Source organism: Henckelia pumila, chromosome 2 (assembly GCF_033568475.1).
Source record: "Henckelia pumila isolate YLH828 chromosome 2, ASM3356847v2, whole genome shotgun sequence".
NCBI lineage: Eukaryota > Viridiplantae > Streptophyta > Magnoliopsida > Lamiales > Gesneriaceae > Henckelia > Henckelia pumila.
The window spans coordinates 107,061,883-107,133,522 of NC_133121.1; the positions used below are offsets into that span (position 1 = coordinate 107,061,883).

Genomic DNA, 71,640 nt, shown 5'->3' on the forward strand with positions numbered 1-71,640 from the left:
TATAGATCTGTATCCCTAGAATATAGGATGCCTCACCCAAATCCTTCATCGAGAATCTACCTGATAACCATATCTTTGTTGACTGCAACATCCCTACGTCATTACCAATGAGTAGGATGTCATCAACATAAAGTACTAAAAATGTCATAGCATCCTTAACTACTTTCTTGTACACGCACGGTTCCTCCGGGTTCTTGATGAAACCAAAATCCTTTATTGTTTCATCAAATTTCTGGTTCCAACTTCTTGATGCTTGTTTGAGACCATAGATTGATCTCTGAAGCTTGCATACCTTATGCTCGCTTCCCATGGATGTGTATCCCTCAGGCTGCGTCATATAGATCTCTTCCTTAATGTTTCCATTAAGAAATGCAGTCTTCACATCCATTTGTCATATCTCATAGTCATACCAAGCAGCTATGGCAATAAGGATTCTTATGGACTTGAACATTGCAACTGGTGAAAAAGTTTCATCATAGTCAACTCCTTGTCTTTGAGTATAACCTTTCGCCACCAATCGTGCCTTGTAGGTCAATACCTTACCATCAGGCCCAAGCTTTCTCTTGTAGATCCATTTACACCCTATTGGAACAATTCCATCGGGAGGATCTACTAAAGACCAAACTTGGTTTGTATGCATCGAATCTATTTCCGACTGCATAGCTTTAAGCCATAAATTTGAATCCGCATCAGAAATTGCTTCTTTGAAGTTTCTTGGATCACATCCAACATCGGGTTCATCTTGATCCCCTTCAAGAAGAAGACCATATCGAATAGGAGGTCTAGAAGTCCTCTCGGATCTTCTAGGTATAGGCGTGTCCATCATTGGTTCCTGAGGTGTAGGATCATTATTTTGTATTTCGGGTTCTTCTCGAATTTCTTCGAGTTCCATCATCTCGCCTTTCTTATCCAATAAGAACTCCTTCTCCAAGAAGGTGGCATTCCTTGAAACAAATACCTTTGTTTTAGCAGGACGATAGAAATAATATCCGATTGAATTCTTCGGATACCCTACAAAATAACATAAGGTGGATCGACTATCCAACTTATCTCCCACTGTCTGCTTCACGTAAGCAGGACATCCCCAAATCCTCAAGTACGAATACTTAGGAGCTTTGCCATTCCATAACTCGTATGGTGTTTTGTCCACTGCTTTGGTGTGGACGTTGTTCAACAACAACACCGTCGTTTCAAGCGCATAGCCCCAAAACGAAGGTGGAAGCTCAGTGAAGCTCATCATGGATCGAACCATGTCCAACAAAGTTCGATTACGACGCTCCGATACACCATTTAGCTGAGGTGTCATAGGAGGAGTCCACTGAGAGAGAATCTCATTCTCTTTCAGATAGTCCAAAAACTCGGTACTTAAGTATTCTCCACCTCGATCCGATCGAAGTGCTTTAATACTTTTACCTAGCTTGTTTTCTACTTCAGCCTTGAATTCTTTGAACTTTTCAAATGCTTCAGACTTATATTTCATTAAATATAAATACTCATACCTTGAATAATCATCAGTAAAGGTAATGAAGTAGGTGTGGCCAAATTGAGTACCAATTCTAAATGAACCACAAACATCTGTATGGATCAAATCCAACAGATTTTGACTACGCTCAGATTTCCCCTTGAATGGAGATTTAGTCATTTTTCCTTTCAAGCAGGATTCACAAGTAGGTAGAGAGTTAATATCAGACATATCAAACATGCCCTCTCCCACTAGCTTGTTCATCCTCCTTGAGGAAATATGACCTAGCCTAGCATGCCAAAGGTTTGCCGGGTTTTGACTATCGATTTTCCTTTTGTTTGTTGTTACCGGTTTATCAACATAATTTATTGGAACGTCTTTTAATTTTAAGTTATATAGATCATTTTCAAGTTGTCCATTTCCAATTAAACATTCATTCTTGTAAATATTGCAAATCTCATTCACAAAATTGCAAGAATAACCATCTCTATCAAGCATAGAAACAGAAATAATGTTTTTAATCAAATCTGAAACAAATAAAACATCTCTCAAAAGTAACTTAAAATCGTTCTGCAAAATTAAATAAACATCTCCCACAGCTTTAGCTTCAACTCTAGAACCATTTCCGAGTCTCAGCTGGGTCTCACCCATTCTAAGCTTGCGACTTCTTGTCATCACCTGCAAATCATTGCAAATGTGAGATCCACATCCGGTATCCAATACCCAAGAAGTAGTATTAAGTGAAACATTTATTTCAATATAGAACATACCCTTCGCAGTTCGCAACTGCTCTAGATATTCCTTGCAGTTACGTTTCCAATGACCGGGTTTCTTGCAGTAATGGCAAACATCCTTGGACTTTTCCATGTTTGAAGCCTTTGTCTTGTTCTTCTTCTCGGGTCCAGTTTTCTTGGGTGGGACAGAACGTTTCTTACCCTTTGTACTTGGCCCCTTCTTAGCAGAGGAAGAGGAGCCCACCAAGAGAACCGGTTTATCCTTCTTTAAAGTGGCTTCATATGTTACAAGCATATTGACCATCTCTTCAAGGGAGGCCTCTATCTTGTTCATATTGAAATTCACCACAAATCCGTCAAACTAAGAAGGAAGAGAGATAAGTAATAAGTCCACGTTGAGTTCATGCTCCAACACCAAATCAAGCGTTACCAACTTCTGTATGAGCCAAATCACTCGTACCCCATGATCACGGACTGAAGTCCCTTCACGCATGCGACACGTTATTAGCTCTTTTACAGTAGCGAACCTTTCAGCTCTCGATTGAGCCCCAAAAAGTTCCTTGAGTTGTACGTGAATATCAGCAGCATTCACGATGTCCTCAAATCGCCTCTGGAGTTCATCAGACATCGAGGCTTGCATATAGCATTTGGCCTTGATATCATGGTCCCACCATGTATCAAGTTTGGCCAACTCTTCCGGACTTATGTCAGCTGGTGCTTCCTTCGGAGGAGATTTTTCTAACACGTAGAGCATCTTCTCCGAGGTTAAGACAATCTTCAACTTACGGAACCATTCCGTATAGTTTGCGCCAGTCAATTTATTTTGTTCGAGAATAGAGAATAGTGGATTGCGCGAATTCATCTTTATGAAATACTGAAAAGAAACAGACAATTATCAGTGATTGTTTAATTAATTTACTAAGACATAAAATAGGCGAAATTTATTTTATGAATCTCACTCCCACTATTTTAACGATTTCACTACCCTCTAGTGAAAACGGGAAACTGTTTTCCTTAGTGGGAACATGGAGTCCAATTGACAAACTATGGTCCCGAATAATATCAGCCAACCATAATTTTCAAAATGTAGAGCCCAATTGCTTCCAAAGCAACCTCCACGTTTTTATCTCATGTCCAATAAGGGCCCAATAATATGACGCCGTTTATTGTGACATGTCAAGATGACCCATCAATATTAAGTTGTGATGGACGGTCGCCATGTGGATCCCCCAATAATATGAGCCGATCCCATGGGAGTTCCACCCAACTTACAACATTTGTCGATCCAATGTACAGCTTTCCGACGAACGGGCCCCCCCAATAATATGAGCCGGACCGTATCCGCGGGAAGCATCTCATACATTGATCGTTGATGGAAGGTAGGAACATTTAAACAATATTTAAATTTCTTTTATTTATCTTGATATCAATTTTAAATCATATTTAAAATGAGGGATTTTAATTTTGAAAATTTGTCTCATCATTTTAAAATTTGTATGCTTGCGGGATTCATACAATTTAGTCTAAAACATGCATACAACGATAATATCATATATTATATAGGATGATCGATTCCATTTCTAATCGACCCGTGGTTGCCAATCACGAGTCTTAGTCCAATCCTAGGTAATATGCAGGTATGCAATGCAATCCTATTACATTGAGCTTCCAATTTACATTTCTTCAGTCTTTATTGCCTGCTGGGCCCACCTCCGTCTTCAAATCTTCATCTCCCACTAAGTCTAATGTATTTACAATAAATAACTATGACAAGTAGGGGATACATTTTAAGGGGTGGGAACGGGCCATAAACCAGGCCCACTTTTATTACATATGACAATTCATATTGGGCCATAAACCAGGCTCATTAATAAATCCAACAACAATAAAAACAAATGTAAATTCCTAACATACACCTACAAAATTGGTCATGGCAATCGATCATCCTTATCCAATAATATTTAATTCAAAATTAATTTATTGGATAACATACAATGGCAATTTAAATTAAAAGGATAAAATCATATTCCATATATAAAATCTTATTTTACATACAAAATCATATTTTATCTTTTTATCAAATAAAATCATATTTTACATATAAAATCCAATTTTATACATAAAATCATATTTTACTCAATATTTCCATAAGATCATATCTTATCATCAATTGTACCAAAAATAATTAATTTCATAAAATCTGATTTAACGGATAAAATCTATAAATTTTCCAAAAATTCAAATTTATCCAAAAATCAATTTTAAAATTTTCGAACTCGAACAATTCGATCCGACGCCTCGTGGACCAATCAAAACAATTTTCGATCGGACCAAAAATAGAATTTTAACATATTAAAATTTTAATTTTAAAAATAAAAATTAATTTTCACGGGCCGCCCGGGACGCTCCCGGGCTGCCCGCGCCCCAAAGGGGCTCGGGCAGGGCAGCCCATCGCTGCCCCTAGGGCAGCGACGATCGCTGCCCAGCGCAGCGCCTGGGCAGCGGCGTGCGCTGCCCGTGTTTTGCCCGAAAAAAAATTTTATTTAAAAAAATTTATTTTGTTTCAAAAACCGAGGCTTAAAAATATTTGTACAATCGATTAATTTAATCGCTTGATCTGAGCAACCTGGCTCATATACCACTGTTGGAAAACGGTGATCAGATCAATCAGAATTGATATCCGGTGCAGCGAAAGTTTAAAAATTTTATATGGAACGATTCCATAATGGGTATCAAAACTTTACGATTAAATTGTGTGTGTAAAAATTAAATCACAATTAAATTTTTACCTCCAATCTCGAAACGAGATTATGGACACCAACAGATTACTCTGCTCTTGTTGTATATCCCAGGAACTGATGGACGAACAATTCTTCAATCAGGTCCACGAACGAAAATTTAATCCCTCTGATAGATTGCACTAGAAAATCTATCAGAAGTTTCTACGAAGAGAATTAACGAATTTGATCCGTTAAACCAGACTGCAAATTCAAAATTCACAGGCTGGAATTTTCGAGCAGAGAGGGAGAGGGGGGCGGCCACTTAGAGAGAAAAACAGCTAGGGTTTTCGAAAATTGTGACCTCTGTTGTGTAATTTCTGTACTGCAATAACTTATTTATAATGTGGGCTGCTAACAGCTTAGGGCCCATTAGTCATAAGTTCAAGCCTGACAAGCAAAGCCCGCATGTTCAGAAATTAATATAAAATTCATCGTGACTCAGATTGATAAACCAATTTCACCAATGTTCACAGAAACCATTTCTGCATCTTTTAGAGTCAAGATAAATTTTCTGAATCCAAATTCAGTGATTTCCAAAAATGCCCATCCCTATGTCATTTTAGAAAATCTTACTCCTCTACTCTTAAATAAGAAGTCCCATTTCTTTGTTCATTAAATTTAACTCTTTAAATTTAACTATCTCAACGGGGATTAAAAATCCATTACTCTGTGTGACCCTCAATGGTTCAGGGGTACAGCTAGCCGTGGGCTCACAACTCCTTGTGACTCGGAACAACAATTTCCGACTTGCCCATCGAATCATGGTAAGAGAGCCTAGCAACATCGCTCCATGATTCCCTAGGTATCACTGATAGTGTCTGCAAGAACCAATAGATTTTGGTTAGCGTACAGTACGGTCCCTTCATCCATATATCCCGATCGAATCAACAACCATTGGTAAATCGAGAGTCGTTCGAGATTCGATAACTATGCAATACATCTTGAAGATCAAATAGTGACATCGCATGTGCTACTAAGAAACCATTTCTTAAAACACATCATGTACTCTGGCCAGAGATTCGTCACACTAATATCTCCTCAGATTGCATAGGATATCCACACTCACAAGTATGTGGTGAATCCTTGACAACAAAGCATCGACTCCTATATGTGTTGTAACTGTACCCAATCTCGACACCTGATGACCCCAATAGAGTCGGTAAACGAGTCAAAGTACAGTACTAGCATATAGAGTCTCAATGATGTTTCAAGTAGTAAGGACTAATGGTGTACAACCAAAACCGCGGACTTTATCCACTCGATAAGTGATAACCACTTGGAAAGTCCGGATAGGGTAGTTCGATCATTCATCGTATGAATATCCATTTGCATGCTTTGAACATCTCTATGTTCCATACCAATGAAACGTGGTACTCGACATCGCAAATGCTAGTCTCAATCTCGAGCGATCCTTATCCTTATTAACGGACGGCTCAATCGACTAGGAACCATTTAGAATATACAGTGACTATAAGATGTGTTTCATGATAGACATCCCCATGTACTACCACATCTTACATACACTATAGTATATTCAAGGTCTTTATCAAAACAACAATAGTATATCACAATATAACAATATGAAGAAAGATAAAGTCATTGCCATTAATAAAAGTGTAAATTATATTAAACAAAAGATTGTTTATACAAAGAGTCATCAAAGCCCTTAGCCACAAGTTGGCTCACCGGGCACCCACTCTTTCAACACATAGATGTGAGATTGCATTTTGTGAGAGACATCATATCTAGAGGTTTGATAAAGATTAAGAAGATTGACACTTTAATTAACCCGGCTGATATGTTAACAAAGGTTATACCAGTTAACAAGTTTAACCAAGCCTTGGGCTTGCTTAAGCTGGTGAAGTAATCTAGATTCGACTGTCATATGAGAACTCAGATGGATTCACTTGATTCAACCAATTTTGTCAAAGGTGGAGATTTGTGAAGACTTTTGTTGACTAAACATTAGTTGTAATCAACGGTTTGGATCAGCTCAAGGGTTTAAAGGCTTGATCTAATGGCCAAGATTAAAGCTACTGTTAGTTGTGGCAGTTAAAAAGCTAAACTTATACTTAAGGGAATTGGATCTCGATTGATAGGGATAAGGGGCATAATTCTTTCTGCAGATTTAAGAAGACAAAGTCATCTTCTTCTCTCCTGTAAATCGGATATATCCTCATAGATATCACAAGCAGCTATCTTCTAGATTGAAGATTGAGATCGAAGCAAAGCTTGAGGAGTTTGTACTTCGATGAACTCGGTATATTAATTTTGGTCTTGTGTATTAGCCAAATTAGATTTATAGCTTGTGGTCATCTTGTTTCTGGAGGGTTATATTGAACATATTCGAAATTGGTTAGTAGTGAATTCATATGGGTTTTATGTAGGATTTATTAAATCCGAACCAAGTAATTCCCTTATATTCTTATTTGCGTCTACTCTTAATTTCCTATTTTTCTTGATCGTTATTGTTTCAATTCTTGAGTGCTTGTTCGTTGTGTTATCTGTGAATTGGTATTGAGATTTTTGGGCTCTGACATTCAACACATATAATATCGCACAAATAAAACATATTTGATATTTCATTAAGGGAATACGTGTGTGTATTTTAATCACGACTTCAGAAAAGTCAAAGCTTTTACAATCTCACGCATATATCATGCATGTTTTTTTCTCTTTTTTTTTTTTCTTTCAATTTCGTGCTAAAAGTCAAGTCCTAAATTCATTTACGTGTATTTGGTTGTTTTAATATTTAATTCTGACCAAATCAGACCAATACATCTTTCAATTTATTTTATTATTCAATAATATTACTATATGATTAACCATTATTAATTTCAAACCCGTGTTATAGGCATGACTTATAAACACGGAAAAATAAAAAACCCGTTACTATTAAGATATAAAATATTATATATATATATATATATATATATATATATAATTTTAAATATCATTAAGTTGGGCAGGAAAACATCATCTCTTCAATGGAAATACAATTACTCGATTAGAAAATAGTTTTTTTTTCTTCAACAAAAGGGCATCTCATAGTTTTTTAAAAATTGTTTGGAAAATTGTTCAATGGAAGTTACTTTAATTTATTTCTTTTCGCCCAAATTTATGGCATCGGATGGTAGCTTTATACATTTAATAGGGGATAAGCAAGAACTTATAGCATATCCATTAATATTATATTATGAAACAAAAAAAATCACCCAAAAAGTTGAATCAAGTGTAGAAAGTTGGCATAAAGGGTTCGCCACAGATTTATTATGTGGTTGAAAAGAAAGAAATTAAAAGGACGAATTGATGCAAAGTAAAAATGTTGTTGTGATCTTAATTTATGATTGGCTCTTCCTTCCAATAAAACTAATAAATTGGCCAAGTTGCGCATAATGTTGAGTGAAAAGACCCATTTTTAATTAACTTGTTAAACTTTTATAACATACTAATATTTTTAATGTGTGTTTATTTACTTCGTTTTTTTAAATGAAAAAAAAAATACAAAAATAAATGATTAAAAAAAAGAAGATGGTGGTACAGCAATTAAATTTGATTGTAAAAATAATCTCGGTTTCTAGAAAGCCCAAATACAAAATATATAATTTGCTAAAAAATATATGTTCATAATTGTAGTCAACCCTTTAGCCCACCAAAACCAAAAAGCATCGAATATTAAAGAAATCAAAATTTAATACTACTTTTCAAACCAATCTAAAAGTCAACTCTCTCTCACTTCATTAATCTTCTTCGATTCTCTCTCTTCTTCAACTCCAATACCAAACCGTGAAGCTTTCAGCTTTTCCGAATTCAATCCGCCCCTTCAATCTCTCTGTTTTGTTTTTTTTCTTTCTTTTGAACTTTTTTTTGTATCTGCCGAGGTTTAAAGATCTCTCGAGAAGATGGGCAATGGAGGGGGGAAACTCAGCCTCTGCTGCACCGGAGACCCAGGCGAGATTTCCCGCCGCCGCCACGATATCGCCGTGTGTGTGTCGGATCCCCTGGATGAAGGGTTAGGACACTCCTTTGCCTACATCCGACCCGACCCACCTCACAAAACGCAACCTTTCGACGATTTGGTGTGCCAAACGGCGGCGTTCCGGACCATCTCCGGCGCCTCCATCTCCGCCAATGCTTTCACTCCCCTCTCGACGGACCCTTATACGTGCAACAATGGCTCCACTTCTCTTGACAAAGCATCGGCTTTTGAAAGCTCACAATTATTTTCTTCCATTCCCTTGCAGCCGATTCCGAGAAATTCTGCCTCCACAGTGAGGTCCGGCCCAATTCTGAGGAATACGGTTCAGGGTTCGGGCCCCATTGTGAGGAATCCAGGTTATGGGTCCGGCCCGATGGAGCGCGGTTTCTTGTCCGGCCCGATTGAACGTAGCTTCATCTCTGGCCCTCTGGAGAATCAAGTCGATCAGTTGCAAAGATACAAGCTCAAATCCAAGAAATGGGATCTGGTAAAAAACTTGAAAGGGTTGATATCGAAATCTTTATGGGGACCTGGTTTCTCCAAAGAATCGAGTAGTAATAATGAGAACAAAACTGCTACCGTGAGTGGTAATAGTAGCAGCACGATTACAAGCAATAATCTGAGCAGCCAATTGAGCTTAGTTGATGATAACGACGATGTTGGAAATGAATCTTTTGGCAGTCAAAATGTGCAGTGGGCACAGGGCAAAGCTGGTGAGGACAGAGTGCATATCGTAGTTTCCGAAGAACATAGCTTAGTTTTTGTTGGGATTTATGATGGATTCAATGGCCCTGATGCTACTGATTTTCTGTTGAGCAATCTCTATCACAATGTTTCCAAGGAACTCAAGGGGCTGTTGTGGTGTGACAAGTCTGAGTCTTGTGAAAATGGGGTTAATAGCTCGGCATTTTGTTCTAAAAGTTTGGATAGCAAGGAAAGAGAGGAGCTGGACTTGAAATTGAGGGAGAAATTGGGCTATGCGGAACCTGCTGCTGTTAATCATCTAGGGGTGTTGAAAGCGTTGTCCGAAGCCCTGAGGAAGATCGAAGCATCGTATTTACAGATAGCAGACATGATGCTAATGGAGAATCCTGAGTTATCTTTGATGGGATCATGTGTTCTGGTGATGGTAATGAAAGGTGATGATGTGTACTTGCTTAATGTCGGTGACAGTCGGGCTGTGTTAGCCAAGGTCGATTCTCAAGTTGGGAAAATGAGGAAGCAATTATCAGAAGAATCACTATACGGTTATGAATACGAACACACTCACAATTTGAGTTCTTATCAGCTAACAATGGATCATTGCACATCAGTTAAAGAGGTAGAAACATTTTTTAGTTAGTCTCTCTGTTTCTTTAAGGTCTATGTTTTTCGTTGTTTGCTCTTTTGTTCCTATGCTCATTGTTTATGTGGTAATTGTTCATCATCGTATAGGAAGTGAGAAGGATTAGAAATGCACATCCAGATGATGCTTTTGCTGTTTATAACGAGAGAGTGAAAGGTTCTTTGAAGGTTACCCGAGCTTTTGGGGCAGGCTTTCTCAAACAGGTATGCATCTTTGTATAAGCTTCAAAAATTCATCTGTCACATGTATTAATTGATGCAGACGGTAATCGTTGTTGCGCAATATGGTGATCAAATCGGTAGCAAAGATAGTTGTTGGTATTATAAACAAGATATGAGATTGATTCCCATAAGTATATTTTCGGAGAAAGATTGTTGGATGTAATGTGTGATTGTCTAACTAGTATAACAATCTGTATGTGGCATTAGAGTTGCTGTATGGTTTGAAATCCAGCAGCTATATAGTATGTAGCGTTTCCCACGTAAAGCGCGGTGCCCCTTCTAAATTGATTCAATACATGTTCTGAAATCTGAATGGATGTGTTTTTTTACAATTACAGCCCAAATGGAACAATGCACTACTGGAGATGTTCAGAATCGATTACGTCGGAACGTACCCTTACATCACGTGCTCACCGTCTCTGTGCCACCACAGATTAGATCCCGTAGACAAGTTCTTGATCCTATCATCTGATGGCCTTTACCAGTACTTCACTAACCAAGAAGCTGTCTCTGAAGTTGAGATGTTCTTGACAACTTTCCCTGAGGGCGATCCGGCTCAGCATCTGGTCGAAGAGGTGCTGTTTCGCGCTGCTAAGAAAGCCGGTATAATTCCGAATTCATGACCCCATTTCATGACCAAACAATACTACTTTTTTTTAGGAAAAAAAAAATTCTATATCTGATGAACATGAACTTGTGATTGAATTTGCAGGCATGGATTTTCATGAATTACTCGATATCCCGCAAGGGGATCGTCGCAGATACCATGACGACGTCTCGATTATTATTATTTCATTTGAAGGGAGGATATGGCGATCCTCCATGTGACTAGGTTAGGAATCAGATAATACACATATACAACCAAGAAAAAAATTATAGGAAGCTTTATTATTGTAAATGTGTGACATATATACCAGTTGCTGGGGATTTGTATATGTCGACATCCCCGATATTTTCCCCTTACATTCATTCGAATTAAATCTTCAAAATTTGTAGTTCTGATTGGGTTTACAGTTCCCTTGTAGAAATGTAAATCTAAACTCGTAAATTCAATAGAAAGTCGAAAATTCTTTCGTTTTTTGTTTGTAAAATAAATTTTTTTTAAATAAAAAAATAAATGTTACCATGCGGCAGCTTCCCTTAGTTGAAATTACAAGAATATTTCTTCTGGTTAAAAAATTAATTAAAATAAAACGTATGTTTGAACTATGGTATGCACATATTCCATGTATTGTACGCTGTGATTAATACATGCTTGGAGTGTAGACTTTTGAGGCTGTGATTAATACATGCTTGGAGTGTAGACTTTTGAGGCTTATACAAAAGTCTTAATCTTGCACTTGACCGGAGTTATTTATTTTTAAATAAAAAATAAAGCATAATGTTATGAGCATGACAAGGGGGCATGATTTTCTATTTGAGTTGACATTTTCTCTTTTAAAATATAATAATAATAATAATAATAATAATAATAATAATAATTAGCAATCATTATAAACATTTGTATCGTGGGTTATGCAGACTTTTGAATCTTTGTGCCACAACGTATCGACATTTTTATTCAAAATATTCATCTATATATATATATATATATATAAAAGCATAAGTTTGAATAGAGAGAGTATTTAATAGTTGAATCAGTAATTTGTTGGAAGAATGGAGATTGGTAGGTATTTAATAAATGTAAGTGTAGATTCATGAATGATTAAGTCGTGTGGTTTTGGTGCCTCTGACTTACATCTCGTGATATATTTATTATCAAACTTAAATGTTGGAGACTTTCGCCATCATTGATTGCAAATTTAGAGCTAGTGGAAGTTGAAGAGAAATTTTTTATTTTTATTTTTTAAAAAAATATATACTATATTATATATGCAAATTTCAAATCTTTTTGTCATTAAAAAAAGTGAGAAGTAAATTCCAAGACTTCTTGTACAATTGTTTTGTGCATTGTTTTTATAACCGGACCGATGATCGAATCGATCTATCTAAAAAAAATGGTCCAATCGGTCAGACCGTTTTAACCGGACGATCGAACCGGAAAACTGTTTATATAATATAATCTGATAAATAATATATTTTGAATTTTAAAAACTCAAAAATATATATATATATATAGACAAAAAATATATATATTTGTCATAGTTTGAAAGCTAAATAAATATGTAATATATTCAAAATGTCAATTATAGTTCTAAATTATTTAAATAATTAATTATTTAATTTTTAAAAAAATCAATAATTATTAAAATAATTTTTGATGAAGTACAAATTCCAAATAATCATATATATATATATATATAAATATTAAATTTAAAGTTTTTAAAATAAAAAATTCAAATTTTAAAAATAAAAATAAAAATAAAAATAAATTCGAAAAACCGATTCAACCGATTTTCCGGTTCCTGGTGAAGTTCCGGACCGGACCGACGACCGGTACCCGGTCGAATCGGCCGGTCCGGTTTTAATAACACTGGTTTTGTATCATTTCTTATTATTCTACTATTTATCCACTTAAAATTCTAAAGACCAAATCAATAAATATTTATGGACCACTCTTTCTAATTTAACTAGAAGACATAAAAATTTTAGGGTTCCATACTTTGGGGAAGTGATGACTTTTTTTTTTTTTTGAAAGAAGGGGAAGTGATGACTTGAAATGGAGGTAAACTAGATTTTCTCATTTGTGAAGCCCACATGGTGTAGAACATTTCAGCCATCCAATGTCAAACAAAACCTTCATGATTAAATCGCTATATCTAATTTGTTTTCCTATATAAAAAAAACACAAGAAATACACTATGTTTCTCAATACATTTCAAAAATCTGATTTCTAGAAAAAACAACTAAAGAATGCCAGAAAAAGAAAAAGAAAACAACAAAATATATCCCTTAATACACCATGCCATATTGCCATTGGTTCTGAGAGGGGTAAATTTTCGAAGTTTGACGAGATTTTTCCTAGGTTTTTAAATAAATCAGGTTCAAAGATTGATTTCAATTCAACATTTGGAAGTCACGTAAATATTCTTTGTTTCTTATTACTTACCTATAATTCTTTTTTTTTAAAAAAATTGATATTTACGAAACTAATGAGCTGATTTGAGCCCAAAATGCCATTATTAGATGATTAACAATTAAGCTCATTTTTTCTTTAAAAAAAAAAACTATATATGGGAGTTTAACTGTTTAAGGGTCTCGAAAATAATAAATAATCCAATGAGTTTTCACTTTCATGGTTGGTTAACAGAAAACTGAGACAGGGTCAGTCCTTATCTGGATCCATAATAATATAATAACAAATAAGTCTCCAAAACATAATTCCAATTCCAATTCCAAGTAGTTAAATACACCATTGTTCATCAAATTTGCATTCCACTGTAACAAAATTTCCAATAGCAGCTGGAGTGAGTCACATGCATCACCATTTAACCGATTCAAATTAGTATTCAACCGTTAAGGGGAAAATCTTGAATTTTAATGCATATATCAATGTATCCTAATTTCACACAGTTTTCCAAATATAATGATTGAATAAATGCAGAACCCTTGGCAGCATACACTTAAATACTAATAAGTAATTATCAGTATATTAATAAAGTAACAAACATGTATAATCCTATATTGCATAAAAATATTCCACGTCCATACAAAAATTCATAATAAAAGATCAACATAGACCACAACACTGACATACTCCTGAATCCATTACAAAAACAATAAAACCAACACAATGAATTTGGAAATTAAAAGCTGAAATCAAGAACGCTGAAAACACACTTGCTTGTTTCTGATCAGAAACATTTCCTATGCACAATCGATGGCCCTGACTCATCATACTCTGCCTTTGCTATCCACATCTGCACCCAAGCAAAATGAAAATAAAGCCGGTGTTAATGAAAAAGTTATAATAATAAGTCAGATGGAACGACGATATTGATCAAGTTCCGACATACTTGCTGGAAGGTGCTGAGGGAAGCTAAGATGGATCCACCAATCCAAACACTATATTTCCTTTCAGGAGGAGCCACCACTTTGATCTTCATGCTACTGGGAGCCAGCGCGGTGATTTCCTTGCTCATTCTGTCAGCAATACCAGGAAACATGGTAGACCCACCACTCAGGACCACATTCCCATAAAGATCCTTCCTTATATCAACGTCACATTTCATTATGGAATTGTATGTGGTTTCATGGATACCAGCAGCTTCCATTCCAATCATGGAAGGTTGGAAAAGGACTTCAGGGCATCGGAAGCGCTCGTTTCCGATAGTGATCACTTGCCCATCAGGAAGCTCGAAGTTCTTTTCGATGGATGAGCTTGTCTTTGCAGTTTCCATTTCCTGCTCAAAATCGAGAGCAATGAATGTCAGCTTCTCTTTCATGTCCCTGACAATTTCCTTCTCAGCAGAGGTGGTGAAACTGTAGCCACGTTCGGTGAGGATTTTGGCCAATTGTTCAGTGAGATCACGACCAGCAAGGTCGAGACGAAGAATAGCGTGGGGCAGGGCATAGCCTTCATAAATGGGGACTGTGTGACTGACACCATCCCCAGAATCCATAACAATACCTGCACAAAAATGGTACCAGGATGTCTTTGGTAATGTGTCCAGAGACTCAAAGGTGATTTTATGTAGGCGCACACCAGATAATCTAAAAACACGGAAATAAGAAAAAAAATGTTTTATAAAGCTTTTGTCTCATGGGAAAGATTGCACGATTTTCATCTATACAGCCACTCTGAACATTCAAGCAGCAAGTAGATATCATTCAACAGTGCTTATAAAACTACTAAACAAGTGGCTAGCTATACTCAGGTTGTCCTATGTCACAATATTCATCACGTTTTTGCAGATTTTACCTTGAAACGACTAGAAAACAGGTTCAAGAGAAGTAAAGGTCATTATTTCCAAATGGAAAACAAAAAATCTCTCTTGGATTGTGAGTTGCATGAAAAAATAATGGTATCAACAGACAATAGTACAAGAAATTTCTGAACAGTTTGCACATTCAGCACCAAGGAAATGTGTGATATAATTAGTCACCACACAAAAAGTCATAACTTAAAACCAAATCACACTACCAAAAACAAATAACTTCAATTCTGTTCCTATACTTCCATTAGATGCAGACAAATCTTGAGAATAGAACTGAATCAACTCACCAGTAGTACGTCCACTGGCATAAAGTGACAGAACTGCCTGAATAGCAACATACATGGCAGGGGAGTTGAAGGTTTCAAACATTATCTGGGTCATTTTCTCACGATTTGCCTTTGGGTTGAGGGGTGCCTCTGTGAGAAGAATTGGGTGCTCCTCAGGAGCAACACGGAGTTCGTTATAGAAAGTATGATGCCAGATCTTCTCCATGTCATCCCAATTACTAACGATGCCATGTTCAATAGGGTACTTCAAAGTTAAAATACCACGCTTGGACTGGGCCTCATCCCCAACATACGCATCTTTCTGCCCCATGCCAACCATCACCCCTGTGTGCCGAGGGCGACCAATAATGCTGGGAAAGACAGCTCTTGGAGCATCATCTCCAGCAAATCCAGCCTAAATTCATCAGTAATCACGATAATAACACCAGTAATCACGATAATAACAAAGCAATTAGACATTTTTCTTGGTGAATTTTATCCAAATATATGCAGATAAACAGGATCAGAAGCATAATTACAATTATAATTACCTTGACCATCCCCGTGCCATTATCGCACACAAGTGGTTGAATGTCCTCAGTATCCGCCATTTATCCGTTCACCTGCAGGGGGAAAAAATTACAGGCATCATCGATGTCATAAAGCTTGATTAAAATTAAAACACAATGTATCAAAGTTCATGCTTCAGAAGCCCATCAGCAGCTGCGTTACCAATCCATCACCTAATCACCTTTCAGGAAACTATTTACACGCCTTGGTATTGATAAACGGATCCAAAATATATGCATTCTACTTAATCATACACAAACATAAAACTCAAAAGGCCATGGGTGAATAAAAAAGAACATATGATATGGTAACAGACATAAGCCAAAACCTACATACAACATGACCAAATCTAAACAATCTAAAGGCGACTGCTTAAGGGCGGGCAACTTTCTGAAACAGATGTATAACGGAAAAATAAATAAATTAATAGAGGAAAAGTGGCATAAAAAACAATGCGGCAAAGTAATTTGCATTTTGCACCCTTCTTTTCTTGTTTTGTCTTTTATTAACAGAACATTTTACCCAGAGAATTCACCAAAATCGAGCAGTTTGTCAGATTTATCGAAAGAGGAATTCCTCTATCGTAGAGATCGTATCAATCGCAATTTCAACAATCAAAACGAAATTCTAAAGTCAATCCTGCGGCATTCCACACTCAAACATTATCTGACCAGAGATCTCATACACATGAAACCGAAATTTAATCTGAAAAAATGCGGAGGAAAGAAAAAAGAAAAAAAAACAAATGATGATCCAACCTCACGTACAACAAAAGGAGATCACGAACTTGGAATAAAAAAGAGAAGTCGATCACCTTTTTGAGTAGTGTGGAGGAAGGATTACCGTGTTTCGAGAGCGAGAGAATGTTGCTGATTCAAAATGGAAACGAGTGAATGCAAAATGCGATCGAAATTTTACCTGTAAATTCCACTAGAGTGCCGCTTGATCTCCGATTGACTCGTGCCATTGTACAAATCATAATTCCTATATATAGAAGCAGCATTTATTGGAAAAAACGGGTTGTTATGGTCCGGCCCATATATTGGCCCATTGGGCTTCTTATCTTAGGAAACCATTAGTTTGATAATTTTATCAAATCCATATCTTACTATTTTCAATTAATGCTAATGACCAATTAAAATCATCTTTGATATTGATTTGTTGTATATAATTAATATTTCTCGCTAATATTTTTTTATGAGCGATATGTCTCATTGGAGTTTTTTGTGTATATTGTATGTGATTATCACAACAAAAATTTACACGCTTAAGATATATTCCATAAAATGGCACGATTTGAGTTTCATTTTTCTATATCAACAAAAATATAAGGAAAGAATTAAAAATTCTTGAGCTAGGTAAAATACAATTTTAGCCCTATCCACAAACCCCAGTTGGTGAATTTTCGAGCCTTTCTAAAAGGCAAAACCAGTGATTCCAAATTTTATGGCCTTCTACTCTAAGAAAACATCCAACCTTTCTTCCATTTGAATCATTCATTTTCATTTTCATTTTCAAATCCAAAATATAAATTATGTGATCAACTCTTCTATCACTAATTGAGAACTCAATCAATCAAATTAGTTAAGCTCAATAAATTACATATGATAATATACTATGTATTATAGTAGACACCGTTTGAAATGACATATTATTAATACATTGATAATTTATCTGCTCCATTCTCATTTTTTCGGTCATATTATTTATCTATCTACTAAATATTTATCTTAAATCAATCAAATTATTAATTATTTATCTTACATCAATCAAATTATTGAATTTAAATTATTGCATTACCCTTAATAAAATAATATTATTCAAATTTTATTAATTCTTAAAAGGACAAAATGATAATCTATCATTTTATCTAAAATTTAATCAATCAAATCAAACAAATTATTATTTATCAATCAAACCAAATATTATATTAATCATTATTTATTTATTTATTTTTATCATATAGATTATTTATCTTTATATTATTATCATGGTGTCTTAATAGTAAAAAAATAAAAAAAGAGTAACGCTTGATTCAGATTCAGTCATCCTTATACAAGTCTTTATATTATGTTCTATAATACACACTAGCAACTCACGCACATATTTTAACATAACTAAATATTTTTTAAAAATATTTAAATTATTGATTATTTTCTTTAGTTCATTTGAGTGTTATTGGTTATGATTAAAAATTATTTATTTAATTTTATTGTATTTAAGCATCACATTTAATCCTTAGAATATAATTATTTATTACTTGTAAAATTTCGGTAATTAAAAATCTAATAGAAATCAATGGTGAAGGATGAGGAAGAGTCAAGTTATGGAAAGCTTCAAGGGACGGGAAAAAATAATGATAGGAGCCATTAAAAATAGTGTCTTTTGACATTCAAATTAAATAAATCGCATTTAATGTTTATCCCATTTGCTTCCAACGTAGAATAGAATTAACAAGAGGATCTAAGTTTATTAAATTATTATTATTTTCCAAGGTGGCCGAGTGGGCAACCACCTATCAATATTCAACACACTCGAAGGAAATTGAACTTTATTTTCGTTGGATGCAACAATTATAGCATGTCATTTATTTAATAATACCAATAATTAGTTAATCAGCATGATGCAAAGTCAAATGGGTAACATGATAGGATTCTAAGGTCGTACGATAATATAAAAACAACTAAAAATAGAATAAAAAGAATCAATATATATTATAAAATCAATCCAAAATCAGATCATGCATTATTATTATTTAATAAATATTGCTAAATTCTACGTGAGGAGAGGTAAGAGCTCTAGGACATTTTGTCGTCCACTTTTTCTTCTCCATTTCTTCAGACAAATGTAACGGTGTATGCAAATGTCCCTTCTTTTGCTCCCTTCCTCTTCTCTATTTTCGACTTCTTACTCTCTTGCCAAGAATACACCAAAAAAAACAATGTTCATTCTCGAACAATTTCTCCTGTGATTAAAAATGATGGAACAAATCCAAAACGGATGTTTCTTGATTGTTTTCAGATTCTTGATCTGATTAACTTTTTTAAACGGGATTTTTTAGAAATGTGCTATGATGGATCGAAGAACACTAACCATGAATTGGGATGGTCTCGGAGATGACGACGACGACGACCGTTTCTTCGAGTCTTTTGACAGGATATCTGCAGCTGTTCCATTGGATTTGGCCTCTTCAGGATCAGATGATGATGACTTTGAGGACAGCCGGATGTCTTTTGTTTCGGCTGTCTCTTCGGCGTCGATCAAAAGCATCCGCTCGGTCGTCTCTATTAGAAAGCCTTCATCTTTAATGGATGGTTATGGCATGTGGATGGCTGAACCAGGGGATATCAATGAGAGGCGCAAGCGTCTTTTTCAAGGGATGGGGTTGTCGAGCAATAAAGAGGTCCTCAAGCTTGCCAGCTCGAAAGTCGTTCGAGCGATTTCGAGAAGGGATGATCCGGGGAATGCAAATGTTGCCACATCAAATGTGGAGTCTTGTCCCACACAAGAATTGAAACCAGAAGTGCCTTCACATGATGTGCCAGTTGTGCTCTCCAGGTCGAGATCAGATGGTGATATAGAAGCATTTTCTGCAAAAACAAAACAGCGAAAAGAAGAGATTATCGGCCCCGAATCAAAACAGCGTCTCACTAGAACATCATCAGGGCAATTGGGGTTAAGTTTAGGCGTGTGTCAATACTCGAATAATGTTAGAATATCTCCAAGAAGATCGAAAAACAGAACATCAATGCCGCCCAGTGAGGTGATGCAATCCGTGTTATCAGATGGGGCGTTTGGTTCGTTCTTCTTGATAAAGAATTTGGACACTGGGAAGGAGTTCATAGTGAAAGAGTACAATGAACAGGGAATGTGGAATAAGTTGAGTGATGTTCAGACAGGGAAGCAGCTTACCATGGAGGAGTTTGAGAGGTCTGTTGGATATTCACCGGTCGTGAAGGAGCTGATGCGCCGCGAAAACGGGTCAAGAAGTATTCATGAAAATGGAAATAAAATGGCCCAAAACTCCTATCTTTCCAAGAGTTTCCGAAACAGTAAGCGAAGGGGTGCTGCAATATTGAAAAACATCAAGCTGGGAGTAACAAATTCAATGAGTGGATTAATAATAGACAAAGAACAAGAGCATACAGTTTCAGCAGTACTAGACCAGAAAGATCCCAAGAATGCACCAACTCAATGGGTTAAAGCTCGTCAACACGGAAAATCCTACAAAGAATTCACAGCACTGCACATGTCTCAAGTGATTCAAGCCCATTCAGGATCAATATGGACAATCAGATTCAGTTGTGATGCACGTTTCCTAGCAAGTGCAGGAGAAGATAGGATGATCCATGTGTGGGAAGTGCAGGAATGCGATGTCATGTCCGCAAGATTAGGAGATGATTCGGGTTCATTCGGTGGCACACCTGTTCACCCTATGGCTGGCGCTATTTCAGAACGGCCTCCACCTGCAGAGCTTACACCTTCACTGTCCGAAAGGAGGAAAAAAGGAAAGACCAATAAGAAAAAGGGCCACAAGATACCAGACTACGTTAACATGCCAGAAACGGTGTTTGCACTTTCAGAAAAACCAGTATGCACTTTCCAAGGTCACCAAGATGATGTATTGGATCTCTCGTGGTCGAAATCTCAGGTCAGCTTCATCTACCGTAGTTAATATTTAAAAATGGACATAGAACAAGGCCGAAAAAGTATTCCATAGTTCTCCAAGAAAGTAAGAGATTTATTTGCTTAGTTTTTATCCCGTCTGAATTTTGTGTGTGATTAATTACTCAAAGCTTTATGAAATTTCGCACAAACGAATCTGGTAAACCCATGATGAAGGGATCTATCAGTTAGATTGTTTAAGAATCTCATCGATTTTCATCAAAGTTAACTCAGAATCTGATAATTCTATGTAGCTACTGCTTTCATCTTCGATGGACAAGACAGTTAGGATGTGGGACTTGGAATCTAAAAGCTGTTTAAAGATGTTTGCACACAATGACTATGGTGAGATGCAATATTATAGAGCATTCATTAGTCACCAATCAAATTATTTACATGGATCACAATTTGGTTGTAATGAGAATATGGTATGGCAGTAACCTGCATACAGTTCAATCCAGTTAACAACGATTACTTCATCAGTGGTTCGCTTGATGCAAAGGTTCGAATTTGGAGCATACCAGACCGTCAAGTTGTGGATTGGACAGATCTTAATGAAATGGTTACTGCTGCTTGCTACACTCCTGATGGCCAGGTACCTACAAAGAATTATTAACTGTATAATGTGAAATTTTTGACGAAAACATCACATATTCACATGTATGGCTGTTTCGTTCATTCAACAACAATACAATAAATGAACTGAAATAAATTCCGCTCATATTTGAAGGGTGCTGTCATCGGTTCTCACAAAGGTGGCTACCGAACATATAGTATTGATGCAGGTAAGAATCGCTTCAAATTGAAGTGTTTGTAATCATGATTTGCCCACAATTTAAGATCTTATGTTTGATGCGTTTTGGAACATAGATTGCAAACTGGAACAAAAAGATCAAATCGAAATCAAGAAGAAGAAAAAGGTTCAAGCAAAGAAAATTACAGGTTTCCAGGTGAGCATATATAACCTGCAGCTCCATCCCCACATAGACATTGCCAATAAGAGACTAAATATTTGCCCCTCCACAGTTCTCTCCTTCGAATTCGTCTGAAGTGCTCATTACTTCAGCTGATTCTCGAATCCGAATCTTGAATGGATTAGAGCTCATCCAAAAACTTAGAGGTATGGTTCAAAAATATCCATACGAAACTTCAGGAAAAGAATGTAATCATAACACAAAAACAAAAATCCTCATTTCCCACACAGGATTCCGGAATACCAGCAGCCAGATATCAGCTTCTTTCAGTGCAGATGGAAAACACGTCATCAGCGCCAGCGAAGACTCTCAGGTCTACATCTGGAAGCTTGACGATTCCAAGAATCCAGGGGGTGGCAAAGGAAGAACAGGAGTTACAATCTTTGCTCACGAGCACTTCAACTGTAAAGATGTATCCGTTGCGATTCCATGGCCTGGTAGTGCAAGGAACGAGCCACCAATGGTCGAAATACACTCTAAAAGGCATTCGAAACGGTCCAACGCTACACCACCACAGTCCCTTAGCAATTCTCCCACCAAAGAAGACAACAGAGTGGTTGGCGCGAGTAGTAGGAGGCATTTGCCACCTCTTCCCAAGAAAAACAACATACTCGAGAGAATAACTAGTTCTGCAGACGACGAATTCGCGCATTCTTCTCGCATAGATCCAGGCATTGGTGTCAGTGAGTCATTCGGCTCGTCCTCTCAATCTCTCAGGTACGATGACCCGTCCTCCATTTCTGCTTCAGGAAACTCTCCTTCCCAGTCATGGTCGTCTTCTTGGAATTTGTTCGACGGGGGCAGCAGCCAAACTGTTCAAGCAACAGCATGGGGAATGGTGGTTGTCACAGCAAGCCTGGGAGGTGAGCTACGGGTTTACCAGAATTTTGGACTCCCTGTCAAAGTTAGTCGTCAGGCAAATCTTTTTAGAGACCACTAGCTGCAGGTACTTAGGTTTCAGCTGAATTTTGTTACTCTCCACAGCAAATACAGAGTTTTTCCAGTTCATTTAAGCTCAAGAAACCATTTTTCCTTTCCACTAACACCTCCATGCTCACAAGTTCGTAATCTATCAGAAAAAAAGGACATAAATCTCCACACACCAAACAGTGAAAAAAATGATGAATTACACGAGATCATAAAAAGATACAAAACAAAAATAAGCAGTTCAATCGAGGGCATGGTTGCCATAAATTGCAAAGCTAGCCTATTTTCTTCTTCAAGCTTCACCAGAAAAAAAAAAACTAATATTCAATAAATTAATTAACTGGGCAGCAAAAACTTCCGATATTTTAGTGCTTGCCACTCATTTGAGAAATGAAACTCGGGAATATCCAAAACCTCTATCCCCGATTAATTATCATAATAATAATAATAATAATAATAATAATATTAAAAGAGAATGAATCATCATCAATCATCATCATGGGTAAACGTCAAACAATAATCAGGTATAATGAATTCATTCCGAAAATTCGCATAAAGAAATTGCGCACCTCTTCCTGCTTCTACAGTTTCTGCTCGGTGATTATTTTTCCCCGAAAAAACAAAACCAGTTCGATGAGTAATAATAGTTAGTTAATTTTAATGGGCTTAATGATGGACCCACTTCCCAAATTGAGCCCAATCCAATTCCTCAAACGGTAACTTGAGGCCCGATTCAATTTTAGCATATATAGTCTATCAATCCATCTCTTAGACATCTTTTTTTTTTTTTTTTTGTTCTTATGTGATATAGATATTATACTTTTATTTTTATTTTTTAAATTTTAATATTTCAAATTATAGTTTAATCTCTCGATCTTTCCCGATATATAAAGAATCTGCCCCTTAAACACCATCTTTTTTTCTACCCAAAATTTCTCTTATGTGATATATATATTACAATTTTTTTTTCGATATTTCAAATTGTAGTTTAATCTCTCGATAAATTTTACAAATATTATATTACTTTTATATGAATATAAATCAAATTAATTAACAAAATATTATACAAGCACACAACGCGTGCATCAATACACTAATTATTATTGATATTGAGGTCATGTTTCATTTTCACACCATTTGGAAGTTCATTTGCAAATTTAGAGGTTTTTGACTGAACTTATAGCCTTATTAAAACAATTTATAAAAAAACACCCTTTTAATTTGAATCACTAAATTTTGCCTGTGCTACCGATTTCTGAACATACTCTCTAGGTATAAAGTTAACTAATTAATTAAAGTTTCCTGGCTTAAACAATATAAATCATGCACTTTAATATATGAAATAAACTGTTGGCACACATATAATACATTTGTTGTCAAAATTGGTGTATGGGAGATATATAATTAGGATCACAAAAAATCTTGTAATACGGTCTCACCGGTAAATTTTGTGAGACAGATCTTCTAATTGAGTTATCCATTCTAACGTATTATCTGTTATGATAAATGTATAATTATTTATTATAAATATGAGCAGAATTTGCTCGTCTCACAGATAAAGATCCACGTGACCGTCTCACATGTGACCAACTGAATTACGATTTGATGGAATTGAATTGTCAAAAAGTGTGGGGCGTCTCATGTTCTCCTTTGTTATTAAGGAAGTTGAGCAGCCCAACTATTACTTTACAGGATCGCTACCCATCCTACCATTTGCATGCGTTTGCTTCATATATATATATATATATATATATATATATATATATATATATATATATATATATATATATATATATATTATATGATACAAATTTCAATCTCGGTGGTCGAAGATTTGAAGATGATCGGAAATTAGGTGAAATATGCAATTTCCGGCCATCTTCATATATTCAACCACCGAAATTTAAAGTTGCATCATATAATATATTGTTGGATTCGCATTTTTGAGACGATCCTGGCGTGAAAATTTCAAGGCAATCGGAGTTGTTTTGGGCACGGGGTGCACGGGGATCCCCGCACCTTAGGGTGCGTGGGATCAAAACTAATATATATATATATATATATATATATATATAATATATATATATATATATATATACATTATATATATAATATATATTTATATATATATTTTCAAGTGTCCACCTATCCTGCTCACCACCATGCCCATCAATGATGTGGCACTATTCTATTGGATGCGATAAATTGTAGGTCCAATAGAATAGTGGCACATCATTGATGGACATGGTAGTGGGCATGATAGGTGGGCACTTGAAAGAAACTATATATATATATATATATATATATATATATATATATATATATATATATATATACACACAAATTAAATCACTAGATTAATACATTATTATAAAATTTTTAAAACTTTTCATAATTTAATAAATCAAGCATCCACAGGCTATGAATAATGCTCGAGTAATTTTTGAGTTGGTTAATTTTGTTTTTGTACGAAAACATTTATAGTGTGAAATTATTTTTTAATTTTTGTGTATAATGACGAATTCTAGTAATAATTATTTGGATGGATTTGGCATAATATAAGACATGGTTGGGTATTGGGAATTTGGGATTGTGATGGTAGGATTGTATCTTATAGTGCTAATCGCCATCAATAGACAAAGCTAATTTGCCACTATAACCATTCGATAGGGAATATATTATAAGTACGCTTACCGACTAATTAAGGTAACGTACGAGTCCAAATTTTCAAACATTAAATTCGAATAGTCAAAATCATATTCGATCATAGTGGATGACAAGTATTTGACGACTGATCAATGTATATAACTAATTATTGGAACTTTTTATTTTAAAAAAATTTGTTCCCTTTATCTATCTAACATAAAAGAATTAAATAGAGGAGGAGAAACGATTGAAATATTAAATATTCAACCCCCGCGCGGAAAAATGATCCTATCACGAGGTATCTTTAGATCCCCTATTTGTGATTTCATCTGTGATTTTGGAGCCTTAATTACAAGTTACAAGTGAAAAAATAGGACATGTTCATAAAAAATTAAAAATAAAAATAAGAAGGAAAAGCATATATAAAGAAATTTGATTATTTATGTTATATCCGAGTCTATTACATTAATGTTATATATATATACTAAAAGTAAAAAGTAAATGTGAGAAAATAAGAAGACCGAATTTGGGTGTATATGTATAAAATAAATATTAAAATTAGTTCGTGTTCACGCAATTAATTGTGCATGCATGCAAATAAATATTCACGAGTGGACCACCAAACCACTAAATCTAATAAATAAAGTGGTCAATTTAATTTCATTATTCGGCGATAATTGAGATGAGCACGTATAATTCCACAATCAACGAGAGTTTGTTGTTTAGCTCAAAACAACACGACAATATCTATTTTCAAAAGGTTAAGTTCCATTAATAAAATCGATAATTAATGTAAATTAGTAAACAATAATTAGCCTATTTCATTAAGATTCCTCTGTCCCTCATTAAACATGCTGAAATAATTAAATCCCATTAACTTGAAGTATAATTTGTTTTAAGAGTTATACTATATTTCGAATGCATTAGTAAAAAGATCTCTTAATTGGGATAGTTTTGCAATTTTAAAAGTAACGTGTAATCGTGTGTGTAACTAGGTATATACATATAACATTTTTGTTGTTTTAATGCATTATTGTAGAAATTTATCGAGTGTGTTAATTGTAATAAATGAATATATAAAAGTACATGCATGCCCACACTTTGAAGTAGGGATTGTTCGGTACAGTATATCGAATTTTTCAAATAACATCGTACCGAAAAATTCGATATTGAAAATACAGATGCCGGAATTTTTGATATTATCGAATTTCGGTACGGTATCGGTAAAATATGTCCATACCGAAAAAATATCCAAAATACCGTCTATATCGGTAAAATACCGTCTATACCGAAGAAGTGTGAGCATCCAAAATTCACAAGAAATAAAGAAAATGCACCATAAATATATTTATTATATATTTATGAGAATTTAGTTCGGTATTTCGGTGAAATACGTACCAAACTTTTGTAAAACTCATACCGATATCGGTATATGCGATATATCGATATATTTCGGTATGGTAAATTTGGTATCATATTGATATCGCGATATATGCGATATATTTCGGTACGATAAATGCGATGTACCAAAATTTTTGGTATGTTTTCCCACCCCTACTTTGCAGTGTGTGAGTTTATTTGTGTTCAGTGTATATATACTGAAGAATGAAGATGTGAATTATAAACCAATGAATAAAACATAGGATTCTTCCAACTCGTCTTTCAACAAAGACCACATAGCTTTTGGCTTTTGTTGATTAAGAAGCATCGATCATCAAAAGACCAACCAAAAAGATTACTAGATATAAAAAGAAAAACAAGCTAAAATTCGAGAATTTCCTAAAGATACATAGTGTATTGTTATTATTTGACTAACATAAAGTGGACCCTCAAATTTAATTTTATATATATATATATATATATATATAGCTTAAATGTAAGTTTACTACGTGTACTGAGGATCCAATATATAACTTAAATGTAAGTATACCATGAAAATTTTGTAAATAAGCTGATAATCAATTTTTTAAGCATTTTCAAACAATATATATATATATATACATACATACATACAGTTTTGATCCCACGTACCCTAGGGGACGGGGAATCCACGTGCACCCGTGCTCAAAACAACTCCGATTACCTTGAAATCTTCACGGTAGGGTCGTCTCGATAATGCGAATCCAACGATGTATTATATGATATAAATTTCAATCTCGGTTGTCGGAGATTTGAAGATGACCGGAAATTAGGTATATATATATATATATTCCACGGGTTTCAAAAAAAGATTGTCATGTCATTAATTTATCCAATTCATAACAACGTTGGGATAGAAAAAAATAATTATACTTTCGAAGCTATTAACTTATCTAGTATCCAAAATGTGAAGGTGTAAAAACGTACGTTTTAAAGAAATTATCTATAAAATTTGAGAACTTTTGGTGTAAGCCGATATTGCATTAATTGTGTTGAGTCATGAGATGCTCGCTATTAATTAATTTTGATACATTTAATTTGTATAAATATAAATTATTTGGAAGTCTGAAATTTAAAAGTAAATAAATTAATTAATAATGTATTAAAAAAAATTATTCTGCTGGTATAGTATATACTATTATTATTGGCATGCATATAGAATAATTTAGAAGATGAGTAAAGGGAGACAGATAAAATCTTGCCTGGAAAAGAAGGGCGGAATCAGATTCCAGGCACACATGATATTGTTTATATAATACTAAAAATAATAATTGAGGGGAAAACGTGAGAATTCGAATCTCAAACCCTTCCACTTTTTTTAAAAATATATATATATAAAATCATTATTACATTTTTATTATGTACGTAGAAATAAAAATAATAAAAAAATTGCAATGACGTGAAATATGTACATACGTAAAAAGCGAAAGCTGCCCAAACTGTACACGCACACACTGAATGTGTTTTTGTATGGATTATTCTGAGGTTTCTCGAAGTGGGAAGTGCCGAAGAATATGGCAAAATCTCCCTTCAATTTTCGAGCCCAACATTCTTCATAATCACCACCATCAAATCAAATCATCAATATTATTTAATTATTATTTTCAAATGAAAATATACATAATATATAAACATATCATTTTATTGGTAAACGGAGAGCAAGAAATTGATGCATGTACCGTAGAATATATTTCCCATTTTCCCACCTAACTAAAATTCTTGGATCACTACATAATATTCCAACTGATTGCTCAATCTTAGTAACTAAAAAAAATAAATGAAGCTACATAGACAACTACCCGACAAATAATCAAATCTAAATGATTATCTCTGAATCATGAATGCCACTTTAATTTATACATTTATATATATATATTTATTATTTATATTGTGGGGGAGGGGTGAGAGAAGAAAGAAGGGGAGACTAATAAGAGCTTTATTATTGAGGAGGTGTGTGTGTGTTGCTTTATTCGTTGTTGAATAAGCAACAGCCTTGGTTCTTGCAAAAGTTACATACCAAAGATTCCTTGCCTTGAAGATGAGGCATTCCACTTAATTACTACTACTACTCTTCTTAGTAGATAGCAAGGGGGACCATAATTTAATATACACTAGATTTCATATATTTATTTATAATTTATATATATAACTCATTTCATTCATTCAATTGTATGATTCCATCGAACTTTTTTCGCTTGTCTCGAATAAAAATTGCTAGCTAGCTATCTTATATAATCTGATGCATGTTACATTCATGCAGCTTGAACATCACATATATAACATAGTCAAGTCACCCGCGATGGGAGAAACAAATATGTGTATACGTACGCTCGCGTACACTCGTATATACTTCACATATATACTATATACTTGACTTTTAATTTAGTGGGAGTGATAGAATATATATGATTTTGAAACAAAGTGTAAACTTTTGAATTCTTCCAACGTCATTCAGGGTTGAAACTGAATTAACTGTAGGAAATTCCGAAGCAACAAAAGAGAACAGCCTCTCACCTAATTGAACAGAATAAGTCTTTTTCACTTTCCAAAATTAGCTTCAGCCAGCCAGAAATATATAGTATCCACCACTCACTATTTATCTCCAACTAATTAATTAATCAAACCTTCATCGATTTTTAACTAATTATATACTTTCAAGATGCATATTTCGATTTCCTTTTTTATATTCTACTTCAGGGATGCAAAATTTTGTTTTTTTTTTTCAAAATTAAATGTATACTTTTATTCTGGTAAAAACAGATAAAAACCCAAATAAGTGTGTCAGACTTGAAGAACAAAACACACATTTACGGGTTACCACGCGGATCAGAATTGCGTGCAAAATTATATGTGCATGAAAATCGAGGCGAAAAAAAAAAAGAAAAAAAAAAGGAAAATGCATTATTCGACTTATTATGCTTCCATCTTTGACTCACACTGAGGCCTCATGTAATATGCAGTCTTTACGTACGTGATTGTTAGGGGGAACAGAAATCGAGAATTATATCAAGAAACTTGCATTGATTTCTGGGATTTATTTTGAACGCTTTTTCTGGTTTCGAATCTGGAAGCTCCAACAATTTATATAATATTATACATTATTTTTTAAAGTTGGCTAGCTAGCTACCTTCATCATTTGCTTTCTTTGTGTGTCCTAATTTCGCAAATTAATTATAAGCCAAATCAACGTATTTTTCAATTTATGCAGTACTTAGCATCAAAATTAGTAGAGAAACTTTTAAAGCAAGAATTTGGATTGAAACTATAGAGATCGTGGTATATGTACGCCGAATCATGAGTTGCGTGGGTTTAACTCGTCTCGACTCGACTTCGAATGCATTAAAAAGTAGCCACACTTTGAAAACTGGGAGCTATATATAGACGTACCAAAAGTATTTGTGATCTAGATGTATAGTATTTAAACTTTGAATCAAGTACTTCTCAAAGTTATTTAAATCGATATAATGGAACAAATTTTTATGTTTGAATATAATATGTATTGTTTTTAGAACAATTAGGCAAAAGGAGATATTGTTCTAGGTAGGAAGAACACATGAGAAATAGAGGAAATATATAAGTATACATGTACTTGGGATGGAGACAATATGTATTATAGTGTGCTAAGAGAATATTACGCTGAAATGAATAAATACCACTAGATTTTGATTCACTACTATAAAATATATCGGTTCTACAATATTTAATTTTCTTCCTCATTTTATAAATTAGCGCACTGATCGAGTTTGAATTTAAATGCATGATATATATAGGGTAGTACTGAATAATTGTTTTGTTACAAAAAAATTGCTGGTCAAAATGCGCATTAATGCTTCGATTATTAATTAAAGTAACTAAATGATTCTAAATACTTGAGCTGCATGAAGATCATCAGTCAAATAAAATAAAATCATGCAAGTAAAAAACCGAATTGTTAATGCTATCGATAATATGCAATATCCCAGAAGCAAAAATGAAATAAACCAAATGATGATTATATAATATAAATATATATGATCATTAATACAGATGAAGCCAAGCCACCTTAAAATAATTAGGTTCCATTTCCAACCACATATATATATTTCTGGAAAAACATATGTTAGACCTCCATGTCTAACATGGTTAAAAGCTACAAAAAAACACACTCAGTTTTCTGATAGAAAACAGTACTCAAATTAAGATACAAATGAAACATCAAAAACAAAGAATTTAACCTACCATTTCTAGGGTTTCTTCAGCTAGCTGCTCGAATATCCGTCTCTTTAACCCATGAGTTCTTACACGAAACTAGACTATATATTAAGGACTATCATATATATAGACTTTGATGTAACCAGTATGATTGATCACCACAAATTCTACTTCTTGCAATTACCCAAATGGATCAAGAACATTATGTCTAGAGGGGATTGCTCGTCGAAAAAGAGCTGAAACCCGAAATATCACTCCAAGCAGAAGTTGGATTATTAATCCATTGATCATTTCTTGGCATCCCTCCCATTAACTGCCTGGACAAACTTAGCTCCGGGTTTTCTTCGAGTTTAACAGATGCCATCTGACTTAGCATTGAGCTAGAGAGTTTCGGCCTAACGGATTGGCTCGTCTCGCCTAAAGCTAAACCGGTTTCACCGCCGTGAAACTGGCCGTAAACCCCCGGCGAGTGTGGGTCTAGGCCACCACCACCCAAGAAAGGGAATTGCTGCACCTGCTGCAACCTCCATGGCTCAATATTAATGCCGCCACCGCTGGAAAAAAGCGAACCGATGCCACCATTTCCACCACCGCCACCACCGAACAAGCCACTTCCCAACTGGAAGCTCATTTCACCTGTTCCAAGTACAGAAGGAGCAGAAATCCCGCTGTAGTTGAGGCCCATGGTGTCGTTGAAGTTATCGGTGAGCTGACTCAGAGGAGACATGAAGCGCAGCGGTGTAAGTTGAGGCGTGAGGCCTAATATATGATTCTCCTGGCCGCTGTTGGAGGAGATAGAGCCGGCGGAGCTCGTGGCGGCTTGCCTGTTTTCATGACTCGCCGGTGATTTCGAGCTCACGGATTTGCTTCTTTTGTTCCTCCGGCAGCCTCCGCCCACCGGGACGCTCCTCAACGCGCCGCCTCTGGTCCAGTACCTTCTACAAGTCTTGCAGAAGTGACGCGGCTGAGATAGGCTGTAGTTGTTGAAGTAACAAAACTTTGTGTTCACTGAGTCGCAACGAGGGCATTTCAAGGAGGTTTCGGGCATCGGTATGTTGGCCATCCGTGCCCGCTCCGCCATCGACCCAGGCCGGATCCCCCCGGATCCACCGCCTCCATGCGGTGCCGCCGGAGGCGGCTGCGGCGGGAGTAAAGGGTTTGTGCTGCTGCTCCCAACAATTATTTGATTATTATTCTGTTGTTGCTGCAGAAAATTAAATAAGGATCACAAAAAAAAAAAAAGCAAGAAAATGAAAACATAACACACATATGGTATATATCCAACAAATTAGCAAAGAGTAACAAGAAAAGGAAGGAGAATATTTATCTTTTTTTTTTTTATTTTATTTGCTTTTTTCTCAAAGAAGCCATTGGAGCTAGCCCATGAATTTTTTTTTTTTCTAAAAATAAATTTAAAAAATCTAAAGGAAAAAAAAACCCTCACCTGCTGCCAGTTGGCTGGATCAAGATAGGTTGGAATAGAAGAAAAAACCATTGTAAAGGCTTTGAAGGAGAATCACATCAACTGGAGGGTTAACACACAGAGAGAGAGAGAGAGAGAGAGAGAGGAAAAAAGCAAGAGAATAATAAAGAGAAGAGAATGAGAATAAGGAGCTAAAATAAAGGGAAAGGCTTTATGCCCTTGTATATATATACACACACATGTACATATGCTTACACACAAAACATGAAGTACTGATTTGTTTTCACTCTGTCCAGTTTTGTTTTATTGCTTTTTAGGGTTTCGAGAGGTGCTTGGGGCTTATTTTCTTAATTACTTAACCTTTAAGCTTTATGTTTATGTGGTGCCATTGCTGTGATTGCATGAAAAAATTAAAGCGATGATTTTCAATGCAATATTTTAATTAGCTAGCTAGGGGGATGAGAGATTTTGATTGAGTAGCCACCATTAAAATATTTTTACGTGTTTTATGATTTTTCTTTCTCTGAATGAAATATTCTGATGCATAATATATCACATATTTAAGCCAAACCCCGCCACAACAGGCGGATTTATTTAAAAAAAAAAAACGTATTTAAGCTACATCATTAATATTTACCAAAGAAAATTAATAGGAAAACAAAAAGTGCAGGGCTTTAAGATATATAGTTAATTTGAGTAAAAACAAATAGTAAGTTTTTTGTGAGACGATCTAATATTTTTATATTCATCAAATGAGTCGATCCGACTTATAGTTATAGTGAAAATTTTTCATGGGTCTGAGGTATGTGTGTCACAAAATTGAATCGTGAGACGAATTTATAAGAGTTCTGATGAAAAAGAAAAATGAGACGGCATAAGATAACTAGATAAGTATATTTTGTTTGTCGAAAAATATTTCATCTTATTTTTTGGAGTTAAAATTTATAATTTTGCAAATTGGATTATTATTATTATTATTATTATTATTATTATTATTATTATTATTATTATTATTATTATTGTTGTTGTTGTTATTGTTGTTGTTGTTTTATCACATTGAGAATAATAAATCCTAGCTACATGGGTAATTTGTATATTTGGTCGTTCCTGTATGTTACAAAATGAGTGTTTAAAACATCTGAGAAATAAATCACTAAAATATATTTTGAAAGACAAAGTTATGTTTTTCCAAATTAATTACTATATATACCGAACAAATTAAAACGAAATTTATAGGAATATCGATCGAAATCTTGTCTGTGTCACTGATGGAGGATGTAATATATCACTTCTGGTTTTATAATAATAATAATAATAACTTATTATAAGTGGTTTAATTAGACTCAAATTATTAAACAATACACTATGGCCGTTTGATCTTATTTTTAATTCTTTTCAAGAAAAGAGATGTAGTGTGAATATTAAATTAATAAATGATAATTTCCATATTCATGAGTTGTTTATATAGAAAAAGTATGAGAATGCTACAGGTGTAGCTTTGGTGGAATTTAATTATAAATAGTGTGTCCCGACCGAATGAAACTTTTCTGGCTCCGGTCTCTTAATTCCTTCCCCACTCCACCCCTCCAATTAATTCATCTCTAATCTTTATTTTCATGGGACACGCATTTTATTATAATTTATTCCAAAGTATATATGTCTTAATTCTTTTAAATCATGGTGATATTTAGCACAATTTCAGTGACAAGGGAAAGAATGAGTGCTATCATATTATAATTTTGTCTATCAATATATGACACCATTTGATGCATATGATACGATTTGATATCAATGTATATTCAGCTCACGTTTTACAATATGTTATCCTCGTAGTCGAATTTTTCATGTAGCTTAACATTAAAAATGTAAAGAAAAATTGTTTTTTTTAGTCATGTATGTTTGTCACTCTGTGATTTTGGTCCTCTATATTTTTATATTTCATATTTATTTTTTGGCAATTTTAGTCCTTTTTTTTCTGATGTGGCGCTGATGTGACACCAATACAGTGCTGATGTGAAGATGACGTGTATAGTGTCACGTAATCATTTTCGAATAAAAAAGACTGAAATTGCCAAAAATTAAAATATGCAGAACTAAAACTGAAATATGAAAACATAGAGAACCGAAATCGCAAAATGACAAACATAAATGACCAAAATTGTAGTTTTTTCCAAAATTTAATGATTGGTGAAATCCTATTTTTAGGTGCTCGAGTATTTGTATGTATCTATCTCATTTATCAAGCATCAATTCTTATAAGTTATACAAATTAAATCATATCATGTGCAACTAGACAATATCTTATTCGCCTATAACCGTATCAGCTAAGTTCGCAACATTAAAAACAATTCGTGGTGATGCATAAGTAACACCTAGTGCATGTGTGCTCGTGTTCGTATGTGTGTCCGATTTTTCGCCTAGGCGATGTTAGAAGATCTTTCGTATTGACAAATTTAAAATATAGGATAATCGAGGGACCTGGTATTTCGTTGTAATCATTCAAAATTATCCAAAACTGTGTGACTAAAATTGGATTAACTTTTTATAATCCGTTTTATAATCCAGACACACACCTTAATAATAATAGTTAAAATTCTTCAGTTACGTGCTTAAGCCCAAAACTGTAGATCGGCCCATCCATAATTATTATACTAATTAACGGCTGGGGTTTTATTGGGCCAAATATCCATCACTTGGCCCAAACTTCTTGTTTACTCAAGGCCCCTATATTCAAAATACCAGGGTCCAGGGCCAGTGTTCTTGCCCAATGTTTCAAGCTAAAGCCTAGCGTCGAAAAACAAAACAAGGTAGAGCTTACAAATTATACCCGATCATAAGCTTGTAATTTGTATCCGTGAAGGAAAGCTAAAAAATACCAATTTTTTGCATAATTTTATATTTATATATACACATATTTACTCCCTCCGTCTTATATATTTAGGTTTGAGTATATTTTCACAGATATTAATTTCTAATTTTACCCTTTTTTAATGTAAATTAAAGGAAAAATTTCCTAATTTTACCCTTGTTTTAATGCATGTTTTGATCGGATATGTTGGCCAGTAGTTAATCTATTTCATGGTAAGGATATATTGCTAAAAAAAATAGATAAAATACTTTTAAATATGAAAACTGGCATATTTGGGTTGATTAAAAAGAAAACATGGCTTTTATATTTGAGACAAAAGCGGTATATAATTTATTTTATTTTCTGGGTAATAATTTATAATATATTACATTAATTAGGTCGATCTCATCCTATTCTAATTCTTGGATCCATCTCTGACTCAATCTCGTGGTTGCACGTAAGTTTTGGTTAATTATGTTAGGTTTAGACGAAAGAATAGTCGAACATGGTAGTTGGTACTCGGTAGGATGATACAATCCAAAAAACAATATATATTGTAAAATTGCATTTGAAAAAACACAAGATCAGTCCCAGAAAACGCCTGGTAACTAAAACAACAGGTTTAACTAAGGACCTAAATCTCTAATTAAATTGCCAATAATTAAATATAATGGTGCTGGTTACTATTATTATTAAAAGGTGATTATCTAGGGATTAACAAGTACTTGCATATTCACATGCACGTTTCTTTAATTAAACTAAGGCGAGTGGAGTCACATTGTGATCTTTCTTTCTTTCTTTAATATAAAATTTTATATCCCCGTTGACTATAAACAGTTAACTAAGAAATTAAAAACACCATTTGGGCTTCATCTAGATATTTGGATCAAAATGTTGAATTTGGTTTTGTATACATACATGTTTTTTCAAAAAAAAAAAAATAATATATTATATTTAGTATTCCCACTAGAAATTTAAATTCTCTTTTTGATGTGATGTACCACTAATTAAGTCGTTTTGATCAGATAAATATAATGACATAAAATAATTTATGGGATCGGATTTATTCGCGTGTGTTAGGTACCAATCCGAGTGAGACCCAAACTTTTGCTAGGAGTTGCCATAAGTGCTTCTTCGTGTGTTCACAATCATCACAAAGAAATGGACCTAAATGTATCTTTATTCCTTTGTTATGATTTTATTTAAACAAATAATTATTCATTCTTATCATGTTTTATTAATGTTGTCACGTTATTGCAATTTATATATATTTATATGCTATCATCATGTCTTGTATGTGTAATTTCAATGTATTACAAAGGTATCTCAAAGAATTTTGGGTAAGTAATATACATATATATATATATTGCACTCTTCACAACGTAATAATTTCAATCTGATATTTATGGGATTAAAATAATATATGGTAAGATGATGTGTCAGTTAGTCTCGACGCAGGTTTCTTGTTTGGTCTTTTCTTTTCTTTCTTTTTTTTTTTTCCTTTTTTAAAAAAAGAAAGATTATGTGAAGTAGTGGGTAGTTGAATAAAATATTAATCCAAATTAAAGTTACGTTGTCACATAAGTTAGTGGGCAATCGTTGCTACATCCATTTTAATCCGTGTACGGAACAATCAAGAAAAGGTTAATCTTTACATAATAGGAGGGGATTCAAAAGTTTTGATAAAAAATGAAATTTAATAAATATTCAATGTGAGTGTGCATTTTTTTAAAGAATATTTTATTACCATCAAAAATGAAATATACCAAATAGAAAATTGAAAGGCAAAGTATAACCCATCGTCTTTCACAATCAAACAAAGAACCAGTCGATTTCGTCGACTTATAAATCACATGATTCGTTGATCACAAACAAAAAAAAAAAGAACAAGAAAGTAGCTTCGCCTCCGATGCTGCAAACACTCCTCCTTTCAAAATATGAGAAATAAACATCAATGAATGAGCACTACAGGCACTGATAAAAGCCAATCCACTTTTCAACGCAAGAAAAATCTTGAATATATTTTTATGTGATACGTGGAGGGATACCTGAATTAATACTCTGACTCCAAACTTTTCAAATAAACCAGCTCCAACACGACTTTGATTGAGAGCTCAAAATTTTCAAAAATTCATTGCGATTTTGACCCCAACATCATATCAACACAAACTCAACACCCTTCTAAATAATTACTTTCAATTCTATTTTTTTTCGTGCACATAAACTATAAATGGTTTAGTATATATATATGACGAGTGAAGACGGTCTCACGGATATTTATTTGTTGGACGATCATCAATCCTAATTATATTTAGGATGAAAAATGTTATTTTTAGTATAATTTATGAAACAACTCAATTAATTAAGACATACACCTCGAAATTGTCTTACATTAGTTTTTTATATATTATATATCAAATAAGTCGTGTTAAGGAGAGATCAATCGAATCATTCAATTCACATCCAAGTCACATAGAATGGGCCAATGGAAATACACCATTTCAGTTAACAATATGGTCGGGTCGGAGCACTACCCCATCAATGAAAGTGATATTTCATTTTTTCTCTCACTTTTTCCATTTGGTTTGATTTTGTAAAGTCGATGCTACTCGCAGGGTACTATCCTGCGGGTGATGTGACAGATCATGATTGGTTAAAATCAATGGACCCCACGTGAGACCCATTGATTTTAACTAATCATGATCTGCCGCATCACCCGCAGGATAGTACCCTGCAGGTAACATGTACTAAACCCTTTTTTACACCTTCATTTTCGCATGCTTTCATAGCTGAAAGCAAATTAGCAAACTATGTACTATGTAGGGCTTTTATTTGGAAGTAAATGAAAAGAAGATGGAGACTCAAACATGCACGTTTCATCTACCCTAATGGCAATGATATATAATTTCTTGTTACACATGATTTTTCATGTGGATAGATTAGTCCGGATGGCTTTTATTTCGTCTCTCTTGAATAAAAAAAAATAAATCACTCATTCAAGACTCTCTTCATCAATCCCGTTTATGGCTCAATTGAATTTTTTTGGAAGTGTCAACAGGTTTTTTAGAAATCTTAACCACTTTCTTGGGATCTCTATCTTATTGATTGTTATATATTATTTTGATTTTCGTTGAAAAAAATTCTTATCCGAACATATTTAAAATTTTGGTTCCGTCATTCTGCATTGGATAACGTGAAAAATATCATACATGATAGTTAACCATAGACTGTTAGACATAATGTTAAGAATCTATTTTGAGATAATATTTATCTGAAATTTGGATAAATCAAATCAATCGTTGGATGAAACAAATATTAAGAAATATGAGTGAATGATAAAACTAGATATGCCATCCACATAGTTTAGTTCGAGTTGATGGTTATCGTATTTTTATTTATTTATTTTATTGCTGTAAGGAAAAGACACGTACGACGTACGTCATGAGAATACACTTTTATTGACGATAAGATTTGTTAAAAAATAAGTTGAGAATAGATAAATTTACTGCAAATTAATGATATTCATGTTATTTTAATCAATATAATATTAAATTCAACGTAATATAATATGTATAATATATATTAAAAAATTTGCGAAAATGATCTTTGTTAAAAAAAAATATATGTACTGTTGCAAATCTAAATGAATTTATATATTTTTTAAAATATATTAATAATCAATCTTATAATTTCATATAAATTAGACACTGAAAAAATATATTACAGAACTGATATCATAATAGTGTTATTAAAGTAAATTTAAAAGAAGAAAAAAGTATAATTCATGTTGTCGAACCACTTATTTTATTACTATTTATTTATGAAAAATAAAAATATAATATAGACAATGAGTTCTAAATCTTAAATTAAATTTTTGTGTCAAATGTTTACAATTTATTTATATTTTAGACTTTTATATCTTTCTCAATTTTTTTTATTTTGTCACAATTTTTCTTTGTTGTGAAATAAACATTAATATTCTCATAATTTTTAATAGCAATTCTTTGTCTTCGCCAATCATTTGCTTCTACATAGATTTATTCTCTAACTCTTTTGTTGAATTACCTTTTTTTATTTTTCAATTATGAAAACATTTCTTTGTAATAGTATTGATAATTTAAATATATCACCAATCTCTATTATTGTGTTATCGTCTTTTATTACTTGTATGTCGACATCTTAATGATTGATATATTTGTTGGACGTCCTTTTTTTGTTCATCTTTATCTCTTATAAAGATACTCATTCGTTAATTGTAAGACTATCCTCATAAAGTAATTGTTATAATTTATAGTCTTCGGAAAGAAAAAAATAATAAAAATATATGTATTCAATCATATATTATTAAATTTTAATAATAAATTAAGTCGCTGAAAAATATTTTTTGGCTTTCTTTTTTTTTTTTTTTTTTTCTAAAGTAAGTATAGATAAAATAAGCATTGACGAAGTATTTATAAGATTTATCTTTCTTTTATATCCAATAATGCACGTATCACTTTAGCGACATGTAATTAACTGTCGAACCATCTTCGTTGACACACGATTTAATTATTTTGATTTTGTTATTTTAATTCATCGTTTAAAACAATTAATTCTAAATTATGTCAAATTAAATATACTAACATCAAGTCCTTAAATTAACAGTGTGTTTGTAAGTCTAAAAATGAAATTTAAAATTTGATTTGGATTTGAAATTTGAATTGGAATTGGACTTGAAATTTAAATCCAAATAATTGAAATTCTATTTTGGTGTTTGGTAAAAATTAAAATATATTTTGTAAATAAGTTATGAAAAAAACTTAAAATCTATAAGTAAAATATATAAATTTATTATTACAAATAATTGTATTATTTTTATAAACTCAAATCTAATGAATCTGACCAATTTTGTTAGGATTTCACTTAGTTAAATGAAAACTTTTGAAATATCATCAAATATCAATCATGTTTCGAAATATCATTTTAGCAAACACTAAAACCGTACTTTCAATTCCAAATCCCACCGAAGTATCCTTATCTAATATGCACATAATTTGACAATTTTGACCACATCATAATAATTAATTTTACAAAAATATCATCGTCAATTTATCTCAAGTATGTATAAATAAATGATGAAGTTGACAATACACAATGTAAAACTTTAACTTCGGTTCACACTTTTATAAATGATATCTATACTATATATTAAGGAAGAACATCTTAATTGGTCTCTTGGTATGCTTAACCCCAAATTGAAAAAAAAAACCTATAAAAGTGTCAAATTACGAAAGTAAATATCATATTAAAATCAAACACATTAAAAAAATAAATGTTATATTATATACACATAATGCATTACACACGTAAAGCGTATCTGTTATTTCTAGTAATAATAATAGATTAATTGATAAGCTCATTTCGAATAAAGAACATCTTTTTTATATTAAAATGTCTTTCTTAATAAAATTTTTCTTATATAGTACTATTACATTTATTATTATTTATAATGAAATAAAAAATATATATATATATGTATAATATCTTATATGTTGACAAAGAAAAATGAAGATGATAATTGATAAGCAAAGAAACTCTCCAATTGCACCGTCAACTCACCACCTTTACAAGCCACTATTCGGTGTAGGCGTTTACTGATCCAGCCCCAGACCCACCACACAAAGCGGCAACCGCCTGCCTTCTTATAAAACCAATCCGCTCAAGTTTCATTCAATTCCTTCTTTCCTTGAAAACCCAAAATAAGGTCCAGCACACAAAAAGATACGCGTTTTCCCTTCCCTTTACTTTTTTTGTGACAGATAATACGTTCCAACAATGTAAGTTATGTAGCTGACAAGATTCTTGAGGGTTGGATTTGAGACAGAGACTGGGTACTTGTAGGCTTGCAGGGGAAAAAACAGAGTCTTTTTTTTTTTTTTTTTGGGTGTTGAGAGGTTAGATTAGGAGGAAAAGAAAGATGTGGATTGCGGGAACAATTGATAGTTCAGGATGCCCGAGTCTCTGTGGAGTCTTGGTTGTAGAAGCTTATCCCAAGAGGTATTCTTCCAAGATCATTGGTACTTTTCTTGGGTCTTGGATTCATAGATTGGTAATATTTGCTCTGAGATACTTGTGAAAGATTGTGTTTTTATTGCTTTTAGAAACAAATAGAAGAAGAATATACAGATTTTTGTGTCTCTTTTTTGCTTTGGAATTTCATCTGATTGATTTTTTGGATTTGACGGGTCTGAATTAATGTCTCCCACCAGTCTTTGGAGGGTGCTAGGAGATACGTGGGTTCGCTACGAACTTCATCGTGTCTTATTCATTTGAATTTCCCTTATCTTGTTTTGGGGTTTCTTATTTTATATTTTTCTTTCTAGATTATTACCTGGGATTTGTAGGATTTAGTTTATTGTGTGTGAGTTGTGGAAAGATTAGTGATATGAATCGGTTCAGGGCTTTAATGGAGTTTGGAGTTTGTAGCCGGGATTGACTTTATGGAGATATGTTTATAAAGATTGGATTTTTCAAAATGCTTGCTGGGGTCAATTTTTTATAACCCAGCATCGAAAAATAGCACTTAGGAAAGGGAAAAGCTTGCGGGGGATGGGAGATGCTCTTCTAACTGTTCTGTCAATGGAGAATCACCACCCTTCAACCCTATTATCTATGGATTCCAGTGCCTCGTCCTCACATGATGAATTAGACCTTGAGATGAATCGGCAAGTCATTTTAACACGTCCCCCTGACATTAACTTACCACTTTCTGCCGAAAGGAGCCCCCCTCCTCAGCCTTGGAATACTGAGCACTGTGATATTCTTGATGTTGGACTAGGTTCCCAGTTGTATGAAACGGAGAGTTTCCTAAGTGTCCCCAAGATTGGGAGGAAATGTGCCAAAAGGATTGATAGCATCTGGGGTGCATGGTTGTTTTTCAGCTTTTACTTTAAACCGGTGTTGAATGAGAAATCGAAGGGAAAAATCACGCGTGATCGTAATGGAGTTTCTGGGTTTGATAAGTCGGACCTCCAGCTCGATGTTTTCATGGTTCAACATGATATGGAGAACATGTACATGTGGGTGTTCAAAGAAAGGCCTGAGAACTCCCTAGGTAAGATGCAGCTTCGCAGTTTTATGAATGGCCATTCTCGTCAAGGGGAGCGTCCTTTTCCATTTAGTGTTGATAAAGGTTTTGTTCGGTCACACAGGATGCAGCGAAAGCATTACAGGGGACTATCCAACCCTCAGTGTGTTCATGGCATTGAGGTCGTTCCGTCCCCCAGTCTAATGGCTCTTGATGAAGATGATCGCAAGAGATGGATGGAACTTACAGGGCGGGATCTGAACTTTACTATTCCACAAGAAGCTAGTGATTACGGGTCATGGAGAAATATGCCAAACACGGAGTTTGAACTCGAGAGGCCACCTCCTCCTATAAAGGGTAACAATAATTTACCGTCTCACTCAAAGAAATTGCTCAACGGATCCGTGCTAAATCTGTCAACTCAGCCACTCAGCCAATGCCACGAGGATGTCATTGACCTATCTCCCAGCAGCAAACGAAAAAGGGAGTTCTTCTCACAAGGGAACGGCGATGATTGTTATTTAGCTGTGAGTGCTCATCCTGATCGAATCCCAGATTTGGAAGTTCACTCAAGCGAGCCATACTGGTTGAATGAATTCAGTGGGGTGCTAAGAAACATTTATGGTCCCGTTACAGCCGCCAAAACCATATACGAGGACGAAGATGGTTATCTAATCGTAATCAGCTTGCCCTTTGTCGATCTTCAGAGAGTAAAAGTTTCTTGGAGAAACACAATAACACATGGGATAATCAAGGTTTCATGTACAAGTACATCTGGCACACCGTTCATCAAGAGACACAACAGGACGTTCAAGCTCACCGATGTATCCGCAGAACACTGCCCTCCTGGAGAATTCGTCCGAGAAATCCAACTTTCGACCCGTATCCCAGAAGATGCTAATATAGAAGCATACTACGATGGACCAGGAACGGTGCTCGAAATTTTGGTGCCGAAACCTCACGGGGGCCCCGAAGAACATGAAGTTCGTGTGTGCCTTCGTCCTCACCATGGTGTCAATGATCTTATGTTGACTTAAAAGGCCTTTCTTGGAAGATGTTCGAGGTGATTGTTGTTTTCATTGTTTTCTGACATGATCTGCACGTTCCATATGTTGTTTGATCCAACAAAATATGCATTTGAGTAGCTTTAGATGTAATTTCCTTTTGCTTTGGAAGTGATATTTGAAGTGTTAATGATTCAACCCTTTATCACTCTTCTTCTCGAGGAAAAAACAATCTGTTGTTTCTTATTTCTGGTGCAACGAATCAACCGGGAACTTCAATAACTTTATCTTATTTCGGAAGTGTTATTTGCGTAAAATTATTGACTAAAGTACATTGATCAATCTGCAAACCATCCGTTGAATTCGCATATGGTAGCCTACATAAGCATATAAAATTAGTCTTTGGGTATGCATTATATAATATTAATATATATTTATCATTGAAAATGCCACATTGGTTTACCTTACCCAATCCCATTTAGGTCGGCAAGTTGTTGGTAGAGGCAACGTATCTCTACAGACGAGGAAATTCAATTTTGGGTGCGCTAGATATTAAGGTAGTGTTTGGGAGCCCTTTTAGGGAACATTTTTGAGTGAAAATTTTGTGAAAGAAAAGCTTAAAAGTGCTTGCTTGAAGCATTCTCAAACACTCCCTAAATATTGGATAAATATTGGAATAAATCTCTTGACGGAGTAGTATAAAAAATGTGGACTGAAAAGGTGGTTGTCATAACTTCATATTAAGCCAACTGCAAAATTTCGTGCACACCAGCTTCAGAAAAAGAGACAATTAGTTTTATATATGATTGGCGTCCACCAACTAGAAAAAGAAAAAAGATCTTTCCATTCAGTTTAATCCACCTCCTCGATCTTTCGACCAGCCCCCGTCCCCGCCGGAAGCTGGAAGATGATCATCCATGGGAACACAAGCACTACCACCCTAGTCAGATGCTCTCCAGCTCCTTCGTCTTGCCCTTGAACTCGTCAGGTCAGCTTCGGCTAGTTGATTACCATTTAAAAAATGAATGGTCGATTCAACAGCATCCTCAATCTTCTTATCCGCAGCTGGGAGCGACAGCAATCTTCTTGTCTTTAACAATGTTCCTCATGTTCTATGCCTAGTTATCCAAGGCATTCTTTCCTCAATGTGAAGCAAACGGTAATCTGGGGGCTGGAGGAACGCCAGCGAGCTCGAATTTCCCAACCACAAATTCTTATTACCTCCAAGGATAATAGAGCGTTATTAATATTATCATGTAAGAAATTCTTCCACGGTGGACTAATTTTGAACTCAAATCATTCTCGGCTACTTTTATTGAGAGTTCGTGGGAATGAACTATCGTAAATACATCACTGATGATGTAATATGCTAATACGATAGATATTTTAAAGGTAGATTGATGCACTACTTGAATTATAGCAATAAGAACTTTTTTCTTTCGAATCTTTAAATTGAAGATAACAAAACTGTTCTATTTCACATAAATTCATTTGATGATGGGATAATACATACACGAACGTGTGTTTATTATTAACATAACTCACAGTAAGTCGTAAGGATTAATGCTGAGTTATTACCCGAGATGTTTATCATCAAAAAAAAAATTCTTGAAGAAATACTTAAATCCAAAGCAAAAAGTTTTTTGATTTTCAAGAAATCAAAAGCATGTCTCGAATATAAGGTTGAAAAATCTAATCTATAACTTTGCATTAAACTTCTTCATGGGTAGATGATGTTGATGGCACAAATCAAATAAACAAGTAACTTTGTTGTGATACTTCAATTTGAAATGTTCTTCAGGTAATATGTTGAAAGTAAATTTAAATACAGAAATAGAAATATGACTACATATATGAATGTATACCAAAACCAGACGAGATAAAAAGATAAAATAAAATGAAATGAAATATCTTACAAAAATAAGAGCTCAGGTATTATCCAAATAACTCTAGTCCAAAATTTCACAGCAAGGTGAAATAAATTGTCTGACAAAAGGTAAGTTTGTATTGGTTAATCCCTGAAAATTCATTAAAGAAAGCCAACCTGATACAACACTCGTACTTTAGTTAGTTACTTCTAAAGATGTATACCCAGCCACGCTCTTCAGTTGCCCTCATACTTAGGATCTGCCACCACGTAGTGATAGGCAATCACCAGGGCAAATATGAAGATGCCAAGAAAGTTGGCAACAAAGCCCAGATCCTGATCATCAATCATCTGAGAATACAGGCAAAACAACGACCAACACGGTCAGTATACCTGAAGAACATATATGATCATTGACTTTTACCAAAAACAAACAAACAAACAGTTCACAGAATCATTCCACACAGCATCAACTAAGGTTTTTTCCCTCTTTCTGTTGAAAGAATAATTGTTAAAGACTTGATGCCAATATAAGGCTGTCAGAGTACAGAAAATGTTACAGGCAATGAGGTTGATATTGCTAAAATCTGAACCTTGTGCCCGATGATTTATTCCTCAGACTTCAATTTTCATGTTCGACGACTCAAAACATAGAACAAATTTTCAAAAACATTACACATTCATCAGGTCCCTACGAAATAAGAAAAATGCATTGAGAAAGCAAACTGGTGGCATGGGTTGGTTTCAGGGAGTCTTGGAGTCAAACTGACCTCCCTTCTCAGATTCAAAAAAATTTCTTATTCAAGAATAAAACTTTTTATGGTCAAAGATACGAAAACAAGTTCTTGCACATGCTGGAACAATGCAATAACATGACATTCCATCACAGTCCACAGACATAACAACCGCTATAGAATATCAACCATCCAAATAGCAGCATATTCCAATCACATTCAAGAAATTCAACCCATTAGAAAATTTGTCACAGTAAAAGGGAAAGGAGATCCTATTCAAGAAAATCATGCTTATCGTAGATGGAAGCTGAAGCATCAAAATTCCACTCATTAATTTTGGTCTGTGATTTCAAATGTCGAGTTTCCTTTTCATTAATTGTCGATTTGCCTCATGCACAAAGGCTGGAAATAAGATAGTACTATGATTTAAAACAACACTCTTCACACTCCTAGTCGATCCCTTATCGAACTTATTAAAACTGGGAGAGAATTAATCGATGAACTCTTTCTCTGTTTAAGGGTCAAACGAGAGAGAGAAAATACTAGCAAAGAATTTTACAATCCTCGAAAATCGGCAGTCAAATAAGCGAAAACAAGGTGAACCCAGTGAGCAGCAGCGCTATCCAATGAAAAATTTTACGAGCTATTTAGCATTAGCAAGCCCAAACTATACAAAATTTGAAACTTAATTCGCGAGTCGCTCATTTGTTGACCAAAATTATAGAATATAGAATGCAAGACGAACACGACATCATCGACGATTTTCCTTTTTCTGAAGAACATGACAGATCGACAAGGATATGATAAACAAAATCGAAAAATAAAATCCGCTGCATACAAGGATTTTGAGCTAGCAATCGGTGGCAACAAAGAAAAGTAGTCGAGAATCTTACGATTGTTGTTCGAGAAAAATCACAGCGCTTCTCAGCTAGTGCAAATCAGTGGATGCTTCTTGACTTCTTGGTCTGAACTATTAACCCAATAGATCTGTAAGAATCCGTTGAAAGAAAACGTTTCACTGTGCAGAAAATTCGAAACGCTGCGTTTCGTGTAAACTGGGCGCAAAACGACAAAAAAAAAAAGTAAAAAGAGATTTGTGGCTGCTGGGATTCGAGCCCAGGTCTCCACGGCCACAACGTGGAATTCTCACCACTAAACTACAGCCACTTGTTGGGATTAATGGATCAATTTTTAATATAAAAACGTATTATACACGTAACATCCAATCATGTCACAAATTGATTGGATAATTCATTCTTTGAACTCTCTAATGTCTATTTGATATTTTTAATTATACATTATTTATTAGATTATTTAAAACAATAAATGTTGGCCTTTGTTAATAGAAGATTCACCTAATGCAGTTATGTCGCGGAGCCCAATAGATATTTTAAAGGTGCACTCAAAGAGTTATTTGTGGGTTGGGCTACACCACTTGAGAGATATGATTGCAGCTGCACCCAATCTGGGCTGGGCCATATTTGTTTGTACCAAGTATTTTGACGGTGTCAAGCTCAAGAATAAATATAGACGGCAAATGCCTCGATGTACATATTTATGCTACATAGAGAAACATTCATTTTATAATTTAATAAAACACATTCGATTCATCATCTGAATTCAAAATAAAAATATGGTGATATGATAAAAAAATCCTATCACATATTTCTTTATATTTTAGAGATATAATTGAATATTGCATGGATGCTCTTTTATACGTTTTTAACGCACTTTTCATACAAGTAGTGATATGATGTTGATTTGAGCGTCGGAGTGGCTTCGCCTCCGAGCGAGTCATTTCACATGTTTTTTTTATACACAGAAATATTTTGGGATCATTTGGCTCGGTTTATTGAAGAAATTGATTATTTGATTATCGGTTCAAGGTAATTTATTTATGTGAAATTTTTGAACGCATCAAAATACGAAATCAACTCAAGCGGTTTGCGTTATCCGTATGAAGTCGGGTTGATGTTATTAATTCTTGATGGTTCATTAAATTAAGGGGAGATGCATCGTATCAGTACGTATTCTTTAATATATAAGAGGAAAAAGGCTGTACTTCAAACACAAGGTAATCTTCCAGTTTGCCAACTGTGTGACCTAAAGAATACGGCATATCATAATTATCATTAATTTGTCTTTACTGTTCTTAGTATGTATACAGTTGATTCCGCCGCCTTGTTTCCATAAATACACTGCAAATTTATATGTCGGACCGATCGAGCTCTCCGTGTCGTATACATGTATGTATAATGTATCGAGTGTGCAGACTACATGCAGAGAACTTCGTATCGTGTAGTAATGGACCATGTTGAAAATCCACTATAGTCAACTATTTATTTAGGTGATGAAATAATTTGATTTTCATGACTTGATAACAATTTATATTTGTCGTTATTCAGACAATATAGATTCTATAATTTTTTTTAATGATAAAATGTATCGAAAGTTGGTATTTAAAATGAGTAACGTAACTTATATGTACTAGGGGTAGATGGTAAGAAGCCCTTGAATCCAATATAATCACACATATATCTTTTATTTCTTTCATGTTATTAGCATCATAACATGTTTTTTTTAATTTTTTATGACGTGAGAACCCGCAGTCACCACATTTCGGTGAGCATTATATAAAATTTTGAATTAATGCAATAACTTATAAATCACACTAATCACGTAATCGCAATGGATAAGCTCTATGTGTGCACACTAATGAAAATCAAGGGGGTCATGGCCCCCCTCAAATTTTTTTTATATAATCAATATTATATACTTGTATTTTTTTTTTTTATTAAAATGAACGTATTTCAATTCTAAGTCATATTGGTGTAATATATTGAAAAGAAAATATGTTCAGCAACTTATCAAATAATTATATTATGAAATATTATGAATTGATGATAATGTTTAAAATTTTATGCTCGTTTTTCAATTGATATAAACTACGCTTTCATGACTATTTATGAATTGTATCCAATAACGTAGCCTTATTTTTCTTTTTATCCAAAGCAAAATTTTCTAAACTCACTATTTTTTATGTGTTGAGCTTGTATCTTTTTATTTTTAAATTGCATATTCACAGGAATATTAACAAACTAGACTGAATTTAATGTATAAAAATAGGGGAAAAAACTTGGACAACCAAGAGACCTCCCGGGCGGGGGCAACACATGACTTCATCCTTAATTGCCGCCTCCTGAATAAAAATTTTAGGTCCGCCCCCTGCAAGAAAATATTAGTAGAAAGAATCAAACTCGTGACAAAAAACCAAAATAATATACAAGTTACAGGACTACAAATGAAAATCTATCGTAATAAAATTAAAAAATAATTACAAAAAAATATGCAAATTACAAAACGAAAAATATAAATTATAACCCGACAAAAATGTACGTAATTCTCTCTCTCTCTTTTGTTAAATATCTAATACGTACCTTTGAACGAAAAAAAAAAATGTAATCCTGATTTTTGAGAGTAATCTAAATGTAGATTTTTAGCATGACCGTGGATTGTATTTGTATGCATCATACGACCGAGTAATGATCATTCATCATTGAATGCAAGTTTGACCCTTCCGAACAATTTTATCGGCAGCAAGTTGACTCCTTCAACCCTCGCCGCGTGTTTACGTACATACATATATATACATGTAAAAGTAAAATGAGAAGCTAGCAAAAATGGAGGTTGGGTGATATATGGGTGGCTGAAACAAAACCCCATTTCTTTATTTATTTACCACATTAAATATATGAGTTGTGAATATATAATTTTGTGCTATAAATCCAATTCCTTACCCGGCCCATACCTGTTCTCTACCTCCCCAAATAACTCCCCCCCACTATTTCTATTTCTTCTCCCTTTTTCAACCATCTCATTCATTGTTCTTGCACACTAGTGCTGCTATAAATATACCATCTTCTTTTTAAGTTTTCTCGCCAACTTCAATCCAACAAACACTCTCTCTAATTAGTTTACATAATATACATATTTCGATCTCTTAATTTCTGCTTTTTCGAAGAAAAATGTTTAGGTTGATTACAGGAATTCCAGGGCCCAGTGGTTTCGGATCGGCTTCCACTGCTCAAGGGGTTACTCAAGGAATCGATGCCTCCAATCTTACTGCCATTATTACAGGTTTTTTTCAATTCCTTCTTATTTCTTTAATTGAATCCACTAGAAGAAGAAGAGAAATTCAAGTTAATAATTACTTCTAAGGTATAAAAAGTACTGATGATGAATGATTAAAAAAACTTGATGCTGATTTCTTTGGTGAACCCTTTTGATTTCATTTTTTTTTTAAATTGTCACATTTTCCATTTGCATAAAAGATCTATCAGTAAGTAGCCAAGTTAATTAAAAACTCCACTAGCGCCTATAATTAACTTTCATGTCGCAAGAAAAATGGGGGGACCAAAACATGGGAGCTGCCAAAAATAAATTGTTTTGACGATTAATTAAGACAAGTTTGCATCGTTTAATTTTATATCATATATCACTCTAAACTTGAAAAACCGTTTATTTTTATTCGTATTACCTATATCTATATATATGTACGTCTTTGTAGCTAGGTAGCATAGGTCCGAATATATATATTCGGGTTACTAAGTACGTACAAATTTAAGTACTGGAAAATATCATAATAATTGGGATCATATTTAGAAGTGGCTAAGCAAGTTTGATTAATTGAAGGGACGTATGTCGAGCCCATATATAAAACATTAATGATCGATCACACGACTATTTAATTAGTGTGGTAAGAGTTGGGACCACGGGAAACTTCCCCAAATTTTCCACAACTTGTGTTATTTGATGCAAGGATGGAGTCGAGAGGAGGCTAGGTGGTGTTTGAGAGATCTTTTTAAAATCATTTTTCAGCTTTTTCGTTGACAAAATTTTGAAATGTTGTAAAATTTTATTAATGAAAAGATGAAAATTGCTTCATACATGAATCTCTCGCGCTTAACGGAGTTCATTTTCTAATATGTTAGTCTCCAAATTTATAATAATTATTATTTTTCTAAATGATGTATCACAGAATCCGAGAGAGCTTCTCATGAAGTGTGACACGCTTTTAATTTTGAATTATAAAACTTTTTTTTTTCTAATTTAATTATAAAAAAAACAAAATAAAAAACTTATCGCAATTTTTTTGGAAATTGATTCCTTTTTTTTTTTTTTTTTTTGAAAGGGAAATTTGGTTTGTTTAGAAACACTGTTCTTGTCCGTGTGTAGTTAGCCCATGCATGCCCATGTATATATATATATATATGTTGCAGGGTCCCACTTTTTTGAATCAGACAAATCCGAACGGTGTCGTACGTGTCATGAGTTATGCTTTTAGGTGGGGGTAAGGCCTGTGTTTGGAGTCTTAATTTGGACCATATAATTAATACGAGTATGTTTGTAAATTATATATATATATTTTTTGAAGAAAAAAAATTAGTATTTTATTAGGATTTGAAAACCAATTATTAAAAAAATTGGAAGATATGATAGAGAAAGTATGGCTTCTGTTGCTTCTCTTTTAAGGTATTTATTTTGTTTTACTTTTATAGATGAATTATATACATATATATTTCAAATATAAAACTATCTATTGTAGAACAAAAAAAGTTCAAAAACCCAAATTGATTAAATATTTAGGAATGGTTCTTGTTTTTTCCACATGAAAGCAGCAAAAACAACTGAAATAAGTATTTTAATCAAGAAAGTTTCAAATTCTTGCATATGTTTTGATTGATGAGCTAAAATGATGAATCACAAATCGATGCAATTTACGATCTCTTTCCCTGTTCTAGCTAGCTACTTAATTTTCGAAATGTGTTCATTTTAGATTTTTTTCATGATAGGTGGTGCAAGTGGAATAGGGCTGGAGACAGCAAGAGTTCTAGCACTAAGAAATGCGCATGTAATAATCGGAGCAAGAAACATAGAAGCCGCAAACGAAGCAAAACAAATTATCCTTCGAGACAATGAGAAGGCCAAGATAGATATCATGAAACTCGACCTCTCGTCTCTCGACTCGATCAAATCATTTGCTCAGAATTTCATAGCCCTCGACCTTCCTCTCAATATCTTAATGTACGTATCTTTGTCAAATTATGTGTTATTACATATCTTTATGTATTCGTCGATTTTAATGAGAAAAATTAATGGTTTTTTATTTTATTTTCAGAAATAATGCTGGGATCATGTTTTGTCCCTATGATCTATCTCAAGATGGATTCGAGATACAATTTGCCACAAATCATCTAGGCCATTTCTACTTGACAAACCTTCTACTGGAGAAGATAAAAGAAACCGCGAAATCCACCGGGGTCGAGGGTAGAATTGTGAATCTGTCGTCGGTGGCACATATCCACACTTACAGCGGCGGAATTAAATTCGAAAACATTAACGATAGACGCAGGTATATTTTATTTGTAGCAATCGAGTCACATTTGATTTCTTATGATTTTTAAATTGTAGATGATAATGAGTTCTATCTGATTATAGAAATAGCGTAGTTTTGATCATTTCAACCTATTTTTTTTTTTAATAACATAAATGAATGCTTATTTTTATACTTATGTAAGTTGATGTTAGTGTCATACTGACGAGCCAAACCAGTTAGGATAGATGTCTCAATTTAATTATAATATATATATAAGTTTATTTAATTTGTGTTATATTTCTAGTTGCATTGCAAATTGGTCCCTTGATTCGATTTCATTGTTTTGGCTATTTTTCCTTAGTTATTGTGACAAGAGGGCGTATGGCCAATCCAAGTTGGCCAATATCTTGCATGCCACGGAGCTATCACGTCGCTTACAGGTATTTAATGTAAATCGTTTTTTGAGGTTGTAATATGTCCGATGTGTCTACAATTCCAGAAAATTTTATTACATTTATTTAGGTGGTGTGACACATTAATATAGTTTATTATCTTGACTACGTGCGATTACTCATATATTGATATATATCTATTTTTGGATTGGATATAAGGCTGAGGGGGGAAATGTAACAGTGAATTCAGTGCACCCAGGATTGATCATGACAAATCTCTTCAAACATTCTGGAGTTTTTATGAGTAAGCACTAATTAAAATCTCACGAGCCACAGCTAGCTGCTTTAATTTTTTAAAATAGATTTCTTGTAAGACGGTCTCACATATCTTTATCAGAAGTCAAATTTATGCATATTTATAATAAGAAGTAATATTTTAACTATAAAAAATAATATTTTTTTATGAATAACTCAAATAAGAGATCTGTCTCACAAAATTAACCTGTGAGATAGTCTAACAAGAATTTTTGCCAATTTTTATTATTATTATTATTCAAGTACTTTTAATTTCTAAACTTTCCATTATATGCAGAAATTTTGAAGTTTTTCACCTGCATCCTATGGAAGAATGTCCCACAGGTAAATTAAGAAACCCACAATTCCTTATTTTATCACCATATATATGTTGTTTCTTGAAAAACTTACTACTGTTAAACTTAATTAGCTAGTATCTAATGATATCATGAACTCCATGGTTTTGTGATATTGCTGGTGGTTTTAGGGGGCGGCCACGACGTGCTATGTCGCGCTGCACCCGAGCTTGAAAGGAGTGACGGGGAAATATTTTGTTGATTGTAACGAGTTCAAACCAAGCACATATGCCAGGGATGAAAACTTGGCCAAGAGACTTTGGGACTTCAGCAACAAGATCATCGATGCAGCTAGATGAAGATTGAATTTCATGTTTTACGATAAATGTGTGCGTGTTCGATCATTCATGGTGTCGAATGTTTCAAAAATTTTAAGATTTATTTGGCACTGCGTACGTGCATGTATATTTCATTCATGTTTGTTTCCATTTCCATGGCTTAAATTTAAATATAATCGCTATTCTTTCCCCAGCTAGCTAGCTCCATTTCGTTAAATATATACTGATTAGTAATTAAGCCATTGCAAATTAGTGTTTATGATTTTATTTAATGCTGAAAGAAACGGTGTACATGGTTGTTATGTAAAATAAGGCAGTGTTGTACTTCGTGTCGTAACACCAAAGACAACACAGTGCATTTAAAATTTAAAGCGAAAATAAAACACAAGTAAATAATTTTGCACGAGTATAAAAACTCGTGCGGGTGCCTTAGGGCTAAATATTACTAGTAAACGTAAGATCAGTCTTACAAAGCAATCATAGTAATTTTACGAAAAGTCATTAAATCCTAAATTTCTCAACAAGTTGAGAAATCAAACTTGCATCCTAAATAAATCAGAGTAAAAACAATAGATGCAACTCCCGTGGCCTAAATTTGAAGAGACACAAAATATCTTCGAACAACACTATTCCCACAGTGTTGTCTCTGATGTCTTCAACACGAACGGCAATACGGGGACATGCAACAACGAAGGTTGCAAATCTTGCTTCAGAGTTCTTCAAATTCTTCAACAGAATTTTTCAGAGTATGCGCTGTGAATTATACGTCTGAAGCTCTTTTCTTTGTGCGTGAAAATCTTCTTTTATAGATAAGCATCCAAGTCTTGAAGATTTCCTTAGATAGAGTCCTACATGAATAAGGAAACAAACTTTAGTAGGAAATAAACTCTATCAAATCTTATAAATCAAATCTAGATAATATCGGTTTATATTATATCAACTAATCACCTTATCAAGACATGATTTAAACTTGGCAAATATATAACTTAACATAATCGTGATATACATAATATATTTACCAAATATATTAACTTGTCTAGAAAGCAAAATCTTTAATATTCAATTTATTAAGGATCGAAAATATCAAGGAATAAAATTCCTTTCAATCTCCCCCTTTTTGCTTTCTGGACAAAACATTGCACAGTGTGAAATAATCATAAACTCCCCCTGAGTTTAAAAATTCTTCTCCCCCTGAAGTGTTGTCCCTCGTATCGTAACACGGTGGATAACATAGGCAATAACACATGGGATTCTATAATTCATATATTTAGAGCATAAGTGGGGTAGAAGATGTTAGTCTAGTTAAAGCATGTAAGAGCATTTGAGGCACATAACTAGAACAACCAAAAAACACTTATATTGAAATCAAAATTAACAAATAATTAAAGATGAGAGAAGAAGCAAATTCTAAATGTGATCACTATCGGATCCCTCTTGATCAGTAGCTTCATCCTCATCATCTCTAGTCCCAGATGGACCAGCTTCAGCTTGTGCACTATCTCCCCCTGTTTGGCCAGAAATGCCAAGATGTTTCCGACAATCAGCCAAGACCATGCTGTAGAAGACAATATCTTCCTGTGCTTGAGCAATTTTCTCTTCAGCACGAGTCATCAGCAGCTGAATAGTGGCAATGGTGAATTCCAGGGAGGTAGGAGTATGCACAGTTTCTTCAGTGTTGTCTCCCGTGTTGGCAACATCGGGGGAAACACCAGCAATGTCAGCAGCAGGAGTAGGAGTGGCAGTCCAGGGTAAATCCAGTACACGATTTTCCTTTAGAAGACCAGTTGCTAACTTTAAAATCTCAGGTTGATCAGTGAGATCTTCTGTAATATTGCGGATGAAAGCCTGAGATTCCAATATGCCGTAGATCAAAGAGGTAAATGAGAGCTTTGTAGACTTGAGTCCTCCATCAGCAAATTGGAGCACAGTCTTGAATACCATCTTCCCAAAATTAAAAGGACTCCCAGTCCCAATGGCATATAAAATGACCGCCTGCGGTCTGGTGATAACTGTTGAATTGGATGAAGGAGTCCAATTCCTGATAGCTATCTTATGCAGCACAGAATAAAAGGAGGTGAGCTTAGCTGCAGAAAAATGGTCAGAGAACTTGTTGACCATACCACCAGTGAGAACAGTAATCACTTCGTTGATCTCTGGAGGATTGCCTTCATCAACGTCTGGGGTGGAATAAAAAGAGTTGATCACGACTGGAGTGAACTCGAACAGCCTACCCCGAAGGTACACCAATCCATACTTTGCAGATTCTGGATCTTCAATGCTTGCAGTCAAGTTGGCGTAGAACTCCAGAATCACCCTCTTGCAGTAGGGTATCACAGCAACAACAGTAGAATATAGCTGTCGAAGCTTCAAAAAGTCAATTAAATTGTACCTATCATAGGAGCGAACATCTATGTTCCTCTCATCCAGAAGACCTTTATGAATGAAGAGATGCCAGACAGCAGCAGCATCACCAGAATAAAACATGAGGGAATGAGCAACATCCATGTCATAGTCCTAATCAACAGTGTTATCCGTGGTGTTGACGACACCAACAGCAACACTGGCAGTAGGAGCAGAAACTTCCTCAGTCTCTAAAGCATCTTCATCAGCATCCATGCTGGGAATATCTTCAGAGTCTTCTTCTTCTCCAATATTAGCACTCTTATCAGAAGAGTCAGCAGCAGAATATGTAGAGGAAGAAGAGGAGGAAGAATCATTAGCTTGATGGGCTTTATTTGCAGCAAACTCCTCCATCATCTCAGCATCAGGCTCATCATCGGAGAGATGAGCAGTGGGAGGAAAAAATAAAGAAGCCTTACCTTGCTTAAGGCTTTCCAAAATTTGTGCCAAGGTGGCATCTTCATTGGAAACAACAAGTTCTGGAGGTACAGTAGCTGCGGGAGAGTCCTTAGGAGGATCAGCATCACCAGAGGTGCTTGAATCATCACTCTCCGATGCAGACTCAACAATAGAAGCGGAGACAGAGGCAGCAGCAGAACCAGATGGTTTCTTCCTTGCCACAAATTCGAAGTTGGCATCATCAAAATCGTCTCCAGAGCTATGATATTCTTCAGCCATGGAGATGCGAGGACCCTTGTAATACCTTTTAGACTGGGTGAAATCAGGGTTGTAACCTACCTGCCTTTTTGATCGGCGTGCCATCAATGGAGGAGGATTAACCCTATTCAAGACGGAGAAATCAGGAGGATTCTCCAAATCAATCGCATTCCCAGGTTCTCCAGGCATGAGAACAGCGAGAGGAACGGGTTCCATGGGAACTGGAACAATCGGCAGAGAAAACACCGTGGATGGAATTTCCGGTGTTGTAACACCAGCAGCAACATCGGGTTCTTTATGACCCATCTCGCTTCGGATGTCTTGTGGATCAAAGCCTGCCATTGAAGATTAAATTGAAAGTGAGAGATGGGTAGGGTTAGCAGAAAACTCAATCGGGAACAAGGAATTTTGAGAAGATGATAAAGCCCGATAATCACGAAAAATCATATATATAGAACCCTTATTACAAACGGTAATAAAATCATAACAAACCCATAATTATCCTGATCCCTGATCTCCCTCATGTTCCAACGGTAACTTTCCTAACGGACACGAATTAAAAGCCGAGATTTAAAGAGATAAAATTCCATAAATAAGGAAATAATCCGAGATAAATATTTCAGCCCAAATCTTCCAGTATTACCTCCATATCAGTGTAACTCCACTGAACCAAAAATCAATCACAAAAATTTAATTTTTAGTAAATAGGGTAAATCATCAAAATTCGTCTATTTAGAACCTTACCCAAAAATAGAACCCTATTAGCAAAAATGCATATGCATGACCTATTTTATGCCTAAACAGAGTGTAACATAAAATAAAAATGCAATCACATGCAAGAGATATGTTTACAAGTGTAGTGTTGTCTCTCGTGTTGACAACATCATCAACAACACCAAAGTTTTTCAAAAGAATTTGAATTTTGCACACTTGATTACCCTTAACAGACACAATTTCAGAAGTGGAAGCTTTCACACTAATCGAATGGTCTTCATTGGACTCAACTAAGTAGCTTTTTCCATTTTCTTCCGATTTGACAAAGTTTGTTTTTATGACATTGGTCACCAAACTTCATAAAAGATTTTAACACTGAAAGTGCGAGACCACCTTTCACATGGAACAAGAACATGGAATACACGTACATTCCTCAACTACTCGGTGGTTTGATCAGAGTTCTAAGCCAAAAAGGGTCAGTGTGCCAAAAAGATTTTTGCAGAAAAACTTGGCATCAATTGAATAATTGTAACAGAAATTCAAGCACTACACAAAACAAAATGAGTGCAGAATGCCTAAAATCCTAAAAAATGCATGACAAGAAAAACAACAGTGTTGTCGGTAGTGTGGTAACACCGGAGACAACACGTGCAAAGGATTATAATGCACACATGCTGAGAGACCTCCGAAGAGTTGAAAATCTCTCATGATCTAATGCTTTAGTAAAGATGTCTGCCAATTGGTTATTGGTTCCAACAAACTCCATTCGAATCATACATTTTTCTACCAAATCTCGAATAAAGTGATGACGAATGTCAATGTGTTTTGTGCGTGAGTGTTGAACTGGATTCTTTGATATATTAATAGCACTCGAATTATCACAATAAACAATGGGGGGTTCACTCTTAAAATCATAGTCTACAATCATTTGGTTCATCCAAATAAGTTGTGAACAACAACTTCCGGCTGCCACATATTCAGATTCAGCAGTCGAAAGTGACACACAATTTTGCTTACGACTATACCATGAAACCAAATTATTGCCAAGGTAAAAACACTCACCCGTAGTGCTCTTTCTATCATTCACATCACCAGCCCAGTCAGCATCACTAAAACCTACAAGGTTAGTGTTGGTTTCCCTCGTATACCACAATCCCAAATCCAATGTACCCGAAACATATTTCAAAATTCTCATAACAGCTTTTAAATGGGTAACCTTTGGATCAGATTGGTACTTAGCACATAAACACACACTGAACATGATATCAGGACGACTAGCAGCCAAATACAAAAGACTCCCTATCATGTTGCGATACATGGTGTTGTCAACACCAGCCGCAACACTGTATTTTCCTAATTTTTCACTTGACCCCATATGAGTTTTCATGTTCTTAACATTCTCTTTGCAAAACTTTTTTATCAAATTCTTTGCATACTTACTTTGACAAAGAAAAATCCCATCATTTGTTTGCTTAACTTGCAATCCAAGGAAAAAGGTTAACTCTCCTACCATGCTCATTTCAAAAGTAGAAGACATGCATTCAACAAAACTATCAACATGCTTTTGAGATGAAGCACCAAAGATAATGTCATCCACATAGACTTGACAAATAAGAATTTCACATTTGGCTTTTTGAATAAAAAGGGTTTTGTCAACCTCACCTCGTTTGAAGCCAATTTCGAGTAAATACTCGGTCAACCTACCATACCATGCTCGTGGAGCTTGCTTCAAACCATAAAGTGCCTTCTTCAACTTGTAAACATGATCCAAGTGGTATGGATCCTCAAAGATTTTGGGTTGCTTCAAATACACTTTCTCATTCAAAATACCATTCAAAAATGCACTCTTTACATCCATTTGGTAAAGTTTTATACCCATATAACATGCAATTGCTAGCAATAGTCGGACAGATTCAATGCGGGTAACAGGAGTGAAGGTCTCATCAAAATCAACCCCCTCAACCTGAGTATACCCTTGAGCAACCAACCTTGCTTTGTTCCTTATGATGTTTCCTGATTCATCGATTTTATTTTTGAAAATCCATTTTATACCAATGACATTACCATGATCAGGTGGTGGAACTAAAAACCAAACATCATTTCGGACAAATTGCTCAAGTTTTTCATGCATGACATTTACCCAAAATTCATCATTCAAAGCATCATTGACATTCTTGGGTTCAATATTGGAAACAAAACAGGAATGCATTACCTGTGAGTGTACGGAACTCATGCATACTAACCCAATCATCTTGCGGTAGTCAACTTTGTCCTTAGCACGGGTTTGCCTTGTTCCATGAACATCTCCAATAATCTGAGATGAAGGATGATTCTTCTGTATCTTGCTTAGAATGTCCTTTATAGTAATTATCTCAACTTTCTCATTTTCTTGCGAATTTTCCTCATGAACAGTTTCTGGAGGAACCAGTGTTGTGTTTGGTGTTGCAACATCAGGAACAACACTGTGTTCTTCGGAAGAAATTTCCAGCAAGCTTTCAGTATCATCTTCAGCAGTTTTTCCCTTGAGATCTGCACCATCATCAAAAACAACATTAATAGATTCCATCATTATTCTGGTTCTAAGGTTATACATCCTATATGCACGACTATTAGTAGAATAACCAAGGAACAAACACTTATCACTCTTGGAATCAAATTTTGCTAGGTGATTTCTATCGTTCAAAACATAACACACACAGCCAAATATATGAAAATAATTAAGATTTGGTCTCTTTCCCATGAGGATTTCATAGGAAGTCATCGAAGATCCACTTCTCAAATAAACACGATTGGAAATATGGCACGCTGTGTTCAATGCTTCTGCCCAAAATCTTTTGGAGATATTTTTTGAGCTCATCATCACCCTAGCCATCTCCTGCAATGTTCTATTCTTCCTTTCGGCAATTCCATTCTATTGAGGAGTTTTTGGGGCAGAGAACTCTTGTGAGATGCCCTTCTTATCACACAAAGAAGAAAACAATGACTTCTCAAATTCTTTTCCATGATCAGTTCTGATCCTTGCTACAGTCAAAGTATGTAGGTTAGTAATCTTGGTAAACAACTTCTTAAAAACACCAAAAGTGTCTCATTTTTCTCTAAGAAATCTTACCCATGTAAAACGAGAAAAATCATCAACACATACCAAAGAATACTTTTTACCTCCATAACTTTCGACTTCCATGGGACCTATCAAATCCATGTGCAAAAGTTCAAGACACCGTGTTGTCCCACAATGTTGTAACACGGGATGCGCAACACGGGTTTGCTTACCTTTTTGGCATGCACTACAAACATATGAAACACCAGTCTTTAGATTTGGAAGACCTCTGACAGCTTCATACTTACTCAGATTCTTTAAGGTCTTGAAATTCACATGTCCAGGTTTTTGGTGCCATAGACTAAACTCATCAACCTTTGAGTGTCTACATGCCAATTCTTCACCGAGTTGGTAGCAGTTATCAACTGATCTTGTACCTGTGATAACACAACGATAAGCATTATCAAAAACTTCACAAGTATTCTTATCAAACTTCACATGCAAGTCATCATCACACAGTTGACTAATTGAAATTAAATTTGCATTAAGTCCTTCAACGTGTAAGACGTTATGAAGCTTTGGAAACCCTTCCACATTGAGTGTTACTTTGCCAACAATTCTTCCCTTTGCACCACCTCCATAGGTCATTCTACCACCATTTTGTTCAAGGTAGTCCGTGAGGTGATCTTTCAAACCTTTCATATGCCGAGAGCTTCCACTATCAAAATACCAATTATCTGCAGTGTTAGCTTTCAAGGAAGTATAAATAACAAAACATCTAACATCAGGCTTTTGTATCCAAACTTTCTTCACAGTGGGCCTCTTTCTGCCAGTGTTGCTCTTGGTGTTGGACAACACGGAGGGTAACACTTGCTTAGATTCTCACAAAACATATTCATTTTTAAGCTTACGACAAAAAGGCCTGATATGACCAGATTTGAGACAATAGTGACATACAAAAAGACGCTTCCATTGTTTTGGCTTAGGAACAGAAACATCCTTTTCAACAATGAGTTTCTTACCTTTCGAAGCAGTTGAAGGATGGTTCAAGGAATCATTTCCTTCCTTCACAAACACTGGTGTTTTGGAACATTCACCAGTTTCAAAAACACTTTCTTTAAAACCAAGTCCAAACTTATCATTCTTACCCATAGTCAAAATGGAATCAAGTTTGCTCGAACTGGAATTAAATTTATCAAGTGTAGTTTTTGCTCTTTCAAGTTCAGAATTCAACAACCCTAATTCCAGATCTTTCTTACTCATGAGAATTTCCAGTCTAGCCACAACAGCTTTCAATTCAGTATTCTCTTTTGTAAGAGTTGTGTTCAACTGATTCCTCTTGTTCCAATCACTGTATAACTCTTCATAGAGTTTTTGAATACCTTCTAGAGTATAAGGATCAGCTACATGTTCTTCATGATTGTTGGAATTGTCAAGGTTAGAAGCAACAAAACAAACAGATTTTTGAACAGTGTTGCATCCAGGTGTTGCAACACCGGAGCCAACACCGAGAGGATTAATATAAAAATTTTTCTTACTCTCCAGTAAAGCAGTAAAAGATATGAGATCTGCCTGTTCAACCTTTTCTTGTTCTTCTTCAGAATCATCATCACTCAGAGAAACATTCATACCTTTCCGAAGGCGATTTGCGCATTCATAAGCATAGTGGCCATATCCCTTACATTCCCTGCATTGAACATTATCAAAATTTTTGCTTGAGGAATGATTCTTACCTTCATACCTGTAGTGACCCTTACCCGGATCACCTACTAAACAGAACTTAGACATGCAATTAACTTAATAAAACAGATATCAGAATAAACTGCGGAAACCATAAACGTTATACAATCACAAGTAAAGGAATCTGTAATTTATCCAAATAATATACAACCAAATCGAATAGCTGTATCAACCCAAACAACAGTAATAAAACCTAGACGAAGCTCCAGCTGGTCAACCACTAACTAGCCCCTCCTGGATCCACCCTCCTCGTCCAATCGCAAACCTGCCCCATGGAATAGGGTGTCCAGAAATACAGAGTACGAGACGTGAGAATAAAATGCTCAGTACGAGAGTATGAGTATACATGCATGCAAAATGAACTCCCTATAAACTCGAGGTCAAGGATCAGATAACAGAGACAGACCGGGCCCTGGTATGTAGCACGCTGTGCCGTCGCTTCAGGAGGTGGCTCCCATACCATAATACCAGTGGATATGCCGGACCCAAATCGATGGAAGTCCAATCACTAACAGGATAGGGAAAAACCCTACTAACAGACATCTTGAAGGAGATTGCTCAGTATGCAAATGAATGCAGCATAAATCAATGACATATAAACCATGCAGTCACATAATACATGCATACTCAGTCAGGATATCTCGAACAGTACTTTCGTACCTCAAATCAGTGCAAGCTCTACCAACTCTAGGTCCACGCCTATAGTCTGCTCTACACTGCCAAATGATACTACTATCATTAAAGCGCTCTAAAATCCTTAACTAAGCTATTGCATACTCCTAAATATTTATAGGAAGCAAAAGTTATACCTTCGTCCGTCGTTAGCCCTTTGATGTCGATGCCTCCAGAACTTGGGCACAACTCTGCTAAGACTACCGAACGCCTCGCCGACCGCCGGGTCAAGCCTAGGAAGGCTAGAACTACTCGAATAGACTAGAAAGGAGAGGGAAATACTCGGAATTGGCAATTGGAAATGAAGCCTCGGCCCTCTATTTATAGACAACGATCAGAACTTTCGATCCTTGATCGGAACGTCCGAACCTCGATCGGAACGTCCGATCCTACCATCGGAGCTTCCGAAGATCCTGATCTGCCACGTGTCAAAATATCACTTGTTGACTCTGGATAGGGGTGATCGGAGCTTCCGATCCTGATCGGATCTTCCGATCTAGCCAATCGTCATGCCTGACGTAATATGATCAGAGCTTCCGATCCTGCATCGGAGCTTTCGATCCTGTTCGGAACTTCCGAACCTAACTTCGGAGCTTCCGAACTCTATTCAAGTAATTATGATTAATCCTTTAATTACTGATTTCGGGTACGGGGTACTACAATACCTTTGACGAGGTCCTCGAGTAGCAGCAGGTTTTTTAGGTTTCTCTGATGTAGGCAGTCTAGGAAACTTTGAGGGTTGTGCACTTTTCACATCCTTCTTTTCTTTCATTACCTTGAGATAATCAGTAAATTTCTTCGAGATCAAGGCAATAGAATTTTCCTCAAGATCAGAATCCTTTACTTCCTGTTGAACTTCAGCAAAATCATTGTAAACATCATTAGATACTTGAAAAGCAATAGAATTACCTTTCGAGTCATCTTCGGCTTCCAACTCCATCTCATAGCTAGGTGCGAAGAGAACTAATTAACTCATCCAAACCCATTATAGATGTATCTTTTGATTCATCTATAGCACAAACCTTGGTGTGAAATCTTTTGGGAACAGAACGAAGCACTTTCGATACAAGTCTCTCATTCGAAATAGGATCACCAAAAATAGATGCTTCATTCGCAAGGCTCTTCAACCTTCCATTGTATTCCATGATGGTCTCTGATTCCTCCATTCTCATTTTCTCAAATTTTGAAGTTATGAGACGCATCCTTGTCTTCTTGACACTAACCGAGCCTTCACAGTGAGTTTGTAGTTTCTCCCAAGCATCCCTAGCACAAGTACAAGTACCAATTAGATTAAACATGTTCATATCAACAGAAGTGAACATAGCATTAAGAGCTTTAGCATTATAAATAGCCGCTGTATTCTCATCGGCTGTCCATTGTGATCTTGGCTTTGGTCCTGGTACATCATCATCTCTCATGGGTGGTGTCCAACCGTCAAGAACACGCTGCCAAGCCCTGGACTCAATGGATTGAATATACATGCTCATCTTCAATTTCCAAGGGCCGTAGTTTGTCCCATCCAAAATAGGTGGACGAATTGCACTTGTGTACGGAGTGTCCATAACTAACCTGTAACACAAACCAGGAACTCACTTAGTAAAGTCAAGTGGTGGCTCTGATGCCACGTAAAAGAAATGGTGTACGTGGTTGTTATGTAAAATAAGGCAGTGTTGTACTTCGTGTCGTAACACCAAAGACAACACAGTGCAGCGGAAATTTAAAGCGAAAATAAAACACAATTAAATAATTTTGCACGAGTATAAAAACTCGTGCGGGTGCCTTAGGGCTAAATATTACTAGTAAACGTAAGATCAGTCTTACAAAGCAATCCTAGTAATTTTACGAAAAGTCATTAAATCCTAAATTTCTCAACAAGTTGAGAAATCAAACTTGCATCCTAAATAAATCAGAGTAAAAACAATAGATGCAACTCCCGTGGCCTAAATTTGAAGAGACACAAAATATCTTTGAACAACACTATTCCCACAGTGTTGTCTCTGATGTCTTCAACACGAACGACAACACGGGGACATGCAACAACGAAGGTTGCAAACCTTGCTTCAGAGTTCTTCAAATTCTTCAACAGAATTATTCAAAGTATGTGCTGTGAATTATACGTCTGAAGCTCTTTTATTTGTGTGTGAAAATCTTCTTTTATAGATAAGCATCCAAGTCTTGAAAATTTCCTTAGATAGAGTCTTACATGAATAAGGAAACAAACTTTAGTAGAAAATAAACTCTATCAAATCTTATAAATCAAATCTAGATAATATCGGTTTATATTATATCAACTAATCATCTTATCAAGACATGATTTAAACTTGGTAAATATATAACTTAACATAATCGTGATATACACAATATATTTACCAAATATCCTAACTTGTCTAGAAAGCAAAATCTTTAATATTCAATTTATTAAGGACCGAAAATATCAAAGAATAAAATTCCTTTCAAATGCAGCACAATCAGCATGTTACATCGTGTTTGGTTACAACAACAAAGAAATAAGTGTTTTTTTAAAAGTCATATAAATTTTGGTTTTAATTTTCTGCTTATGCTTGCTTGTATTTAAATTTTCTTTAAAAGCACTAACATCACTTCTGATTTTTTTAATAAAAGCACATTAAAAAGGTGGACTTATTTAAGTATTTTTTGAAGAGGCTTTTGTATCCAAACCCGCTCTTAATGTTAACAAATAAAAGGTATGAAATCTTCTAAGGGGGTGTCCAAGTTGGTGGAGTAGGTGAACTCTTGGTCAGAGGTCAGAAGTTCGATTCCCCCTACCAACACCTTCTTGGATTAGTCTGTCATACAGGGCTTGCCTAGTATGATACTTTACCTGAATAATGTAGTTTGCAGGGTATTGCGTTAGTCCGGGGTTTATCCAGTACGCATCGAAGATAGCGGCTGTGGGTTCTCACGTCACAAAAAAAAATAAAAAATAATAAAAAGTATGAAATTAGAGATAACATTTAACAAAACCCCCAAGTTTGGAGTTTTCAAATTCAAAAGCAATCAAAAGCAAACAAATAAAATAAAATAAAATAAAAGTGAGATTGAATTCAAGTACCCAAAAACCCTAATAGGATCACTTCAATGGTAATGTCAATGTCCAGATCCAACGACTTGTTTTTTTTATGTAAGCGAGTTGTTCATATGAACATTTCCCTTGTTGAATACCTCATTGGGGGTAGCATCGACACTACCCACTTCAATATTCCACCTCTTCATCGTCCTCCCCAAATCCAATGCCTCTAATCAGGCAGGCCGAGCCGAACACCATAACGGCGGCGAACACCGGCGGGATTAGGAAATCTAGTAGAGATCCCCTGATTAGCTGATTTGGGATGCAAAAGTTATCAGACGGAGAATCCAACGGCAGCCCACGCCGCAGTAAACTCTGGACAAGGAAGAAGATGGGCCCGCCGCCGAAATGAAAGCGAATGTTAGGATTTTAATAATAGGTTGTTATGTTTGATGTAAGGGTTATTAAAGGAAATTAAATAATTGATGGTTATCAATTATTTAACGTGTCTTTTGAATTAAATAATTGATGATTATATTATCAATTATTTAATTGTTTAAATTATTAATAGGCATGGAAGTGTCCTTTGAATTAAACGGACATCTTTCACCAATAGTTGTGTTGGTTTATCAACAGCAAACAACTTTTAGTAAAAGTTGTGTTGGTTAAGGAATTTGCCTATAAATAAGTGCATTTTGATGGACTGAATTTTACTAGTTGGAAAGATAAGATAACCTTTCTTCTCACTGAATTGAGAATATTTTATATACTCGTTTCAAATCTTCCTGATTTGCCTGCACCAAAAGATGACGATTCAGATGCTATCAAGGCTGCACGCAAGAAGAGGGAAGATGATGAAAAACGTTGCAGAGGACATATTCTGAATTCACTATCTGATCGTCTCTATGATTTGTTCAGATCAATCCAATCTCCAAAAGAAATCTGGAATGGTTTTGAGGCAAAGTACACTTCGGAAAAACAAGGTACCAATAGATTTATTTGTATGAAGTATCTGGAATTTCAAATGCATGATAATAAATCTGTTATGAATCAAGCTGATGAGCTGCAAGTTCTAGTGTCTAAACTCAAGGATTTGAAAATAGAAGTGTCGAAAGAATTACAAGCGGCTGCGGTAATTGCTAAATTGCCGCCATCTTGGAATTGTAGTAGCCCGTATCCAAAACTAACAATTAATGAGTAATTAATTGAAGGATCATGTTCGGATTAAGTACAACATGATTAAGAAAATTTCAAATGGATTAACGGCGTCCAGAAATGGATCCAGGACACTCAAAAATGGTGGGTATGGTTCGGCAGGTTCGGGCGCTCCGAACTTGAGTTCGAAGGATCCGAACATGGACGGAGCCAGGCTTCGGAGGCTCTGAAGACTTCGGATAGTCCGAAGTGGGTTCGGATGATCCGAACTCATGCGGCCAGCTGTCCCAAAATAATACGTCATTGGTGACATCATCGAGGAGATGTTCGGACGATCCGAAGAGCCGGTTCGGACGGCCCGAACAGTTTATTGGACAGGTGTATGGTTGCATGCAAATGGTTGGACGCGTGGCGGAGATCGAACGATCCGATGAGGCGATCGGACGGCCCGCAGTAGTTTGGATGATCCGAAGTCAGGATCGAACGATCCGAACGTGCTCTATAAATATGAGGTCCGAGCTCCTCATTTGGTGCAAATTCCGAGTTCCTCTCCTTCGCCCACGTGACTCTGATTTAGGGCTTTGGGTACTCTTATTTTAGAGTTGGAGTAGGGAAAAATATTATAGTATAGTCAGACAGTGTCTGACATAGTAGCAGAGTAGTGCTCGTGTAGCGGAGTAGTGCTCGAGGCTGTGGAGCTGCAGCAGAGGTGTGCCCCTAGTTGTGGGATAGTCGCCATCAGTGGGCTGACGACGGACGCAGATATATCTATAGTCTCCTTAAATTATTTAGGAGTATGAAATAGCTTAGTTAAGGGTTTTAGAGCTTAATGAATGATGCATGTGTATTTGCATTGTAGAGTTGATGATAGGCTTGGAACCTAGAGTTGGTCTGCTAGGACTGCCTGTAGAAAGGTACGTAAGTACTGACTGAGATTGCCAGCGGATATGCATGCTTATATGTTGCATTTATGTGTTTGCATGTTATTGTTATTGATATATGACATGTACATATCATCTTGTGCCTGTACGTCTGTACATCTTTTGAGATGAGCCAGTTAGGGTTACTCAGCCCTGTTTGGACGTTTGATATCGAGTACCCTTAGGTACTGATACCTAGAGGACTCCGTGGTCCGCGTCCGAGATTCGGGAGTGAGTGGTCACACACAGTGGTTAGCTACCCCGATGTGACGAGCTCATATTTCAGGCGCCAGTCTGAGCAGTTTGTATACAGTTATCCCAGATATGGATACCCTGTCATTTGCATGCATCATATTTGTATGTTTATCCGTGCTTTCGTATTGAGCTTAGCGCTCATGTCCAGTCTTTTCTGTGTATCTGGACACCCCATTTGACGGGGCAGGTGTAGGTGCAGGTTTGAGCACCAGGAGCTTGGAGAAGCCAGTGACCTTGAAGACAACATGATTAGTTATAGGTTCTTATAATTTGATTGGGTTGTATAATCGAGTTTGTTTAGCCGGTTGTATTCTGCCGGTCTTCTTGTATTTAAGTCTTCCACAACGATTTATTTAATGCATGCTTAATTATGCTCTTATCTCTGATTAGGTAGCGGATCCGGTATGGGTCGCTACATTTATGGTATCAGAGCTGCATGCAAGATACTTGGAAAATAGTACTGAGACGTTGGATTATCCTTGTAGGATTGAGGAGACCTAACGAAAGAAGATTTGGTTCTTCATTGCCGAGGTTTGCGGCAGAAGTCTTTACTATAAGGAATGCAACAGTGATGAGAACACCAGTAGTAGCATATCGATAGATAGATTGACTCCTGTGTACGGATCATCATTCGATGCATTGGGATGCTGATCGAAGAACATATGGATTCTAGCCGGAAAAGACTGGAAGAGAAAAACGAGTATATCGTGTCAGATACCTTTGAGGGCTTTTTGGAACGAATGGTGTGTAATAAACCCATGTGGTTTCAGTCCGAAGAGATTCTCCACTCATAGTTGTAGAGACCGTCATATAGACCTTCACCAGGAAATGCCTCGAGTGCTTAAGGCATGACAGGTTTTGAGTGTAAGGTCATTAAACTCATGCGGAACATGGTTTTGCCGGTATGCTTGTATCGATGCTTTCGGTAGGCAAATGGGAAACTTAATGTTCAAAAGCATGATATGAATACAAGAAGAACGCTGATGGTAGATCGTGAGCAGAGGTGGTCGAATGACATGCACTGACGCAGAGCATAGCTGGTTAGCTATCACGTGCCATTTCTCCGGAGTTCTTCGCATGAGGACATATAGAGAGACTTGGATGGGAGTATGCTTGTATCGATGCGTGTGTCGATTAGAGGCTTCATGATCAAGAAACGAAGACGAGTACGATGATTTTAAATACTGTATTGTTGTAATTGTAAACAATATTTCAGTTGTAATGAATCATCAGAATCCGGTTGTATCATTTCAAGTTATTGGTTGTACATTTCGTTGTATTTTGAATACTGTATGTATTTGTAACGCCCCGTTTTTATCTTAATTGATGTTATTTGAAATATTCAGTGATTTCAAAATTCGAGAGCCGACTTTTTATTAATCAGGGACCTTTTTGCAATTTTCAAAAATTTCAAGGACTAAAACGCAAAATTGAGTTTTGTTATATCTTAGACTTGTTGACTAAGTCTCTCATTTCTTCCCTTCCTCCTCCAAGTCGATCCTCCACCATTGAAGAACGCCCAAAGCTTTCCCAAACTTTGTGATTTCGATTCTAGCTCAGTCCGTCCGATAGAATTGAATTCTGACTTGATATCTACGATCACAGCTTCGAGTGCTCCGTGGGATGTAAGTTTATCTTAATTATGAGAGGTTTGAATTTTTGGATGTTGTTAGAATTAATTTATATTCGGAGAGGATGATTATTAGATAGCTGTGACAGTATATCTAAGTCGGTTCGAAGATCTATCGACGAATGGATTTGATATGAGTTTTCTTGTTATTTTCGAAAATCATGAGTTTGAGATGTGTTGGGTTTGTGTTGGAATTGATGTTTGAGGTTTGGAATGAGTATTTTGAGTTGTTGTTTTGCTGTCTGCATTTCCGGTTTGATCATTTATAGCCGTTATGCCGTCAGTTTGAAGTTTGAAAGTCGTTTTGATGTTTTAAGTTATACGAGTTTGTTATGAGTTTGACATCGATTTTGATCACCATGACTTCTTCTGATAGATTGAATTGAAGTTCTTGAAGATTGTGAGCCTTGCAGTCTTGATCAGTTTAGAAGAGTCGAGCCGGTATAGTATCGATGTCTTCTTTTATCGATTGATGAACTTGTTTGGATATTGATTGAGGATTTGTTTTTTCAGATTGAAGAGTTTGAAACGACGAGAAGGTATAAGATGACTTTGAAATGGAATAGGACGATTAACTCGAATCCGGATTCATTTGAGTGTCCTAGAAGAAATCACATACTTGCATGTTTATATGCTTATATGAATTTATGATTGAATTTATATTTGAATGCATGAGATTACATATGCATTCATATTGAGACGATTGATTATTCATTTTGAATTAGACGATCTGGAGATTATAGTTGAGTGGCCTTGGTAGGCGATTTACTACAAGTGTCGATTAACTCACTATAATGCCCTAGAGTCTAGAAGATTAAAATATACCTCGTCCACCTCGAAAGAGGAGTTCGGTGTGATCATTGGATATTTTAACCCCGGGATCCCAAACCGAAGAAAGAAAGAAAGAAGAATTCCATTTGATTATCTGAGTTTGATAATCCAGAAGTTTTAAAGTCATGCATATCATTTTAATTCCGCAATTGAATGAATTACTTGAGGAATATGTGTAATTTGATTTTATATCATGTTTTGATATATTTATGTGTTATTATATGCTAGTCTCTATTACTGAGAATTGTATTCTCACCGGATTATCCGGCTGTTGTCTTTGTTTGTATGTGTACTTGGCAACAGGTGGGGCAGGACCAAGTCAGAGATTGCATGGCTAGGTGGAAGAGTTGATAGAGTGAGGCCTTGTGGTTTTAGAAGTCGAGTTTGTAATCGAACTTAGATCGTATTCGAACTTGTTTTGTATTGAATAAGCTAGATGGAAGCATGTTCTATTAGTTCGAGATTGTATAACTTTAGAACTACTTTGTATTGGAGTATACATGTGTATTAACGTTTTGAGTTGCGTTGTAATGCATGATTTCATTTTGGAAGTGTTGGAGTCGAGCCTCCTTGTTTTTCTGCTATTTTCTAGTTCTGCAGCAGGGGGCGCTCGGGCTGCAGTTTTTAGCCGCCCAGGCGCACCCCCTTTTGAAAAAAAAAAATAATTTCTTGCTTTTAGTCTTGAATCGTGTTTGCTTAATTGTTGTATAATCCAAGATTAGTTGTTTAGAATCGAGGTCTCTTGCTTTTAGTCTTGAATCGTGTTTGCTTAATTGTTGTATAATCCAAGATTAGTTGTTTAGAATCGAGGTCTCACAGTATTACATGGGATTGTAATAAAGAAGTTGTACATAACTTGAAGTAATGATACATGTATTAATTATCCAGGAATTTGTGAATGACTGAG

At 35.2% G+C, this 71,640-nt stretch overlaps 7 protein-coding genes, 2 long non-coding RNA genes and 1 other non-coding gene across 12 annotated transcripts; 4 read left to right on the forward strand and 6 right to left on the reverse strand.

The window, feature by feature from the left end:
• The first annotated feature begins 8,696 nt into the window (after window positions 1-8,696).
• On the forward strand, window positions 8,697-11,600 carry LOC140880469 (probable protein phosphatase 2C 23). Its single transcript, XM_073284950.1, has 4 exons — window positions 8,697-10,276; window positions 10,390-10,503; window positions 10,860-11,124; window positions 11,234-11,600. The coding sequence occupies exons 1-4, from the start codon at window positions 8,879-8,881 to the stop codon at window positions 11,347-11,349; spliced, it is 1,893 nt and encodes a 630-aa protein (XP_073141051.1). The 5' UTR covers window positions 8,697-8,878; the 3' UTR covers window positions 11,350-11,600.
• Window positions 11,601-14,131: 2,531 nt separating this feature from the next.
• On the reverse strand, window positions 14,132-17,201 carry LOC140879529 (actin-like). 2 transcript variants are annotated; one of them, XM_073283274.1, is made up of 5 exons: window positions 17,153-17,201; window positions 16,216-16,287; window positions 15,686-16,079; window positions 14,478-15,091; window positions 14,132-14,381 (listed from the first exon to the last, which is right to left on the reverse strand). In XM_073283274.1, the coding sequence occupies exons 2-5, from the start codon at window positions 16,273-16,275 to the stop codon at window positions 14,316-14,318; spliced, it is 1,134 nt and encodes a 377-aa protein (XP_073139375.1). In that variant the 5' UTR covers window positions 16,276-16,287; window positions 17,153-17,201; the 3' UTR covers window positions 14,132-14,315. The 2 variants fall into 2 exon arrangements, with proteins under 2 accessions (XP_073139375.1, XP_073139376.1); XM_073283275.1 differs by lacking the exon at window positions 17,153-17,201 and adding an exon at window positions 17,049-17,124.
• A 1,707-nt stretch (window positions 17,202-18,908) lies between these two features.
• Window positions 18,909-19,468, reverse strand: LOC140881255 (uncharacterized). The gene is made up of 2 exons (XR_012149866.1): window positions 19,328-19,468; window positions 18,909-19,148 (listed from the first exon to the last, which is right to left on the reverse strand). It is a non-coding gene; the product is annotated as an uncharacterized lncRNA (long non-coding RNA).
• Window positions 19,135-23,297, forward strand: LOC140881253 (uncharacterized). Its single transcript, XM_073286417.1, has 6 exons — window positions 19,135-20,885; window positions 21,154-21,244; window positions 21,337-21,494; window positions 21,630-21,684; window positions 21,770-21,849; window positions 21,926-23,297. Exons 1-6 carry the CDS (start codon window positions 19,305-19,307, stop codon window positions 22,811-22,813), a joined length of 2,853 nt encoding a protein of 950 aa, XP_073142518.1. The 5' UTR covers window positions 19,135-19,304; the 3' UTR covers window positions 22,814-23,297.
• LOC140881254 (uncharacterized) lies at window positions 20,588-22,005 on the reverse strand. The gene is made up of 3 exons (XR_012149865.1): window positions 21,840-22,005; window positions 21,421-21,498; window positions 20,588-20,720 (listed from the first exon to the last, which is right to left on the reverse strand). It is a non-coding gene; the product is annotated as an uncharacterized lncRNA (long non-coding RNA).
• Window positions 23,298-30,841: 7,544 nt separating the features above from the next.
• Window positions 30,842-32,646, reverse strand: LOC140883721 (dof zinc finger protein DOF2.4-like). 2 transcript variants are annotated; one of them, XM_073290298.1, is made up of 2 exons: window positions 32,501-32,646; window positions 30,842-32,260 (listed from the first exon to the last, which is right to left on the reverse strand). In XM_073290298.1, the coding sequence occupies exons 1-2, from the start codon at window positions 32,549-32,551 to the stop codon at window positions 31,265-31,267; spliced, it is 1,047 nt and encodes a 348-aa protein (XP_073146399.1). In that variant the 5' UTR covers window positions 32,552-32,646; the 3' UTR covers window positions 30,842-31,264. The 2 variants fall into 2 exon arrangements, with proteins under 2 accessions (XP_073146399.1, XP_073146400.1); XM_073290299.1 differs by having other exon boundaries at window positions 30,842-32,251; window positions 32,495-32,646.
• Window positions 32,647-40,931: 8,285 nt separating this feature from the next.
• On the forward strand, window positions 40,932-43,603 carry LOC140880412 (uncharacterized). The gene has a single exon (XM_073284829.1). The coding sequence runs from the start codon at window positions 41,916-41,918 to the stop codon at window positions 43,428-43,430; it is 1,515 nt and encodes a 504-aa protein (XP_073140930.1). The 5' UTR covers window positions 40,932-41,915; the 3' UTR covers window positions 43,431-43,603.
• Window positions 43,604-45,204: 1,601 nt separating this feature from the next.
• Window positions 45,205-45,615, reverse strand: LOC140884603 (dolichyl-diphosphooligosaccharide--protein glycosyltransferase subunit 4A). Its single transcript, XM_073291401.1, has one exon. It carries the CDS (start codon window positions 45,613-45,615, stop codon window positions 45,502-45,504), a length of 114 nt encoding a protein of 37 aa, XP_073147502.1. The 3' UTR covers window positions 45,205-45,501.
• Window positions 45,616-47,093: 1,478 nt separating this feature from the next.
• TRNAH-GUG (transfer RNA histidin (anticodon GUG)) lies at window positions 47,094-47,165 on the reverse strand. The gene has a single exon. It is a non-coding gene; the product is annotated as a tRNA-His (tRNA).
• A 2,517-nt stretch (window positions 47,166-49,682) lies between these two features.
• On the forward strand, window positions 49,683-53,883 carry LOC140879875 (short-chain dehydrogenase TIC 32 B, chloroplastic-like). The gene is made up of 7 exons (XM_073283824.1): window positions 49,683-50,135; window positions 51,851-52,082; window positions 52,177-52,410; window positions 52,736-52,814; window positions 52,986-53,070; window positions 53,359-53,405; window positions 53,548-53,883. The coding sequence occupies exons 1-7, from the start codon at window positions 50,024-50,026 to the stop codon at window positions 53,713-53,715; spliced, it is 957 nt and encodes a 318-aa protein (XP_073139925.1). The 5' UTR covers window positions 49,683-50,023; the 3' UTR covers window positions 53,716-53,883.
• The last annotated feature ends 17,757 nt before the right edge of the window (window positions 53,884-71,640 follow it).

Coding starts and splice junctions, on each gene's coding strand:
- LOC140880469 (XM_073284950.1), top strand. CDS start 8,879: ATGGGCAATGGAGGGGGGAAACTCAGCCTCTGCTGCACCGGAGACCCA. Junction 10,277..10,389: donor ATTGCACATCAGTTAAAGAG/GTAGAAACATTT, acceptor ATCATCGTATAG/GAAGTGAGAAGGATTAGAAA. Junction 11,125..11,233: donor TCGCGCTGCTAAGAAAGCCG/GTATAATTCCGA, acceptor TTGAATTTGCAG/GCATGGATTTTCATGAATTA.
- LOC140879529 (XM_073283274.1), bottom strand. CDS start 16,275: ATGGCGGATACTGAGGACATTCAACCACTTGTGTGCGATAATGGCACG. Junction 15,092..15,685: donor TGCCAGTGGACGTACTACTG/GTGAGTTGATTC, acceptor ATTTTTGTGCAG/GTATTGTTATGGATTCTGGG. Junction 14,382..14,477: donor CCCTCAGCACCTTCCAGCAA/GTATGTCGGAAC, acceptor GCTTGGGTGCAG/ATGTGGATAGCAAAGGCAGA.
- LOC140881253 (XM_073286417.1), top strand. CDS start 19,305: ATGATGGATCGAAGAACACTAACCATGAATTGGGATGGTCTCGGAGAT. Junction 20,886..21,153: donor TCTCGTGGTCGAAATCTCAG/GTCAGCTTCATC, acceptor AATTCTATGTAG/CTACTGCTTTCATCTTCGAT. Junction 21,245..21,336: donor GTTTGCACACAATGACTATG/GTGAGATGCAAT, acceptor ATGGTATGGCAG/TAACCTGCATACAGTTCAAT.
- LOC140883721 (XM_073290298.1), bottom strand. CDS start 32,551: ATGGTTTTTTCTTCTATTCCAACCTATCTTGATCCAGCCAACTGGCAG. Junction 32,261..32,500: donor ATCCAGCCAACTGGCAGCAG/GTGAGGGTTTTT, acceptor AATTTTCTGCAG/CAACAACAGAATAATAATCA.
- LOC140880412 (XM_073284829.1), top strand. CDS start 41,916: ATGGGAGATGCTCTTCTAACTGTTCTGTCAATGGAGAATCACCACCCT.
- LOC140884603 (XM_073291401.1), bottom strand. CDS start 45,615: ATGATTGATGATCAGGATCTGGGCTTTGTTGCCAACTTTCTTGGCATC.
- LOC140879875 (XM_073283824.1), top strand. CDS start 50,024: ATGTTTAGGTTGATTACAGGAATTCCAGGGCCCAGTGGTTTCGGATCG. Junction 52,083..52,176: donor CTTCCTCTCAATATCTTAAT/GTACGTATCTTT, acceptor TTTTATTTTCAG/AAATAATGCTGGGATCATGT. Junction 52,815..52,985: donor AGCTATCACGTCGCTTACAG/GTATTTAATGTA, acceptor ATTGGATATAAG/GCTGAGGGGGGAAATGTAAC.